The following is a 72,089-nucleotide window of genomic DNA, read 5'->3' as shown; positions in this document are numbered from 1 at the left end:
AATTCAATATGGTGTTGGTCCACCCTTAACCTTGATGACAGCTTCCACTCTCCCACGTTCAATCAATTTTCTGGAAAGTCTCTTGGGGAATGTCAGCACATTCTTCACGGAGTGCTGCACTCAGCAGAGGTATCGATGTCGGTCGGTGAGGCCTGCCACGAAGTCGGCGTTCCTAAACATCCCAAAGGTGTTCTATACGATTCAGGTCAGGACTCTGTGCAGGCTAGTCCGTTACAGGGATGTTACTGTCATGTAACCACTCAGCCACAAGCCGTGAATTATGAACAGGTGCTCGACCGTGTTGAAAGATGCCATCGCCATCCCCGAATTGCTCTTCAACAGTGGGAAGCAAGAAGGTGCTTAAAACATCAACGCAGGCCTGTGCTGTGATAGTACCACGCAAAACAACGAGGGGTGCATGCCCCTTCCACGAAAAACACCACCACACCAGTAGACCACCACCTCCGCATTTTAGGATTGACGCTACACACGTTGGCAGATGACGTTCACCGGGCAGTCGCCATACCCACACCGTGCCATCGGATCGCCACAATGTGTAGCGTGATTTGTTACTCAACAGCTCGTATTTCCACTGTTCAATTCTGTAATGTTTACGCTACTTACAACCAGCGAGGAGTCGTTTCGCATTTACCGTCATGATGTGTGGCTTCTGAGCAGCCGCTCGACTATGGAATCCAAGTCTTCTCACCTCCCGCCTTACTGTCATAGTACTTCCAGTGGATCCTAATGCAGCTTGGATTTCCTGTGTGATGGTCTATATAGATGTCTGCCTCTTACACATTACGACCCTCTTCAACCGTCGGCGGTATCTGTCAGTCAACAGGATCGGCCTGTACGCTTTTGTGCTGTACGTGTCCCTTCACGTTTCCACTTCACTATTGCATCGGAAACAGTGGACCTAGGGATGTTTAGGAGTGTGAAAATCTCGCTTACAGACGTATGACGCAAGTGACACCCAATCGCCTGACCGCGTTTGAAGTCCGTGAGTTCCGCAGAGTGCCCCATTCTGCTCTCTCACGCTGTCTAATGACTACTGAGGCCACTGTTATGGAGTACCTGGCAGTAGGTGGCATCACAATGTACCTAATGTGAAATACGTATGTTTTTGTGGGTGTCTGGATACTTTTGATCACATAGTATATAATGTCCACCTTCGGTGTGAGACCAACAGAGTTTTATGATTTGCTCCGGGAAGCAGGACATTGTCCGCCGTAGGTGCGAAATGCATGTGCGTTTCTCTGCCGCCGAGGTTTTCAAGGGATGTCATAGACTTTTCCCGCGAACTTTCTCATTGGAGGAATACAGCTACGTCGTGTCCAAGCAGGAGTTCTAGGGCCATGTTGTAAGTACGTCACTGGCGCAATTTGCGCGGACTGCTTGGCCGTTGGAGAGGACAATTATTGACTACTATATGAGAATTTGGTGTCGAGGAGGTAAGAAAGGAGAGATTTCTAAGTCATCCTGTGGATGCCCACTGTAGAGGACCGTCTGAGCAGTTCGGCCGAGGCAGGTTGTACAATCGGCAAATTAGCAGAGAGCCACAACATTGTTGGTTCTTTTGGCGCGGCATCCATGAGTCTGTGGATATTTCGACGTGAGGTTACTCCAGCCTCGGCCTTTGCAATTGCGTACGTACAGCCAGTCTCCACATCACCCGTTGGGCAGTTCAGTATTGAACGTATCGGCAGCCTGGATCTATTAGCAGTCGTCTTAACTGCAGAGAGTCCGTCTGACCTGCAGCCCAGTATTTCAACCAACCTGTGTCGTACTGACGTTCAGTAGCGGCTCACAGTATCGATCAGCATCTCACATACAGTCATAAAGCGTTGTTGCTATTACCCTGAGCGAAGCATAGTTTTAGCTTGCCCCCCCCCCTCCCCTTGCCCCCTATCCCATTAAAAGCTTTGTCTGGCAATGTATACATTTGTGAGAGTGCGCTTTGTTTCGTGTTTCTTTTCTTTAATGTGTATACTAATTTTGAAAATGCACGTGTGGGATTAGTAACAGTACGTCTGAAAACAGCCATGGTTTTTGTACCTTACTCATCCTGATCATTTAAATTATAATAAACTTTTGTGAGCTAAGAGTATTTAAGGAGGGTAGGAAAACTTACAAACAAATGAACCAAGTAGATACCTTGATGTTGCACGTGGTGTTTATATATTGCGAAGTTTATACAGAAAGCTGTGACAACCATATCTCAAACCATTTCAGCAGCGTAACTCCTAGTGAATCATGGACCATGATACTTTTGGATGGTCTCCGTTTTTAGACGACATAGATAGCGGAACAGTGTGCGCAACCATAATGGAAGGCTATAGACTGAGATGACAAATCTCATGCGATACCTCCTCACATCATGTCCGACCACTTTTTGTCCGGCGTAGTGCAGTAACTCGACGTGGAATGGACTCAACAAACTGTTGGAAGTGAGCTGTAGCCATGCTGCATCTATAGCCACCCATAATGCGAAAGTGTTGCCACTGCCGGATTTTGCACACGAGCATACCTCTCGATTATGTCGCATAAATGTTCGATGGGATTCATGCAGGACGATATGGTTGGCCAAATCATGCATTCAAAATATCCATAATGTTCTCCCAACCAGTCACCAACAATTGTGGCCCAGTGACATCACATTGTTATTTGAGAAAAAGAAGTCCATGACTGGGGGCAAATGGTCTCCAAGTAGCCGAGCATAACAATTTACAGTTAATGATCGGTTCAGTTGTACAAAAGAACCCAATCCATTCGATGTAGACACATCCCGCAGCATTATGGAACCACAACCAGTTTGCACAGTGCTTTGTTAACAACTTGAGTTATTGGGTTCTTTGGATCTGAGCGACACTGAAACCCTAACATCAGCACTTACCAAATGAAATAAGGATTCATCTGCCCAGGCCACGATGTTCCAGTCGTCTAGGGTCCAGACTATAAGGTAGCGAGCCCAGGAGAGGCACTGCAGGCGGTGTCAGGCTATTGGCCTACGCACTGGCGTCGGTCGTCTGCTGCCATAGCCCATTAACAACAAATTTCGCCGCACTGCCCTAACGGATAGGCTCATCGTACGTCCTAGATTGACTTCTGCAGTAGTTTCATGCTTTACTGCTTATCTGTTAGGACTAACAAATCTACGCAAACGCCAATGTTCTCGGTCGGTAAGTGCAGGTCGTTGTACGTGGTGAGACACAATTCCTGATACTTTATGTTCTCGGCACATCTGTGGATCCTGGAATATTAAATTGTCTAATGATTTTCGGAAGAGGTGTCCCATACGTCTAGCTCCAAGTATCATTCCACAATCTGAGTCTGTTAATTTCTACCTTGCACCCATAAACACATCGGACACCTTTTCACATAAATGACCTGAGTGCATATTACAGCTCCGCCAATTCCCTGCACTTTTATACTTCGTGTGCCCAATACTGCCGTCATCCATATATGTTATTGTCGTCATCCCATGGCATTAGCCACTCATAGTATGTGGAAAGCATATACCCATCTACACAAGGTCCAGTCACATTAATGTGACCAATGACTGTGTTCGAAGTCAACGTTCGGTAACCACTCATTAACAGAGCGGGGAAACACTATCAGTGGAGGGTGTATAAAGTGTGTCGAGGGGATGCGGGAAGCACTGCAACCGTTGTCGTAATAAGAAAACGGAGCGATTTATCTGACGTACAAAAGAGCGTAATCACTGGTTTTCAGAAATAGCTGTGAGCGTGTGGGTGCTATTGTGTCATTCTGCACAATGGATCAATCTGACATGTACCCTTTACCCTGTGGCTCCTGCAAGATGCAATTTCCACCCCCACACTACTACAGAAGTCAGACAGACGCTCCTAACGTTTTAAAGAGAAATACCTGAAAAACTTTCAGCAATAAATATCTTCTGGATTAGTCCGCTGTAAGGAAATGACACAAAAATTCACAAAAATTTCTTACGTAACTAGTGGGACACTTGGGTACTGGAGTAGTGCTATTTAGTGTAAGAAAAACATGAAACTAACGAAAATTATTATTTATTTATTTTGCAAAAATTCTGAGAAATCATAATGGCACTTTTAGTTATGAACTGAACATATTATTTCCAGGTTCTTTTCGGAATGTGAAGTTACCTCTTAAGGATAGGATTCGCTAATGAAATATCTATACAAAGTTTAAGATTGTTATTGACTTGGCAGAATGGCTGAGAGCCGCGCCTACTCAACTTGAATAATCATCCGTTAGAATATTGCTAGGTGCGGTCGAGGCTGTCGCGTGTGAAATGCAGTGAAGTGTACTATTGTGGAGGAGATATGGGGCTCGCAAGAGCTGTAGCGCTCAATACCCTATGCTCCGATGACTGCTGTCTGCGCCACTCGCTGCTGACAAATAAGATGACTCTCGTTCTATCTGGATTGACCTTCGCCAATCAAACTCTCCCTACGCCTTGATGAGGTCAAGGACTCCTATTCGCCCCTCGTCTAACTATTGGCGTGGTACACCGGTCAGATAACCAGTCCACCGCGATGCCACTCAAAAATTCACTCGCAGGCGTTTAACTATAACCCTGTGTGTTCACACCACACAGTAAGGGTGGCGGCCAACACAGTGAACAATGCTTGATCGTAAGGACTCAGTATACAGTCGCACTCTGATTGGCTCTCTACAGAGGTGCTCTCCCAGTGAAGTACTGAGGAGAGTCTTGTTCCTCACTCTTTGAGTATACGTACTAGTGTACACGATCTCGTTACATGTTCTCGTTCCAAGAGCGACAACGGAACAGCCCCCCTCCACGCCAGATTTGAAGGGGTATATCTTTCGGTCTCGTTCATTACTCTTTCAGCTCAAGGTGTCAGGAATATTGTCTGCCAATCACCATTGCTCTTCTAAAACTGGAGAATGACGTTTCATTTAAGGCGACCAATCCGGAAATATGTAGCATGGGCGTTTGGCGTCTGCTGTCTCCCTGTGAAAACCTCTGAAACTGCATGCTATGTTTCTCTGCCTCGTGATGACTGGGTGTTCTGCGATGTCCTTAGGTTAGTGAGGTTTAAGTAGTTCTTAGTTTCAGGGGACTGATGACCATAGATGTTAAGTCCCATAGTGCTCAGAGGCACCTGAACCATTAATTTGCATGCTATGTTAGTAAAGAATGCGTAGGCTGGGCGCTCCCACACAATGTAGCGGAATTTGCTTTTAAGCCGAACAAGGGGTCTTTCTGCCTTTCACTTGGGCAAACGCTGTCTGCTCTATGGGCAGTCACTGTCCGACGTAGAGAGGCTGGCTCGTCCTCTGAAGGAACCGGCCTCACGGCGGTCTGCCTCTCCCGAACCAAAAGCTCCTATGACCGTCGTGTCTGGAATGTGTGTGTGTACACCAGACTCCAGTATTTCAGATGGTTCAAATGGCTCTGAGCACTATGGGACTCAACTGCTGAGGTCATTAGTCCCCTAGAACTTAGAAATAGTTAAACCTAACTAACCTAAGGACATCACAAACATCCCTGCCCGAGGCAGGATTCGAACCTGCGACCGTAGCGGTCTTGCGGTTCCAGACTGCAGCGCCTTTAACCGCACGGCCACTTCGGCTGGCTCTCCAGTATTTCAATCTCGGTGCACACTTGCGATTTACTAGTTATTTGCATATCGTTTACATGAATTCATACAACATTGACTTTACCTTATCGAGTTTGGGTTCGAATGAAGTGCCTTGATGCGATGAATACGATTGTGTGGGCGGAATATGTAAGCAATGAAGGTCAGGAGACCACGACGTCTTACATAGCTAAGTCTGTAAACTGGGCGCATGCCGTCGTGTTTAAAATATACCATTCACATCAATATGGCACTATCGAAAGCCAGCACAGAGGCAACTGTGCTGTACCACTAGTGAGAGACAACAGGGGTTAACGACGACTTCAGGGATGTGTACGGGCGAACTGACGTGTAAGTGTTCAGCAATTAACGCCAAGATGAACCAAGGTGGTAGCAAAAGTGACTCCTCAACGACCATTCAGCGAATGTTGCTGCGTATTGAGCTTCGCAGCATTCGTCTGTTTTATGCACCCAAGCTGACTGCTGTTCATCTGTTGTGAATGCTGGAATTTGCACGCCAGTACAGCAAGGACAGCAAAGAACTTGGAAGAGCAGTTGAACGGAACAGACAGTGTCTTGACAGGAGGATATAAGATAAACATCAACAAAAGCAAAACGTGGATAATGGAATGTAGTCGAAGTAAATCGGGTGATGCTGAGGGAATTAGATTAGGAAATGAGACACTTAAAGTAGTAAAGGAGTTTTGCTATTTGGGAAGCAAAATAACTGATGATGATCGAACTAGAGAGGATATAAAATGTAGACTGGCAATGTAAAGGATAGCGTTTCTGAAGAAGAGAAATTTGTTAACGTCGAGTGTAGATTTAAGTGTCAGGAAGTCGTTTCTGAAAGTATTTGTATGGAGTGTAGGAATGCATGGATGTGAAACATGGACGTCAAAGAGTTTGACAAGAAGAGAACAGAAGCTTTCTAAAAGTGGTGCTACAGAAGAATGCTGAAGATTAGATGGTTCAAATGGCTCCGAGCACTATGGGACTTAACATCAGTGGTCATCAGTCCCCTAGAACGCAGAACTAATTAAACCTAACTAACCTAAGCACATCACACACATCCATGCCCGAGGCAGGATTCGAACCTGCGACAGTAGCAGTCACGCGGCTCCGGACCGAAGCGCCTAGAACCGCAAGGCCACCGCGGCGGCTGAAGATTAGATGAGTAGAATACATAACTAATGAGGAGGTATTGGATAGAATTGGGGAGAAGAGGAGTTTGTGACACAACTTGACCAGAAGAAGCGATCGGTTAGTAGGACACGTTCTGAGGCATCAAGGGATCGCCAATTTAGTATTGGAGGACAGCGTGGAGGGTAAAAATCGAAGAGGAAATCCAAGAACTGAATACACTAAGCAGATTCAGAAGGATGTAGGTTGCATTAGGTACTGAGAGATAAAGAAGCTTGCACAGGATAGAGTAGCATGGAGAGCTGCATCAAACCAGTCTCAGGACTGAAGACCACAACAACAACAACAATGGTAAGTGATGCTCCATGAGTGGCGACAGGTGGCCTTTTCAGATGAATCACGTTTTATGCTCCATTGGACCAAAAGCAAACAATGTTTTACAATTGCCGGAAAGGTCCGTTCTGGAGTAATTAGCGTTATGGTTTGGGGAATGTTTTCACGGCATTCCCTGTGGGGTCTCGTCATTCTGGAGGCACAATTGATCAACACGTATGGCTCTATCCTTCGAGACCATGTGAACCCCTGCAACGCGTAACACAGCTCACAATGTACGTGCACCAAGATGAGTTTGCCGTACTCCTCTGGCCACTAAATTTCCTAGATTTTCATGCAATCGAGAATCTGTGGGACTACCTCGATCGGGATCTTCAACCGAGGAACCTAACACAGTTGGCAACGGCACTGGAGTCGACATGGCTCCTTATACTTGTCGGTTCATTCCAGAACACCATTGACTCTCGTCATGCACATATCGCAGCGGTCCGCGATGCTAATGTTCGTTATTCAGGCTTTTGGTAGATGGTCACATTAATGTAACTGGACAATGCAGTTAACAGCTGCATGGGAAACAGTCAGAACATTTTTTGATACGGCCTTGTAACATTACCAAAATTGGGCAATTTTTTAGTACTGTGGCATGGGTGAAAACAAATGGGAAACTACACGCATGCTCATTAATTAAGGGTAATGCTGATACATGGTGGAACAACGTTCTGGTGGGCGGTTTACGGGTTTAAATCAGCTCGGGATATGACCATGCTGTGTATTCGATCTGCGGTCGTCGCACTGTGGCGTTGGTAGCAGTCCACACACACAGAGGTGTGTTGGTGCATGTCAGAGTACTATGCAGCGAGTAAGTGTGCAGACGTTTTCAGACGTGCTAATCGTGACTGCGTGTTGAAAATGGCTCAGAGAATACATATTCATGACGTTATGAAGGGTAGAATACTAGGGCGATTGGAGGCTGGTCAAACACAGCAGGTCGTAGCATGGGCCCTCCGTGTGATCTCAAGATTATGGCAAAGATTCCAGCAGACGGCAAACATGTCCAGGCGCTACAGTACGGGACGTCCACAATGCACAACACTGCAAGAAGACAGATATCTCACCTTCAGTGCCTGCAGATGGCCACCGAGTACTGCAGGTAGCCTTGCTCGGGACCTTACTGCAGCCACTGGAACAGTTGTCTCCAGACACACAGTCTACAGACGACTGACCAGACATGGTTTATTTGTCCAGAGACCTGCAAGGTGTATTCCACTGATCCTGGTCACAAGAGTGGTCATAAAGCCTGGTTGCTAGAACACAGTACATTATCAGTGGAACAGTGGTCCCAGGTTATGTTCACGGACGAGTGCAGGTATAGTCTGAACAGTGATTCGCTCCGAGTTTTCACCTGGCGTGAACCAGGAATCAAATACCAACCCCTTAATGTCCTTGAAAGGGACCTATATGGAGGTCGTGGTTTGATGGTGTGGGGTGGGATTATGATTGGTGCACGTACACCCCTGCTCGTCTTTGACAGAGGAACTGTAACAGGTCATGTGCATCGGGCCGTCATTTTTCACCAGCATTTCCGCATTTTCAGGGATGCAGTGGGTCCCACCTTCCTCCTGAAGTATGATAACGCTTGGCCCCACCGAGTTGCCACCGTGGATACCTTAAAACAGAAGATATCAGGCGAATGGAGTGGCCGGCCTGTTCTCCAAACCTAAACCACATCGAGCACGTCTGGAATGTTCTCGGTCGACGTATCGCTGCACGTCTTCAAACCTCTAGGACACTTCGGGAGATTCAACAGGCACTGGTGCAAGAATGGGATGCTATACCCCAGCAGGTTCTCGACCACCTGATTCAGAGTATGCCAACCCGTTGTGCGACCTGAGTACGTGTCCATGGTGATCATATCCCATATTGATGTCGGGGTACATGCGTGGCAAACAGTGGCGTTTTGTATCACATGTCTTTCGTTACGGTTTTCTGAAGTATCACCAATACCGTAAACTTATAGATCTGCGTCGTATGTGTTTCCTGTGTGCCTATGCCATTACTGCCAGTTTTGTGTAGTGCCACGTTGTGTGGCACCACGTTCTGCAATTATCCTTAATTTAAGAGCATGAGTGTACATCCTTTGTAAGGAGAGTGTCAGAACTCTCCATTACAACGAGAACAATATAGTCAACGCTATTCTTCGCATTGTTTAAGCACTCAGGTATCGATAATATCAAATTGAGGGCGAAACTCGGGAGCGCGATTCTGAGCACTGTTGTCAGACGACGTCTGTCTTCGAGAATGGAGTAGTGTCTGCCGCGGGTTCGGAGACAAAAGACGTGTCACGCTGCCCTCACGTCGGTGATGGTGGATTTCACCTCACTCAAGGCCTGATTTCATCTATATGGCCAGCAGAGATTTAAATGTCTTAACTACCCATGAACCAGGGACCTTGCCGTTGGTGGGGAGGCTTGCGTGCCTCAACGATACAGATAGCCGTACCGTAGGTGCAACCACGACGGAGGGGTACCTGTTGAGAGGCCAGACAAACGTGTGGTTCCTGAAGAGGGACAACAGCTTTTTCAGTAGTTGCAGGGGCAACAGTCTGGATGATTGACTGATTTCGCCCTGTAACACTAATCAAAACGGCCTTGCTGTTGTGGTACTACGAACGGCTGAAAGCAAGGGGAAACTACAGCCGTAATTATTCCCGAAGGCATGCAGCTTTACTATATGATTAAATGATGATGGTGTCCTTTTGGGTAAAATATTCCGGAGGTGAAATAGTCCCCCATTCGGATCTCTGGGCAGGGACTACTCAAGAGGACGTCGTGATCAAGAGAAAGAAAACTGGCGTTCTACGGATCGGAGCGTGGAATGTCAGATCTCTTAATCGGGCAGGTAGGTTAGAAGATTTAAAAAGGGAAATGGATGGGTTAAAGTTAGATATAGTGGGAATTAGTGAAGTTCGGTGGCAGGAGGAACAAGACTTTTGGTCAGGTGAATACAGGGTTATAAATACAAAATCAAATAGGGGTAATGCAGGAGTAGGTTTAATAATGAATAAAAAAAATAGGAGTTCGGGTAAGCTACTACAAACAACATAGTGAACGCATTATTGTAGCCAAGATAGACACGAAGCCCACACCTACAACAGTAGTACAAATCTATATGCCAACCAGCTCTGCAGAAGTCGAAGAAATTGATGAATAGTATGATGAGATAAAAGAAATTATTCACGTAGTGAAGGGAGACGCAAATTTAATAGTCATGGGTGATTGGAATTCGAGAGTAGGAAAATGGAGAGAAGGAAACATAGTAGGTGAATATGGATTGGGGCTAAGAAATGAAAGAGGAAGCCGCCATGTAGAATTCTGCTCAGAGCATAACTTAATCATAACTAACACTTGGTTCAAGAATCATGAAAGAAAGTTGTATACATGATGAACCCTGGAGATACTTGAAGGTTTCAGATAGATTATATAATGGTAAGACAGAGATTTAGGAGCCAGATTTTAAATTGTGATACATTTCGAGGGGCAGATGTGGACGCTGACCACAATCTATTGGCTATGAACTGTAGATTAAAACTGAAGAAACTGCAAAAAAGTGGGAATTTATGGAGATGGGACCTGGATAAATGGAAAGAACCAGAGGTTATTCAGAGTTTCAGTGAGGCATAAAGGAACAGTTGACAGGAATGGGGGAAAGAAATACAGTATAAGAAGAATGGGTAGCTTTGAGGAATGAAATTGTGAAAGCAGCAGAGGATCAGTTAGGTAAAAAGACGAGGGCTAGTAGAAATCCTTGGGTAACAGAAGAGATATTTAATTTAATTGATGAACGGGGAAAATACAAAAATGCAGTAAGTGAAGCAGGCAAAAATGAATACAAACGTCTCGAAAATGAGATCGACAGGAAGTGCAAAATGGCTAAGCAAGAATGGCTAAAGGACAAATGTAAGGATGTAGAGACTTATCTCACTAGCGGTAAGATAGATACTGCCTACAGGAAAATTAAAGAGACCTTTGGAGAAAAGAGAACCACTTGCATGAATATCAAGATCTCAGATGGAAACCCACTTCTAAGCAAAGAAGGGAAAGCAGAAAGGTGGAAGGAGTATATACGGGGTCTATACAGGGACGATATTCTTGAGGACGATATTATGGAAATGGAAGAGGATGTAGATGAAGATGAAATGGGAGATATCATAGTGCGTGAAGAGTTTGACAGAGAACTGAAAGACCTAAGTAGAAGCAAGGCCCTGGGAGTAGACAACATTACATTAGAATTACTGACAGCCTTGGGAGAGCCAGGCCTAACAAAACTCTACCATCTGGTGAGCAAGATGTATGAGACAAGCGAAATTGCCTTAGACTTCAAGAAGAATATAGTAATTCGAATCCCAAAGAAAGCAGGTGATGACAGATGTGAAAATTACCGAACTATCAGTTTAATAAGTCACAGCTGAAAAATACTAACGCGAATTCTTTGCAGACGAATGGAAAAACAGGTACAAGGTGACCTCGGGGAAGATCAGTTTGGATTCCGTAGAAATGTTGGAACACGTGAGGCAATACTGACCCTACGACTTATCTTAGAAGGAAGATTAAGGAAAGGCAAACCTACGTTTCTAGCGTTTGTAGACTTAGAGAAAGCTTTTGACAATGTTAACTGGAATACTCTCTTTCAAATTCTAAAGGTGGCAGGGGTAAAATACAGGGAGCGAAAGGGTATTTACAATTTATACAGAAAGCAGATGGCAGTTATAATAGTTGATGGACATGAAAGGGAAGCAGTGGTTGGGAAGGGAGTGAGACAGGGTTGTAGCCTCTCCCTGATGCTATTCAATCTGTGTATTGAGCAAGCAGTAAAGGAAACGAAAGAAAATTTCGGAGTAGGTATTAAAATCCATGGAGAAGAAATAAAAATTTTGAGGTTCGCCGATGACATTGTAATTCTGTCAGAGTCACCAAAGGACTTGGAGGAGCAGTTGAAAGGAATGGACACTGTCTTGAAAGGAGGGTATAAGATGAACATCAACAAAAGCAAAACGAGGAAAATGGAATGTAGTCGAATTAAGTCGGGTGATGCTGAGGCAATTAGATTAGGAAATGAGACACTTATAGTGGTAAAGGAGTTTTGCTATTTGGGGAGCAAAATAACTGATGATGGTCGAAATAGAGAAGATATAAAATGTAAACTGTCAATGTCAAGGAAAGCGTTTCTGAAGAAGAGAAATTTGTTAACATCGAGTATAGATTTAAGTGTCAGGAAGGCATTTATGAAAGTATTTGTATGGAGTGTAGCCATGTATGGAAGTGAAACATGGACGATAAATAATTTAAACAAGAAGAAAATAGAAGCTTTCAAAATGTGGTGTTACAGAAGAATGATGAAGATTAGATGGGTAGATCACATAACTAATGAGGGGGTATTGAATAAAATTGGTGAGAAGCGGAGTTTGTGACATAACTTCACTAGAAGAACGTATCGGTTGGCAGGGCATATTCTGAGGCATCAAGGGATCACCAATTTGGTACTGGAGGGCAGCGTGGAGGGTAAAAATCGTATAGGGAGACCAAGAGATGAAAACACTAACCAGATTCAGAAGGATGTAGGCTGCAGTGGGTTCTGCGAGATGAAGAAGCTTGCACAGGATAGAGTAGCATGGAGAGCTGCATCACACCAGTCTCAGGACTGTAGACCGCAACAACAACAACAACAACTACCCTTGAAGGTGGAATTCAAGGTAAAAATCGCAATCATAGTGCAAAAGCAATTGCAATGTTCGGCTGTGATCATTAGTCAGAGTTTGCAATAATCCCTTGTTTTGCTTGTCAGTTAAAGAAGCCTCCTTATCCGTCAAATTATAATAATAATTATTCTCCACATCCAAATGATATGCTGTGGTTATTAAATATTAATGTAACTTTGAAACTGAAATAATTTGTTAATCTGGCATTCAGCCATTATTGATACTTATACAGTTATTGTGAGGCATTTCGCCATTATTAATACTTGGTCACGGCGTTTCTCAAGTTTTAAACAGACTTAATTAATCAAATCCCTTCTCTAAAGTTATTTAGTAGTCAACAGGACAAAGCAAATTCTTTTTTATTAAATTCATTCTTAGTAACAATAAGCTTTAGTCGATTCTGCTGCGAATTGCTGTAAACCATATGGAAAAAGGCAGTCATCTAAAGAGGTGAGTGCCGAACTTACTGCCAAAACAGACACTGAAACACCATCCAGTACATTCAGTGGCACAAGTCAGATTCTGTATCACTTGTAAATTCTTGTTCAAAAATGCAGTTGGATAGCTTAGGGATTCGTAGTTACAGGTTCATTTGATCCGTAGTTTTTCATATTAAAACACGCTGTCAGATAGCCTATCCAAAAGTTTTTCGTGTAACGATCTGTTGAGGGCTTAAATGACAGTGAAACTGACACTCATACAACACGCACACAGTGTAATGCGGGCTAAATTCCGTTTAGTTATAGCTCAGGCTGTTTATCGTGTCCAGTTTCAAAGACGAACACAGGCAATATTGGTTTGTAGCTACGTTACAAATATGTTGCATATACGTTACACCTTTATAGTCCACAGGCACATACAGCTCTACCGTACAGGGACATACAGCTCTACCGTATGTTTTTAATGATGACGGCCTCCACCAGCCTTAAAAATTCTGGAGTCAGAACATTACGCCATTCGTATATGCGGACAGGAGCTATTTAGAATGGTATGAAATAAACAAATCTGGCGCTCTTTGCATTAGAGCATGGAATGCTAGAATCAATAAAGGCTACTTTGTCTCACTCTTACTAAATGGTTTGAGCTCCTTGTCTAGTTACCTTAATCTGCTTACTTTTCTGATTTTCTGCTTCATCTGCGTTCTCTTCCTTGTGTAACTTTTCAATGTCTTTCTATTTCATTCTCTACACATATTGAGCAATTTGTTACATCTTTGCGTAAAAATTCTTAGCATTCCCTCTCTTTTAAATAAGTACGTTTTGTTTTTCATTGCAATAATATGTCAGTTCTGTCAAAACACTCCTACCTGGGGACAAAAAGTCGTTAAGGAATATTTATGAAACGGTTTTGATAACAGATGTAAGAGAAAGCACTCTTTTTACTGTCGCTCTGAAATAGCGGAAGACTATGCTACCGAATACATCAAACAGTAGCAAACTCCTCTGCATAAATTACAAGGAGTAAACACAGAAGATTCGCCTCTGTTCCTAGCATACTAGACGTACTTAGTGTGCGTATGAATATGCTTTCCTAACGGAATAACTTTGAGCTTCCTCGTTTCCCTTTCCATTTGACCTATTTCCTTGTTAGTGGCTTGTTACCTCAGGTTCAATTTTCTCTACATGTTCAAAGCGTTTTCTCCTTTGACTACTTCTTTATGACGGAACGTTCCACTAACGTTCGTTACACGTAACAAGTACTTCCAGCGCAGCCCTTCAACCTTCATCTCTTACCTGCCTTATGGCGGGGCTGAAGCAAGGTGAATACGTTATCCACTGAATGGGAACCGTAACTCGGCAACAGATGGGCTGTAGTAAGAGGTGTTACTAGCACGTTTTATTTATATATACTCTTTATTTCGAACATACTTTTTATTTTAGCACGTGTACCTATTATGTCTCAAAAAGTAGCTTTTGTTGTCGTCTTTATATGTTCTCAGTCAGTGTGTGAAACATCTTGAGAGACTACAAGAATTGAAAGTTTTTCGTAAGACAATTTTACCTTTTTGATGAAAGCAACTTCACGATACAATATAAAAACTACGGAAATGACAGAAGTAACAAGAGCCACCCTGCTGTAGCTACTATATAAACATGCGCATCAACACTCACAAATAAGAATCATGTAATAACATATTAAGACTCGGGCAAAACATTACTTCAACATGTCACTGTTGTCAACTGCGTTGAAAAAGACACCGTAATAGAAGATACGTTCCATCAACAGAGATATAGCAGTTATATGTTTTCCACACGATAATGGAATTTTAATTTCAGATTTTAAAATGAAAGATGATTTGTTTTAATACACTATTTACTACATAACCCTTTAGTTCCAAAGAGGGAATGCTTTAAAGATATGAAAACAGGATACTACTTTATGACATATCATACCATACCAATTTTCCAGTTACTACTTCCTCGATGGAAATTCTCGATCTTTATAATACGTAGGTGGTAGGGCCTGTTAGTAATATCAAATCACATAGTCTACAACGAATTTTATTAGGAGTGTATTTCAATTTATTTACGTGTTAAGTTACTTCATCAGCCACACAAAAGTAATTTATTTAGGACAGCTATAAAACTGAATAAAATAACTTAATGTTTAAAAACATGATCGCCTTTGAAATCGCCCTACTTACTTACTCTGAAATTTCTTCATTGACACCTATCTAGATATGAATAGGAATAAGATATATAAAACAGTGAAATTTGTGATAAATCATAGCCAAAAAACGTTATTACACAGTAGAGAAGACAAGAAAGAAGTAGGTGTGAGAAGCTACGTTACAATTGCGAAACTTCATCGTCTTGTACTACCCACGTCTTCTTGTTTCTCTGATAGAACCTTAGAGATGCCTCGTTCATCATTTCTTGAATTTCATGCATCAAAACTGGTAGCTTTTGTAGCGTTGGCTTCTGCTACGCTCTTAAAAGTATAACAGGATCATTTTCGTGGTAACAACTATAATACTAAGTGTTCCATCTTGTGGAAGCAGCCTAACATTACTGCCAGGTACTGCGATAGAACAGATAACAGCTAATACCATTTTTTTAGAATGGGCATAGTTGTCACTCTTTCTGTATTTTCAACAAATCCGTCGATACCTTTCTTGCAGTTTTTTAGTCTCAGAAAATCACAAAGTCGTTCATTTATAACCCTCTTTCTGTTCCTTCTCTGCCTATTATACGCATCAAAGAATACTTTGCATCACCTCGGTTCCGAGAGTTCCGGAACCTGAACAGAAACTTGGAATAGATATCAACATAAACATAATTTCTGTCCTTTTTATTACTCATGAAAACCACACTTTGCATGTTGTACCACGATACAACAAGACCTTCAGAGATGGTGGTCCAGATTGCTGTACACATCGGTACGACTAACACCCAGCATCAGGTCTCTTGCATTGATGCATACCTGTATTTGTCGTGGCATACTGTCTACAAGTTCATCAAGGCACTATTGGTCTAGATTGTCCCACTTGAAAGGTCTCTGTTGGAGTCCCTTCATCTTAATTTCTTAAATATGTTGTCATTTATGGCATACATTCCACTTCTAAATTTACTGTGGTGTTTCTGACTCTATCTGGGAGGAGAATGAACAGTGGAACATGTTACTTTTACACATAATCAAGAACGATCTGTCACACTACTACACTTTAAAACACAGTTTACATGTAATTCATGTCACACAGTCTCATACAGAACCTACATCCGCTTTCTTTTATATCCTGTATTTGATAAGATACTGTTATCCCCCTTCCCTTCTGTGTGAAAGGATGAGTGACCAAATGTAATTCTAGTTGCATGCTCGATGGTAGCAGACAAGCTGGTCTGCCAGAGAACAGTAGGACCAACATTGGAAGAGGGAGCTACACTTTCAAAGAGGTTTCTATTCTTGGTACGGTCCTGTCCCTCCCTTGTCATGTTGGTATAGGAAGCTGCCTCTCTAGTCACTTCCGTTTGTATCTGTGAGGTACCCTCGATAGGGGCCCACGCTAGTCCGCCCGCGGCGAGCGTCTGAAGTGGTATGATCTCCGGCTAAGTGTGTCTCTGCTAAGTTCGTCGGGCAATGGATTTCTTAAGTTCAGCCTAACTGAAAATTTAATCACCTTTATTTCGGGTTTGGATCTAAAATATCTTATGTTATCTTAAATTTCAACGCAGTGTAATTCGAGTATGAAGTAAAGAATATCTTTCAGTAGTTGCTTTGTCACTACTTTGTGAGTAAAGTGGAACCACGTGTTGATGATCCGTAACTCTAACTAAGATGATCAATCTTAAATGGGAATGTCTGTGAGATTATAACGTCTCGTCTTGACAGTATTTTTCAATATAGCAACTTCTCTTTATGTTCAACCCACGTGGGGTGTACTTTGTGAGACCAGTAACATGTGCTTATACAATTGTTTGACCGATCAGGTTAGTAGTAAGACGATAGTAACCAGTTGGACTTTGGATGTAATTTATTTTAATTATCAAAGTTATTGTGGAGTTACACTCTTTGTGTAAACCAAGTTGACCACGTGAAGCATGTGGTGTAATCATCGAAGTAGCCCTCAGCTATTCTTTTCAGGAAGGTTTCACAGGGAGTTAGTATGAATTTAGTATACCAGTGTGTGGTAATTTCATGACGGACAGGATTGCGCTACGAAGGTAACTTCTTTGGATGAAAATTGAATCGGCTGGTTGTGGTTAATTTCCTCTTGCATATGTTTCAACGCTCTTCCTGTATTATTTTATGAGTGCAGTGTTGTGTACAGTCTCCCAATCTTGGCTCCATATTTGATGTGTTCCGTAAGACTACTAACTCACATTTTCACAATCCTAAATAAGGCACCAGTTTAGTTATGGATCAAGTTCAGTATGCTGAAATTTTAATGGAACAATGATCAATGTTAAAATAAATGTCCAAATATAAACTGATATATTTCTTTTTATTTAAATTCTCTCTCTCTCTCTCTCTCTCTCTCTCTCTCTCTATATATATATATATATATATATATATATATATATATATATATATATATATATATATATAATCACTGGTTGTCGTAAGATGACTATTAAAAGATTATAATTAATGTTAGTCTGGTTGGGAATTTGGTAAGCTAGACTGGATACCTGGTGAAACAGTTGCTCAGTAATGCAAGGTTAACTTCCCCATATAGCTCACAGCTATTAACCCGCTTTTATCGTCTTGAATATCAGCACCGCTTTCAGAACAACTTAATGCATCAACTTTACACAATCCTCGACGGCGATTCGGCGTAGATCCCTCAGAGTGGTTGCTGGGTCACGTCGTCCTTAAACAGCCCTTTTCAATATATACCAGGCATGTTCGATACGGTTCATGTCTGGAGAACATGCTGGGCGCTCTAGTCTGGCGATGTCGTTATCCTGAAGGAAGCCATTCACAAGATGTGCACGATCGGGGCGCGAATTATCCTCCATGAAGACGGATGCCTCGCCAGTAAGCTGCCGATATGGGTGCACTATTGGTTGGACGATGACATTCACGTATCGTACAGCCGTTACGGCGCCTTCCATGAACGCCAGCGGCGTACGTCGGCCCGATACGATGCCACGCCTAAGCAGCAGGGAACCTCCACCTTGCTGCACTTGCTGGACAGTGTGTCTGAGGCGTTCAGCCTGACCGGGTTCTCTGGTTGAAGGCATATGCAATACTCATCGGTGAAGAGAACGTTATGCCAATCCTAAGCGGCCCATTCGGCATGCAGTTGGATCCACATGTACCACGCTTCATGGTGTCGTAGTTGCAAAGATGGACCTCGCCATGGACGTCGGGAGTGAAGTTGGGCTTCATGAAGTTTGAGGTGTAAAACGACGTCCTGTTGCTGCACGAGAAGCATTATTCAACATGGTGGCGTTGTTGTTCCTCCGAGCCATACTCCGTAGGTACCAGTCATCCACTGCAGTAGTAGCCCCTGGGCGGCCTGAGCAAGGCATGTCATCGACATTTCCAGTCTCTCTGTGTCTCCTCCATGTCCGAACAACACCGCTTTGGTTCACTCCGAGAGGCCCGAACACTTCCCTCCATGACAGCCCTTTTTGGCACAAAGTAACAATGCGGACGCGATCGAATAGCAGTATTGACCGTCTAGGCATGGTTGAACTACATACAACACGAGCCGTCTACCTTCTTCCTGGTGGAATGACTCTAACTGAGCGGCTGTCAGACCCCCTCCGTCTAATAGGCGCTGCTCATGCGTGGTTATTTACATCTTTGGGCGTGTTTAGTGACATCTCTGAACAGACAAAGGGAACGTGTCTGTGATACAATATCCACAGTCAACGTCTGTCTTCAGGAGTTCTGGGAACCGTGGTGATGCAAACTTTTTTTTTAATGTTTGCAAATTATGCAGGTGTAGGCAACCTGTTGCCAGAGTGTTTTCTGTTACCCTAGGAAACTGATACTCTTGATTTTGGCACGGTCTTTTAGATTTACAAGCAGGGAATTCAGATCTCTTTTTTCATCAACTGGTGACTATTCCAGCACCAGTACTTAACCAGTACCGAAGAAGTCAGCGTGAAGCGCAGGAAAGGCTGCTCTTTGAACTATACTCTACCCTCAATTGCTTACGAAGTTAGTTCGAATCAAAAGAAACCCATAAATTGCATTTCCATTACAGCAGTTACAGTGAATTTGCTGCCTCATGAAACGGCAATATATACTTGCCTGTGTGATTATATAAATCTGTTACGCCTACTTATGCCAGGTGCATATACATTAAGCACATAAGTCGCATTTCATTCCACCGACTGCGTGCAATAGCTTTATGCTGTGACATTCATCCGCTTTGCTACGTGTGAGATAAACAGATTTCAGCGACCAATTGACGCATTACCTCTGTTGCCACGTTTCCTCTAGCCTCACCCCAATCACGTATATTACAAAGTTCTCGTTCGCCACTAGGATCCTGTTTGCGTGCCCTGCCTGCTTTGTGAAGTCCTTTCTAAAACCTGGACGAGACAGTTAGTGCTAGATTGTTTATGTTAGTTAAATTTCTCACACTAAGGCCTGCGGAACTTTAAGAGGAACCTATGTGCAAAAGAACGTTTATTATAAACAAGAGAGTGTCCACATGCTTTAGGTAATAGCTTTTAGTATTCGAAACAGGTGTTTTCTGAATTTCATCCCCTGAGTGGAATGCTAAGTATAAAGCTAGAATTTTTGTTGCTTCCATAGTATTTGAGATTGGAAAAGTTAGCTGTGAAATATTTTATTACGGAAAAACAGGTTCTCCTTTTTTGGGTGCTGTCGCTTCCAAGTCAACTACTGCTTCATCTTCAAGTGTCATGACTTAGTGATTGAAGTGATATATCATCTCAAATGTATCCGGATACTTACTCCAGCATTCCCTGGTGTTGTGAGTTACCACACCCGAACTCCAAATTATAACAAACTGTTTCGTCCTCATTTCGCAGTCCTAACTGTGTTACAAACTGGAAGCCTGGCGTAACTTCATACTCGTTTCAAACTTCGTGCCTGTATTTTGCCAACTTAGCTACATTTCACTTACGATCTCCATAGAAACAATAGACTCTACTGCTATCTGTATCAGTCTTTACCAGCGGATAATATCGTATGTCTTTTGTGAGTCAGTGTTCGTTGCAAGATTTCTATAAAAGCTATAAGGTGTTTATAGAGTCCTTTGTAGATCAGTTGAACTATGCTCTTTATACGTACTTATGACATACAACGTCATTCTTCTTCTTGTGGGTAGGATTCCATTTCTATGACAGTTTCGTGGCTACTTGTCTTGTTAGCAGGTTACTATATCTCCCGTTCTGCTTTTTGATTTCCACGGAGGCACGATAAATAAATGGTGTAGGGAGCACATTGTGCTCATGTGGGAGCGATCTATATGCTTGTAAAACAAGAAACTGGTAGCCCAAATCGCAGGAATTCTTTTTGTTCCACAATTACCGGTTTCGGCGAAACTAAAGCCGCCCTCATCGGATCTTAGGACACATACTGGTTACAACATCAAGGCAGCTATTAATATCACCATTGTTTGCCTTGATGTTGTAACCAGTATGTGTCCTAAGATCCGATGAGGGCGGCTTTAGTTTCGCCGAAAACGGTAATCATTGAATAAAAAGAATTCCTGCGATCTTGGCTACCAGTTTTTTGTTCTATAAATAAATTTTAGTTGTAAGTCACCAAATCAAAAATGGTGACTGTTCTGGATTCTGCTGACATGAAACCCACTCGTTCGTTGCAAAGAGTTTTATTGAGTCACTAAGTATTTAAATAATACTATATGCGACTTCTATATACTAATCTTATGCAGTGTTATTCAACTTTTTATGCGTAGTATTTTTTAATGTCTCTGGCAATATTTAGGCTTTTAAAAACGTACCTGCCTGTGTACATTATACGAACTGAATTCAATTGTTTTAAAGTTACACTCTACATCTTCTAGTTTTCATCTTCAAAGAATTTGTCATAAATGGAATTGTCGTGGGTATAGGGCACTCTCGATCGGAAGCTTACAAATGATCTTTGTTGTATTAACAAAGCGTTGTGCTACTGCAAAAGGTATTCCAACTTGACATCATTCTGCGTTAACTACTGCTTTATTTACAATGACACAGTCGTCATCGTTGGAGCAAATGTTAATGCTTTCTATGATGATTCTAGTATGACTTGCGCCATGTAAGGTAGACGTGTGGGTTTTCCATATTTAGGAGACCAAGACATTACTTTTAAACCTTTATGAATGGTAATCTGCTCAACTTATGGTCGATTACCGGTCCCAGGGGATAGCCAACCATCGATTTCTAAAATTGGAAGAGTAGTGTATAATGCATTTGGCTGGTACCCAAGTTCGTAGCTTTTTTCCATAAGTTCAATGAATACAACAGATGCAAATAAGAGTGACTTCAGTCGTCTGTAACATATTCCCTTTCACTGTGTACAACAGTCTGCCAACGCTAGATAACCTCTCGATTCCGCGACTGTAAAAATTACGTGGTTTTGGGGCGAAGAACTCGTCGAACCATGCTCAGAGCGCATTTTCATCCGGAAAGCAAGTTCCTTGGAGGTAGTTCGATAGAGAGGGGATAAGTTGAAAATCTGAGGGCGCAATATCAGGAAATGTCAATGTCTTGTGACCAGGGCCTCCAGTCTGGTAGACCGTTCGCCGAGTGCAGGTCTTTCGATTTGACGCCACTTCGGTGACTTGCGCTTCAATGGAGATGAATGATGATGATTAGAACAACACCACACCTAATCCCAGAGCGGAGAAAATCTCCTACCCACCCGGGAATCCAACTCGGACCCTTAGGATTGACATTCTGTCTCGCTGGCAAGATCAGGTGAATGAAGTATTCACATGTTTTTGAGCCCTCGGCCCCTTTTCGGCTCTCTAGCGAACCTCTCCAAGGAACTTTCTTTCCCGATGAAAATGCGCTCTGTACATGGATCGATGAGTTCTTCGTCTATAAACTGCGTGGTTTCTACAGTCGCGGAATCTAAAAGTTACCCAGCCCTGGAAGACTGTTGTATATAGCGACGAGGAAAATGGCTCAAATGGCTCTGAGCGCTATGGGACTCAACTGCTGAGGTCATTAGTCCCCTAGAACTTGGAACTAGTTAAACCTAACTAACCTAAGGACATCACAAACATCCATGCCCGAGGCAGGATTCGAACCTGCGACCGTAGCGGTTTTGCGGTTCCAGACTGCAGCGCCTTTAACCGCACGGCCACTTCGGCCGGCATAGCGACGAGGAATATAATACCGGTGACTCGTCGGGTGAGAAGGAATGACTTCCCAACTCAGCTCCTACATAGGACTTTTTGTCAGTGTAGCAGAATGCGGACGGATGTTATCGTGGAGTAACATCACTTCACGCAGTCTTCCGGTCGTTGTTCTTGGGCTGCGTGTGCAAAACGTCTCAGGTGTTGACCATAAGAAGTTCATAAAATAAATTTCTACAATATATAGGGCTGTTGGGAAATTATTGTATCAAGAAATACATGCCAGCCGTTGCCCCACGGTCCATAATGGATCAACGAAGATAAATGTCAGCAGTGATGGTAGCGCCTCGGGGAAACCATTCGTAGTACACCAAACCGTCGCTGTTCCGCCAGATACGTAATATTATCTTTTGTGGATGCGCTCAGATCTCCACATTGGGAGTTTCTGCATTTTAGGGCACAAACCTTTGCTTTATTTCCCTTATATTAGCATAAAGTCGCCATTTCTCGTACCCAATAACGATACGTGATAGGAATAGTCGCTGTTGTTGACGAGCTAATTGATGACGAGCAAGCAAAGATGGCCATTTCTAATTTTTGTGATTTTGGCTTAGAGCATGCGGTGCCAATACACCCGATTTTTTTAACCTTCCCGATTGCATGTAATTGTTGTACTATAATGCAATGAGCACAGTTCATCACATTTGCAGTTTTTGAGTGCACTGACGTGGAACATTGTGGATTAATGCGTTTAAACGATCTTCATCAAACCCTGAAGGTCTTCCTGCACGTGGAGAGTCACTGATGTCAAAACAATCCTCCTTAAAACTAGAATTCCATTTTCCTACATTCCTCTGTCCAATGGCATTATCCCCATAGCCAGCGCAAGCGTTTCCAACTTCCTCTGCTGCATTCACCCCTCTACGCTACTCAGACAGAGGAATATGTTGGAAATTTTCCGTTTTCTCCACTTGGCACTCTATTTTCTAGAGTCCACTGATCCATTCACTATCTCCAGATGACACAATGACAGTATTATTACCCAGAGAGCAACAGTAAACTACCTATAAAAATTGCAATCCATAAAGAATCCAATATCAACCTTATATCAACATGCAAAACGAAAACACTACGAACTGATGCACCAATATAATATTTGTTATATTAGGGACACGTATTCGCCTTTTCGCATGTGAAACACACTTATACATGGCCAAAGTGGGCCATGTAATGAGGGCAACAAGTTCCAACAATTACACGTCACATATCTATGTCCTCAGTGGAGACGACTACGGAAACGTTGTGCTTGCATTCGTTCAACATAGGATCCAGAATCTGACACAACCGGGAAAAGAGGTACTTCACATTTGATAAAAAAAAAGTGCCTTGACGTATGCTGTATCTAAAGCTCACACACATCATATTAATACACCGTAGAGTAACCTGTGTCTGCACCAAACATTTGACCTTACTCTCGTAACACCTGTAGTTACAGTCTTAGTTATGAAGATGTACTTAAGTAATGCTGACAGCATTTTAAGTTTTTATGCTTCTGTAGGAGACCTAAGTGGCTAAGTGAATCATTAGTTTCAGCTCCTTCTAGAAGTATGTGGTTGTAACAGCTTTAAACTTTTGGCTTTTTAAATAGTATTCTGCAAAATCCAGGAATGCCAATCTTTCTATAATGTTCATGCGCTGCCGTCCGTCGCGAGTTTATGTTCTTTGCACAGACAGATCATTTAATCGTGAAGGGCTGAAAGGTCAACTTCAGCACATTTGCCCCACTCCTTAGTTACGGCTATTCTGTTGGTGATCCCAGTACTACAAATATCGCAGAAACGTTGGTAAGTACAAAAGTACAAGGTATTCCAAATTGAAACACCAATTTTTTCTAGAAGAATGAACATAAACTCTGCATGAATTTTTCAGCTCACGCCCGTATACTATAAATTCACCGTGGCACCAACTGTTAGTGGCCAGCTCATACTGGCGCCAATGAGGTTCCCTGTGGTGCAGCTAGCTCCTTCACTCGTTTATGACACGATTTCCGCTGATTAGAAATGGTGATATTTGAGCTGTCTTAAAATAACCTCAAGATAATACACTCAGCCATTTGCGTAAAACAACAAACGCCACTATTTATTAAAACAAGTGCAGTGTAAACATTAAATTACATTACAATTGTTTTGTGGATGTAACAAGTTCAAACAGCTTTTACCGCCACCCCCGGCATTCTAAACATGTTTTCTTCTCAAGCAGGTATCAGTTATTATGTATCAGTTATTATGCAGAGAGGACCATTCTCTTCAGAGATGTAAAACACACATAAAAAGCAGTTGTAATAAGCGCATTAAAACAGAATTAGCTATTAACACAATTTGCAAGCAAAATAAAGGATTATCTTACGCAAGAGCCTTATGGTAAAAGACAGTGAAATATTTTGGATAATTTGACATGAAAACAAAGTGACGGTTCTTGAACAGATCTTAAACGAGGGAGGCCTCATTGTATAAAAATGTAATCTTCCGCTGTAGCTTGAATAAAAAAGGATTTACCAGTAAATGGGCAATATACTAGAGATAAGAAAATAAAAGAAACTTTCTGCAAACGTGAATTCCAATGCATACAGCTTGAAATGAATCATAGACTACCCAAATTTCCTTTAAGAAAAACAGATTACTAATCTTAACCAGCAGGAAAGCGGTAAAAGATGTTTCCTTTTTAAAACAACTGAAAGTATTTCAAAACATTTAGCAAGATTAGAGGAACCTGATCATATATATTTTTAAAAACACAGCACCAATAAACACAAAAACGGGTAGTGAGAATGCTTAAAGGCACTCAAATAAAATTAAATACTAAAGAGATTAGTGAACAGTCTGACAAGACATATTACCGCTCGCAATATACAACTCGGACACAAACGCTCTCAGACATCATCAAAGTACTAAACAGGGTTAAATAGTGGCGTATCCTAATAACAGAAGCTGTAAAGAGTTTGGCGCGGAAACTGTCGTAATATGAAAAGAAGGAAGCTTTCATTCTTTGGTTTCCATTCTTCCTTCTTTTCATATTACGAAAATCCACAAGCAATACGGCGGGATCCGGTAACTTAGCACAAGACACATGCTGTACTTGCTGCGCCTTTTGACCGGTAAATCATCCAGAGAGCGAATTCAGCATGGCAGAAACAGCTCGTAATCTCAACAGGAAGCTAAGTAGCCCACTCTGTGTAACAATTTCACGCCAATGCTCGATTTAAACTAGAAATATACCTTGAATTTCGGTTCTACTTTCAGGTGACACTGCGAGCATATACTATAAATGACGTCAGCAAGACGCAGTCCAAGGTAAGGCTATTTCGACAACGCGGAATCAACTCCATACACGAGCAGCATCCCCGCTGTCCCACAAGAACCACTAACATTTTCATTCGCTGGACGTGATAAGACCAAGAGCTTGTCCGCGGTTCGTTACAGCATCATTATTCGAATCCGCTGCCGCTTAGCGGGACGCTGACGTAAGCATTGTCTGGACACGCGGACTCAGTGGTTTCGGATATCGACAAAGGGCCATCTCAATAATACTGCTACAAAAAGTGCTTCGCCTTCTCTGTTTCAACGGGTACAATTGAGATACAACTGCGCAGCACGGTATTCGTCGGCTGTGAGACACGCAATAGCACGTTCGGAGCAGGCGGATCTTGCGTTTTTCCGCTAGCCTTCAAGGTCAACTGATCTTATTATATTATGTTATATTTTGGGTGGAGGAGGGGGTGGGGAGGCAGGGGGTGACAATTCCTGACTTTGCACCTCCACTCTCAACAACTTTGGGCGAACCGCGACGCCGCAAAGGAACAGTAGTGATGACAGTAGCTCCACACAAGCTAAGAATGGGACGAGTCTGACCATCGTCCGCGTGATTCTCATGCATTCGGCGGAGGGGACATTGAATATTTGTTTTATCGGGACAGAAAGAAGATCAGTATCTGCCATAATGTTATCTCTCTTTTTTACTGCGTTGCAGAGAAATATTTCAACTGGCAGTGCAGCTATCGTCAGTGTGTTATAAGCAGTCATATGGACTGAACGTAGTTGGAGCGACATTTATAGCTGAACTGTCAGTTGAAACCTATATCTGCAGTGCAACAAAAAGGCAGATGACGTACGACCGATACTGACCTCCTTTCTGTCCCAGATTACTGCACAGTCATGTAATATGATCGTATATCATATTTGTCAGAGGTAAGTGAAAAGTTCGATCCCAAACCGAAATGTAATAAGTGACACAAGGTTTTATATTTATGCATATAAAACATGTGCTCTCATAAACTAACATGGTTTTTTCAATATAAAAACCGTATAGCGTTATAAGTAACGTAACATTTACTTACTGTTTCCTCATTAATATGCAATATGTATAGTCTTGTGAAACCGGATGAATCTTTTTGAAACACCCTGCACCCACACAGTCTAAGCTCAACCTCATGTTACTGCCAAGCTTTGTGGACCGCAGAAACTCTGCAAGGACCATACGCATGTGCTGATGTCGAATGGAACTGAATAAATTGGGATTTCCGGAGTGCTTTATTCTCTACAGACAGTAAACCATACTTTTCTCTTGAAAATGTGGAGCTCGAAATAAACTTGCAAAGGCAAACATTTCCTGTTAGCATATCAACTAAATGTCTGTTGTAGTCAAATTACTTCAAATCAGTACAGCACTTACAACTAGTAAAATCATTATACCGTTTTTGGAACATGGTAAAAATCTAGTTAATTGTTAATGAATGCTTGTTACACAATATTTTTGGTCTCTCTTTTTCTAAAATCCCTCCCCCCCCCTCCCCCCGCTTTTGCCTTCAGCCATAAACTCGTTTATCCTCCGATTACCTTGGAGCTGCAAGAGCTATCACATAGCACATTCTTGCGTTATATTGTTGTAAGCAATATGTCCATCGCAGTATGTTTTATGCTCTTTACTCACATGTCGAGAAGAACACTATCATTTCTAGGTTCCACAATAAGCTGTAATTCAAGTGGTGTCTACTTTATAATTAGACATTGCGAAGTATGAAATAACATAGGACTTGTGGTAACACCTAATTGTAAACACACGGTCGTGATGATAATAATAAAAACAGTTGTGATTATACAATATTTTATACACAGCTGATTTCTATTGGTTTTGTGGACAAAATCGGAGCAGTTTTGAGAGAACTGTCTGCATCCCATCTTTAATCAGTTATAACACCCTTTGTAATATAGCCTTCTTTAAGATTTTACCACATCTCTCTCTCTCTCTCTCTCTCTCTCTCTCTCTCTCTCTCTCTGTGTGTGTGTGTGTGTGTGTGTGTGTGTGTGTGTGTGTCTCCCACATATATACATATCACTATACTGGAGCAGGTGGCCAGTGCATGAAATCACTTGCACAAGTCTGCTTAAGGTTTTGTCGACTGTACTGGACAAAGACAATACCCAACAGACTACTGATCACAAGGAGGGGTTCCTGTACCGTTCCTTCATAAGAAGATTAATACATTGCGTTTTTGCCTGTAACCCATCCAAGCCATGAAGCCGTGTATGACAACAGTTTTGTACACCACCATACACTTTGTTTTCCTGCCATGACGTCGAGCTCTGTGTCAGGTGCTAAACTGACATTACCATATTTAGATCCATTACATTTCACAGAAAACATTACATGCTGTAATTATGCAGCTCTCAGAACACACAGGTTGGTTGTAATAAAACACAAAGGCCATGTTTCTCATTGAGAAAAATGTGGAAGATACCACAACATATGGAAACTGGTAGTGTCTGCAGCAGTGTAGAGCGTTTTTAACAGCTATCTGGAGAATTATGACCAATGCAGTTAATCTCATCTTCTACAGTAATGGGGTAGCCGATTTCTCGGTTTTAAATTTCGAAGAGCATTGTTTCCTCATTTTACAGTCGTGTGCATGATTACCGTTCCTGTGTTGACTATAGCTGGAAGGAGCTGCACACCACACATGAGAGGCTACTCCTATCTTATTGGTGAAAAGAACAATCGTGTTTACGGCATCGCAGCACATGGAAATAGGCTGAGTCTGCACCATTGTGGAACACTTCCAAACAACTGTCTGAAAGTGATGACCTCTACATTTAATACCACGATCCACATTGAGAAGTAGCAGATATCCAGTATTCTGTCAAGGCCCTATCCATTTGAAACAAGTCGTTTGAGTCCATCATTATGTGGTAATCAACAGTGTATTAGTGGAGAGATGGGATGAGAAATACATTGTTGATAACGGATGATGCACTATAATATGCACTGCAATTGATAGTGCAATCAACTTTACCAATTTTAACAGTTGCTCCATAATTTCAGTGCCAGCCAATGACATGTAGGAATGCGACCCAATTTCTGCATCACTAAATCACACCTCCACAAGTTTTCAAGTAGATATACTACATTGCGAATGCTGATAGATGACTGTGTGGTACATCTATTTAGTCATATACATCAACATACGCCAGTTTTTCCATAATTTCCACCCCGGCCAGTGGCATGGCACAATACTTCCCAATGTCTGTATCATCGCTAAATTACCCCTCCACTAGTTTGCAGGTTCAATATTCTAGATTTGCAAATACAGGTAGATGACGTCGCAGTACGTCCGTTCGACTGCATACGCCAACTTATACCAGACAGTGCCCCATACCTATGCAATTAGGTTATCTACATATTTCCAGGACATTGATCATAGCGCAGAAATTACGATTGTGGTTGGCCATCTTTCCCCGTGTCGACAGGAGTCACGGAGTATTCTTGCAGACGTAGTATAAGGGCAGAGTGTGACTGATCCCTTCCTCATTGTTTTCGACCAATCATCGCTGCAAAACGAGTCTTACCCATGACACTAATCCAAATGCAAAAAAATCTCTCCAGATGCAAATGTGTCTAGGAGTGTAGTACCTCTTATCGAAATATAGTAGACAAGAGAGTTGTGCAGTAATATAACAGAACGTTAAGAAGAAATGTGTGCTTCATACATCATGGAGCTCTATGCAGATGGATCTTGATACATTTCTCTTAAATAAACCGCATTATCCATTCTGATGGCTTAGCACAATGTCTTGAGTCAGTACCAGGCACGTACCAGCATGAGAGAAATGATCATAAAGCATAAACACACAGTCTGGTGGTTACACGGTTCTGCATCTAAAAGTTCTATACTGTTAAAGTCATACGGTTTCCAGAGGTTTAGTTGTGAGGGATGCAACGCTCTTCATACTCTAATGTAGGATGTATTTGTCCACCATCAGACATACAAACACCCCACAAGTTCCCTACCCCAATCGCTACAGCGACAAACTTTAAAATGATAAAACTACTTCCTTCTACATTATTCTCGAGTCCTACGAAGGCATCGTTAGTGTATATCCACCATTGGAGCTGCTTGTAAACTAACTGGAACAAAGTCTGTAGAGTGCTGTCTCTTAAGAAATTAATTTATTTTATACGTCTTTTTAACTCAGAAACGAGGGTACAGTCAACCACACTTCCAGCATCAGTCATGCTTATCGTTCGTAATAGCACCACATTTCGAAAGATTCTATTCTCTTCTTGTCCAAACTATTTATCGTCCATGTTTCACTTCCATACATGGCTACACTCCATACGAATACTTTCAGAAATGACTTCCTGAGACTTAAATCAATACTGGATATTAACAAATTTCTCTTCTTCAGAAACGCTTTCCTTGCCATTGCCAGCCTACATTTTATATCCTCTCTACTTCGACCATCATCAGTTATTTTGCTCCCCAAATAGCAAAACTCCTTTACTACTTTAAGTGCCTCATTTCCTAATCTAATTCCCTCAGCATCACCCGACTTAATTAGACTACATTCCATTATCCTTGTTTTGCTTTTGTTGATGTTCATCTTATATCCTCCTTTCAAGACACTGTCCATTCCATTCAACTGCTCTTCCAAGTCCTTTGCTGTCTCTGACAGAATTACAATGTCATCGGTGAACCTCAAAGTTTTTATTTCTTCTCCATGAATTTTAATACCTACTCCGAATTTTTCTTTTGTTTCCTTTACTGCTTGCTCAATATACAGATTGAACAACATCGGGGAGAGGCTAAAACCCTGTCTTACTCCCTTCCCAACCACTGATTCCCTTTCATGTCCCTCGACTCTTATAACTGCTATCTGGTTTCTGTACAAATTGAAAATAGTCTTTCGCTCCCTGTATTTTACCCCTGCCACCTTTAGAATTTGACAGAGAGTATTCCAGTCAACATTGTCAAAAGCTTTCTCTAAGTCTACAAATGCTAGAAACGTAGGTTTGCCTTTCCTTAATCTTTCTTCTAAGATACGTCGTAAGGTCAGTATTGCCTCACGTGTTCCAGTGTTTCTACGGAATCCAAACTGATCTTCCCCGAGGTTGGCTTCTACTAGTTTTTCCATTCGTCTGTAAAGAATTCGTGTTAGTATTTTGCAGCTGTGACTTATTAAGCTGATAGTTCGGTAATTTTCACATCTGTCAACACCTGCTTTCTTTGGGACTGGAATTATTATATTCTTCTTGAAGTCTGAGGGTATTTCGCCTGTTTCATACATCTTGCTCACCAGATGGTAGAGTTTTGTCAGGACTGGCTCTCCCACGGCCGTCAGTAGTTCCAATGGAATATTGTCTACTCCGGGGGCCTTGTTTCGACTCAGGTCTTTCAGTGCTCTGTCAAACTCTTCACGCAGTATCGTATCTCCCATTTCATCTTCATCTACATCCTCTTCCATTTCCATAATATTGTCCTCAAGTACATCGCCCTTGTATAGACCCTCTATATACTCCTTCCACCTTTCTGCTTTCCCTTCTTTGCTTAGAACTGGGTTTCCATCTGAGCTCTTGATATTCATACAAGTCGTTCTCTTATCTCCAAAGGTCTCTTTAATTTTCCTGTAGGCGGTATCTATCTTACCCCTAGTGAGATAGGCCTCTACATCCTTACATTTGTCCTCTAGCCATCCCTGCTTAGCCATTTTGCACTTCCTGTCGATCTCATTTTTGAGACGTTTGTATTCCTTTTTGCCTGTTTCACTAACTGCATTTTTATATTTTCTCCTTTCATCAATTAAATTCAATATCACTTCTGTTACCCAAGGATTTCTACTACCCCTCGTCTTTTTACCTACTTGATCCTCTGCTGCCTTCACTACTTCATCCCTCAAAGCTACCCATTCTTCTTCTACTGTATTTATTTCCTCCATTCCTGTCAATTGCTCCCTTATGCTCTCCCTGAATCTCTGTACAACCTCTGGTTCTTTTAGTTTATCCAGGTCCCATCTCCTTAAATTCCCACCTTTTTGCAGGTTCTTCAGTTTTAATCTACAGGTCATAACCAATAGATTGTGGTCAGAGTCCACATCTGCCCCTGGAAATGTCTTACAATTTAAAACCTGGTTCCTAAATCTCTGTCTTACCATTATATGATCTATCTGATACCTTTTAGTATCTCCAGGGTTCTTCCATGTATACAACCTTCTTTCATGATTCTTAAACCAAGTGTTAGTTATGATTATGTTGTGCTCTGTGCAAAATTCTACCAGGCGGCTTCCTCTTTCATTTCTGTCCCCCAATCCATATTCACCTACTATGTTTTCTTCTCTCCCTTTTCCTACACTCGAATTCCAGTCACCCATGACTATTAAGTTTTCGTCTCTCTTCACAATCTGAATAATATCTTTTATTTCATCATACATTTGATGTATTCTCAGTCAATTTATGTAATTTTTGGTGATTTTACATATTTCCTCGTTTTTACCTCAGTTTTAGGTAATTTCCATCAATCTCTCGTAATTATATTCAGGTTTTCCTCAGTTTTTACCGATCTTAAGAAATTTTTCTAATTTTTTAATATTTTTTTCTGAATGTATATGGTCATACTGTCAGCATACCCATGCTTTCTTTGATTTTGTATGGGGATATCTGCGTGTCCTATACGTCGGCCTACTAAAAGACTCAAAGAATTCCCCTCTTCGTGATGATCTACATGCATTCATTTTGGAAAGGAAGATCGTTAAAAGTATAGTAACACCTCCTTGTACCTAGATGAGACTCAACGAATGGTGCAGATTGGAAACCCTCAGTCTGGAAACAAATCCAAGTACTACTTCCGCAAGGCGTTCGATACAGTTCCCCACAGTCGTTTAACGAACAAAGTAAGAGCATATTGACTATCAGACCAATTGTGTGATTGGATTGAAGAGTTCCTAGATAACAGAACGCAGCATGTGTCAATGGAGAGAAGTCTTCCGAAGTAAGAGTGATTTCAGGTGTGCCGCAGGGGAGTGTCATAGGACCGTTGCTATTCACAATATACATAAATGACCTTGTGGATGACATCGGAAGTTCACTGACGCTTTTTGCAGATAATGCTGTAATTTATCGAGAGGTTGTAACAATGGAAAATTGTATTGAAATGCAGGAGGATCTGCAGGTATTGACGCATGGTGCAGAGAATGGCAATTGAATCTCAATGTAGAGAAGTGTAATGTGCTACGACTACATAGAAAGACAGATCCCTTATCATTTAGCTACAAAATAGCAGGTCAGCAACTGGAAGCAGTTAATTCCGTAAATTATCTGGGAGTACGCATTAAGAGTGATTTAAAATGGAATGATCATGTAAAGTTGATCGTTGGTAAAGCAGATGCCAGACTGAGATTCAATGCAAGAATCCTAAGGAAATGCAATCCGAAAACAAAGGAAGTAGGTTACAGTACGCTTTTTCACTCACTGCTTGAATACTGCGCAGCAGTGTGGGATCCGTACCAGATAGTGTTGATAGAAGAGATAGGAATGATCCAACGGAGAGCATCGCGCTTCGTTACAGGATCATTTAGTAATCGCGAAAGCGTTACGGAGATGACAGATAAACTCCAGTGGAAGACTCTGCAGGAGAGACGCTCAGTAGCTCGGTACGGGCTTTTGTTAAAGTTTCGAGAACATACCTCCACCGAAGAGTCAAGCAGTATATTGCTCCCTCCTACGTATATCTCGCGAAGAGACCATGAGGATAAAATCAGAGAGATTAGAGCCCACACAGAAGCATACCGACAATCCTTCTTTCCACGAACAATACGAGACTGGAATAGAAGGGAGAGCCGATAGAGGTACTCAAGGTACCCTCTGCCACACACCGTCAGGTGGCTTGCGGAGTATAGGTGTAGATGCAGATGTACTACGACACATCTGAGAGCTTGTCTGCATACTCTTTTAGCGATTCACTTGATGGAAACTCAAAGTCTAATACAGTTCTACACATTCATCTGACTTTCACTCTAACATGTAGGGATCTGCAACAGAGAGTTGATGCATGTACAGATTTGATTTCTGCTGCTGCTCTGATATTCTTTTCTTTCCCAAAAGTGTATGACCTTGTCGCTTACTAGGCGATCTTCACTACTTTTGTTTACACCTTCCAACTCTGATACGTCCCCACAACCACAACAGGACATCTGCAAACTGTATGTTTCTGGTATTTTTTTATCGTAGTAATAAGTTATTCGTTAGCTGACAGTGTGTCAAGTGCACTTAGCATCCTGGAATGTGAGAGTTTCCCCTCCCCATACCTGCAGAGTACGCACATCTGGCAATGTAATTTATAGACGAACAGTTAGTAAGCTATGCATGGGAACAGCAACAGTCTGTCGCTGACGGCTCTACACACATTCATATAGAGACTGAGTGCATATCACCAATCGCGAAGTTTAGAATTCAGCAGCTTTTCGTTATTTTTGACAGTGCTACAGTCCCACAAATTGCGAAAAAGTCTTCGCAAAACGACTCTGTAGAGGATGTAAGCAGATTTAAATTGATCCTGCTAAAGAGAATAACATCTTTGGTGCAAGTTAAGTTATCAATATTTCATAACAATACTGTCTAGATTCTCCAGTAATACCAACAGACCATGGCATCCTGCTGCGCCTATCTCACCTCCATTTATACTCTTAAAGATCCACAATGACGGCACATAAGCATCCAAACTTAGCTATTTTGTGTGCTAGATGTCCATTGGAAGGATGCAGACAGTCCTTTGTGTGTACTATTCTTACGTACAGTACAAAAAAGCACATTAGTCAGATGGTACAGCGCTGTACTCCAACCCACTCAGTCACTCACAATCAAATATTCTACAGAAGCAGTGGATTTGCTCTATTTTCTGTGTGTCTGTATCTATGCGAGTGTCATGGATGGCGGCCATAAACCTCATCCACTCCTCTCTCAGGTGGATACACCTTCAAACCTTATCCTGGGCATACTGCATTACGGATCAAACACTAGAGGCCATTTTCGATATAATGCACATTGGATCCTTCAATAGAAGAGCCATCCACAGCACAATCATGGACATAGGTATATAAACAATAGAGAAAGTGCATTGCATCTGTAGAATACTTGATTTTGAGTGATAGGGTGGATTCCATTTCAGTGCTATACCATCCACTAATGTGCTGTTCTTCATCATACATAAGAATAATACAAATGAGATCCTCTGTCCTTCACCAGACTTCTGTGTGTGCATTTTCGTGCAGCATGATGTTGATGGTACCTCAATGTATTGGCTATCGAAAATATCCATGTCGGTTTATCTTCACTCAGTTTCCTAGTGATACGTATCCACATCCATCAAAACCGACACCTCTTCCACTAAAGAGAAACACGACTGACGCAGAAAGTGCGATTGAGGGTGCATAAGTTTCTGAATTCAAAAGATATATAAAATACATTAATTTCCTAAGAGACAGCGGTCTCCAGACTTGGTTTATAAGCAGCTCGAGTGGTGGATATATACTGACAATACCTTCCCAGCAGACTAGAAGAGTGTAGAGGAAGTAGGTTTATCATTTTAAAGTTTGTCACTGTAGCGATTGGGTTGTAAACTTGTGGAGTGGTCGTATGTCTGCTGTCAGACTAATATATCTTGCATTAGAGTATTAAGAGCATTGCGTTCCACACATCTAATACTTTGAAAATCGTATGGCTTGAACAATATAGCATTTTTAGATGTAGAACTGTGCAACTGTCACACTGTGTGTTTATGCTTTATGATAATGTCTGTCACGCTGGTACCTGGTAGCTGTTGGAAATGCACTACAATGCTGCAGACTCTTCTAGTTTCCAAATGTTGTGATGTCTTTCACATTTTTGTCAATGGGATACATGGGTTTTGTGTTTAATTTCTACCAACTTGTGTTATGGGACATGCATAGTTTATACCATGCAATCTTCAGCATTCTCTGAGAGCCAGCGAATTGCAATGTGTTAATGTCGGTTTAGTACTTGACACAGACTATGCAGTCATGGTATAAAAACAAATTCTATCGCAGTGCACAACGCTGTAGTCACACGCTGTTTGGATGTGTTACAGCTGGAAAGACAATGTATTAAACTGCCTATGAAGGAACAATACAGGGACCCTCCCGTGATTGTTTGGTATGGTCTTCCTCCAGTACAGTCGACAAACCTTTAAGCAGATTTGTGAAAGTGATTGCAACCACTGGCCACCTGTTCCAATGGAGTGATACGTATATATGTAATATGCTTGATGTCAAAACGCAGACAGAATTTGTTTTGAGATTTATCGGAAGAGAGAGGGAGGAAGGGAGGGAGGTAGAAGGGATGAGGGGTTCTAAGAGGGCCTCTAATTTTCGGCAATTGATGATCGTACATTGAGGACAACGCACGTTGAAGTACCGCCCCTCTACAATCCTCTGGGGCGACGATTTTCCCCAGTTCACATGTTGCACTGTGACCCGTTCATTACGAGTGCTGAATTTTCACAACAACGTCAGTGTGTAGTTAGAACAGTGATGTATTTTTTCCATCAATTGTGGTAGCATGTATTGGCTTCAGTTACCTGGGCTGCAGGGTGATTGTCGAGTAGGGATTGTAGTGAACTCTGACTTCAAACAGCGATAGACACAGTCTTCATCTGTATGCTTATAGGTAATAAATTTATTAAATTCGTCTCTGTGCAACACCAGCATCTCGCCAGTTGAATAATCTTCCCATTTAAAATGAACCTAGTACCTTACAGCCCTAGCTTTTTCCCACCAGTTTTTAGGTGAAGGGTATTGTCTGAGAGCGCCTGTAGATTCGAGAAAAAGTGTGAAGTTTTTTCCCAGCAGGATAACACCAGTTGTATGGCTTAGTCGATTTCTGAGCTGTATTATGATTTTAGGCAGTCCTTCTGTAGCGCCATGCATATAGTTGTGTAATTAGGGCCAATATTATGATTAATTAAGTAATTAAGACCGATCTTTAATTCACCTTCCCAGTCAAACTAATAAAGTACGATAACACAACCTTGCTCTCCTGCACCTCGTCAGTTTCCATGCGTTGGGAGTGCACTTCAATTTTCTGTCAAGAAGGACCAGGCTTTCAATGTGGGAAAAGGTCCACACTTTTAAAGTTCCTGCCAGTTCCCAGGTGGGGGATGGGGTGGGACGTCAGCACAGCCCTGGACAAGAAACTCTCACCAAAATTCGAAATTCCCGCCAAAATTCGAAATTCCCGCCTAAATTCGTAATTCTCGCCAAAATTCGCGATTCCCGCCAATATTCGAAATTCTGGCTAATAGCGTAGGTGGGGTAGGGGAACAGGGAGAGAGGGAGAGGTGGGGAGGGGGCTGCGACCCATGTGTCGACTCATTAAAACACATCACATCATCTGGGGATGGGGTGAGTATGGGATGGAGTGTGGGTGGGTAATTAATTAATTTAATTTAATTCCACATCCATTTGATATCAGAATTACACCTGTGCTGCCATCTCCATACTAATAATCTTACATTCTTCTTTCAAGATACTGTCCATTCCATTCAGCTGCTCTTCCAAGCCCTTTGCTGTTGCTGACATTATTACAATGTCATCGGCAAACCTCAGGTTTTTTATGTCTTCTCTCTGGACTTTAATTCCCACTCCAAATTTTTCTTTACTCCTTCACTGCTTGCTCAGTATACATATTGAATAACATTGGCGATAGGCTACAGCCTTGTCTCACTCCCGTCTAAATCACTGCTTCCCTTTCGCCACCTTCGACTCTTATAACTGCCATCTGGTTTCTGTGTAAACTTTAAATAGCCTTTCGCTCCCTGTATTTTAACCCTGCCACCTGCAGTTTTTCGAGGAGAGCACTCCAGTCATCATTGTCAAAAGCTTTGTCTAATTTTACAGAGGCTATAAACGTGGGTTTTCCTTTCCTTAACCTATCTCTTGTAGCATCAGTATTGCCTCGTGAGTTCCTACATTTCTCTGGAATCCAAACTGATCTTCCCTGAGGTCCGGTTCTATAGGTTATTCCATTCGTCTTTTAAGGATTCGTGTCAGTATTTTGCGGCTGTGACTTATTTAACTAACAGCTCGGTATTTTGCACATCTATCAGCATGTGTTTTCTTTGGAATTGGAATTATTATACTCTTCTTGAAATCAGAAGGTGTTTCGCCTGTCTCAGACATCTTGCTCATCAGATGGAAGAGTTTTGTCATGGCAGGCTTCCACAATGCCATCAGCAGTTCTAACGGACTGTGGTCTTCTCAGAGACCCTTTTTTTAGGCTTCAGTCCCAGTGCTTTCTCAAATTCTTCACGCAGTGTCATATCCCCGAATTCATTTTCCTCTACGTCCTCTTCCATTTCCACAATATTGCCCCCAAGTACATCTTCCTTGTTTAGGCCCTCTATACACTTCATCCACCTTTTTGCTTTCCTTTCTTTACTTAGGACTGGTTTTTCATCTGAGCGCTTGATATTCATACAGGTGATTCTCATTTGTCCAAAGGTCGTTTTATCTTTCCTGTAGGCAGTATCTATCTTACTCCCAGTGATGTATGCTTCGAAATCCTTCCATTTGTCCTCTAGCCGTTCCTGCTTGGCCAGTCTGCACTTCCTGTGGATCTCATTTTTGAGATTTTTTACTCCCTTTCGCCTGCTTCAATTATTACATTCTTATATTTTCTTCTTTCATCATTTAAATTCAATGTCTCTTGTGTTTCCCAAGGATTTCTACCAGCCCTCGTCTTTTTACATGATCGATTATCCGCTGCCTTCATTGTTTCATCTGTCAAGGCTATCCATTCTTCTTTTGCTTTATTCCCTTCCCTGTTCTTAGCCGGCCGCTGTGGCCCAGTGTTTCTCTGCGATTCAGTCAGGAACCGCGCTGCTGCTACGGTCGCAGGTTTGATTCCTGCCACAGACATTGATGTGTGCGCTGTCCTTAGGTCTGTTAGGTTTAAGTAGTTCTAAGTCTAGGGGACTGATGACCTCAGATGTTACGTCCCGTAGTGCTTAGAGCCATTTGAACCATTTGAACCCTGTTGTTGTCAATGAGTATATATCAAAATAGCTTCTGAGGAAGAGTGCAATATTTACCAAGGCTCTTTAAACTGTGAAACTGTGTACAGACTGTATTTCCTATAATCAGCTGTAACATATTAATGAAAAGCTAATCAACATATGCAAAGTAAAAAATTAACTGAACAAACACCATTTTAGTTATGAATGAAGAAGGGGTTGTGATGAGTTGTGTATTGCAATGTAACACATAAACCGCATATTTTTGCTATACACAAGGTGAAATTCGTAACATGAAACGATTACACACTAAACAGTATGACTAGAGACAGTGGTGAAACAAGACAGAGATTAAAGAGGGCAACGGTAACGGAGGTATAAGAGAGAGATGAAAGGTCGATATCTAGAAAACGCTTTGACTGGCACCGAAACACAAACGTTTAACATAAAAAGTAGCTATTTAGAGTATACTCACTAGTTTAAAGGGCGAAACCAGATGCGCAATGGTTGGCCCGCTAGATGGCGCTGCCATAGGTCAAACGGATATCAACTGCTTTTTTTTTTTTTTTAATGGGAACCCCCATTTTTATTACATATTCGTGTAGTAAGTAAAGAAATATGAATGTTTTAGTTTGACCACTTTTTTCGCTTTGTGATAGATGGCGCTGTAATAGTCACAATCATATAAGTACCTGGTATCACGTAACATTCGGCCAGAGTGGACGGTATTTGCTTCGTGATACATTACCCATGTTAAAATGGACCGTTTTCCAAGAGGGAGAGAGAGATTGCTTTCTTTAACAGTTACACGATCACGTAAAAAATTTCGAATTTTGTATCAAAATACTTAGTCACCACTGGGTCATAAATAAATTCATACATTCCGTATAACTGGATGTATGCAGATGTGTGTGTATGTGTGTGTGTGTGTGCGAGTGTGTGTGTGTGTGTGAATTACGATAAAATGTTCCTTCCGACATGCATGCACACTAAAGGAAACGTTAGTTCTCAAACTTCGACGCTCCTCGCCTCCCAAGACGCGCGCTTCTGAATATGGGTTCTGATGTGTTGGCAGAAGAGCCAATACCGTGTAGCTAGAGGAGGCCGAAATGCACGCGTTTAAGCTCACGCAAACTGGCGTGAGGTCTGGAACAGGACAATGTAATTAATATAGCCAATAAGGTACGTTGTTGCTGGAATACTTAACTTTAATCCATAATTGGTGTACATCGCTCTTGACGGTACATGTTTTACAATCTCAATATAAACTGGTAATGGCGCCTTGCTAGGTCGTAGCAAATGACGTAGCTGAAGCCTATGCCAACTATCGTCTCGGCAAATGAGAGCGTATTTGTCAGTGTAGCATCGCTAGCAAAGTCGGCTGTACAACTGGGGCGAGTGCTAGGACTTCTCTCTAGACCTGCCGTGTGGTGGCGCTCGGTCTGCAATCACTGACAGTGGCGACACGCGGGTCCGACGTATACTAATGGACCGCGGCCGATTTAAAGGCTACCACCTAGCAAGTGTGGTGTCTGGCGGTGACACCACAGGTTCCTTCTTGAAAAGCCATCAGTTTTCCTTCCTGCAACGTCGTGTATATATCTGCCCCACACAGATAGGTTGCTTACTGTGTGTTGAAATTTACTACTCCGTATATACTATTTTCAATATACGTTTACGTATAGGTTTGTGCCCCAACCCATGAAAGTGCCCCACTCTTCTTAATATGCGTCTCCTGCTGTTACACTGAAACAGTGTGGCATATATGCCATAGTACACTTCTTCGGTCGCGCAGGATTACCCGAGCGGTCTGCCGGCACGGTAGCTCAGCGTGTTCGGTCGGAGGGTTTGCAGCCCTCTGTAATAAAAAAAACTGAGTTAATCGATGAACAACGAACGTAAACGGATGTCTTACGACGTCCGCCCCGTCAGATACAACGATCAAAAGCGAACAAAATGAGATTTTTAAAAAAAAGCGGTCTAAGGCGCTGCAGTCATGGACTCTGCGGCTGGTCCCGGAGGCGGCGGAGGTTCGAGTCCTCCATCGGGCATGGGTGTGTGTGTGTGTCCTTAGGCTAATTTAGGTTAAGTAGTATGTAAGGTTAGGAACTGATGACCTTAGCAGTTAAGTTCCATAAGACTTCACACACCTTTTATGGGACACATCTTGGGTACGTATGTTTTCATCGTGTAGCACGTATGTTTTCATCGTGTTGCCGAGGGCAGGGACACATTTTACTACACTGTTAAAGTGTACTCCGTATATGAAGAGTCTTTATGAGTTCGTAACATATCTGGCTGAAGTGAGTGAAACATTTCTGGCAGCCATGTATAGTACACATTACATCCAAAATTATTTCTGCCCTATAAGTATGGAGCTATTTCTTACCATGTGACTCAATTTTAAATAATATTACTATACATTTCTGATTATACATTTGCATCCCCCACCACTCTAATGCTGATAACACATCTGCACCACTACAGTTCGTCTGTTTTATATACGGTGGTGAGAAACAACCGGAAAAGCTTGTAAGGGTGTTTCAGTGAAGGTTGTGCTGTGAAATAATTGTTAATAGGGAATTCCGTACGTTGCACCGTTTCCGAGTTAATTATCATTGAAGGTAGCTGTTGTGTACATAGTTCCGCGTAGTCAGCGCGTACACAACTTCCCCACAAGAGCGCGCCCCGCTAAGCACAACAGCGCAGGTGCAGCGCTCGCCTGTCTCAGCACTACGAGATGGCGCTGTCTTAAAGATGGACCTAATTCTGCTTCCTCCGATCCGTGTATTAATATGTAACGCAGCCAATGAGATTGCTGATAACGTAGAACCTTTTCTCCTCGCGGATCACACTCGCGCTGTGATACCTGAACGCGCGAGGTATTATAACGAGTGTACAGACCTCCGATTAGTCAGTCTGCATTTATCTGTACCAGTCTGCATTTATCTGTACCAGTCTGCTTTTGTCTGTACCAGTCTACAGTCAAGTTTCAGTCTGCGCCTAATAAGATTATCATATTCCTGTGCATAGCCATGAAGAGAAATGAATAGACACTTTGTCAAGTATCAGAGATATATGAGAATAAGATTAACGTACCAAGACCAAAGGAACTTAAGATTGTCAACTGTAAACAGAATCCAGAATCAAGCTAAGTAGTTTCTATGCTTTTTATTATTTTAATAAAAATGTGTGAAAATTAATCAAGTTCTGTTTAAATTTGGTCACCGTCAATCTGCTACTCTAAGCGTGCAAGTGGCATTTCTATCGCCTGACCTAACGGCAGAAGTTAAATACGCCACGATAAGACCAAGAGACATACTGCTGACACTCGCCTACTTCGTTAGAGTAACAAGTGAAATAATCTGATGGTGTGTGTGCCGAAGGTCTTACAGTACGCACACCACAGTAGCCAATCAGGTCGTTGCGCTCGTATATTCATGCGGTACGCCAGGTAAAATTATTGTCAATTGTTCTCATGGCATAGGTGATACCGCACAAGACTTCCTAAACTTTGGCCCGCGTTCCAACCATACTGCCGTCGCATGTCATATTTTTGCATCTCTCGCTTATTTGTTTATAGGAAACCAAATGAGAAACACATTTGTCGAGACCATCTCTGATGGGTTACTTGAATTTGTGTGCACAATGTCCTGACAGGCTAACTTCAATGCTAATTAACTTGGAAATGGAGCAACGTATCTAACTTTTTCTTAACAACTATTTCTCAGTACTACTTTCCCTGCAATACCCTTACAAGATTCCTGATCAAACCATATCTATGAAAAGAGGTAACTAGTTCACCTCATCAGGTTAGTTTTCCTGGCAGCTTTTTAGACCACATGAAAAAATTCTGTTTGCCATGTCATTAAAATGTATATACTGAGTACTAGAGTTATTGTGAAGGCTATTTCGTTTTTGGCAGCTATTACACGTATGTAGCAGTGGAGCACTATATGCAGTTGTTGTCAGTTAGTTTCACGTTCCGTCATTGTGTATGATAGGCCGTAATGATTTGCAACGAGTTATTTTACGTACAACCACATCGCAAATTAATCTAAGTATGGCGACATTCTGAACTTCTATATGGCTTTTTTTTTTTTAACTTGCAATACTAGTATAACCAAATGCACATATTCAATGTAAATTCGTATGGTATAATTCAGTTAACGAATAGTATGATATATATTGGTTGTGTCTATCTAGGAACTTGAAGATGATGGATTGTATCACCGAAACCTGTTGCAATGACGAAGTTCGCGTAAACAGTTGATGGTGTCCTTGTTGCTGCACAGAAATAGATCCCTTCATGCGTGAGGTCTTCCCCGACGGAAATAGCACCTACCAGCCGGATAATTTCCTATGTTGCACGGCCTTGAATGCCTTTGATTGTGGCACCATACACAATCATTAACCCGGCTCCAGGATGGTAGGGTCCCCTTCCCTATGCCTCCACTGGGGTAATTCCTATCTGGCGCGTCCACGTCGCGGGGGTGGGCATCCTACACTTCAGTAGGCTGGAGTGATTGGATGGCTGAATTCAGGGAAGGACCCGATCCCGCGGGGTGTAAAACGGAACCCATGCCCAGGGTTACGGTTAAGACCTTAATGGCATTAACGGCGGAGAAGAAAGACTTCGGAACGACGTAGCTGGCAGATGAGGCAACCCTTTTTTCTGGGGTTTAATTGAGAAGGGAACCACTGCCTTGTGGTGGAGAAGAAACTCCAAAGGCTAAGGGAGACAACCCCAACAGAAAATCATTTCTTGCCTTAGGTCTAGCAAGCCAGAAGGAAAATTTTCATACATTGCTTTCAAAACACAAATGAGCCTAGGCACTTGCCAGATGCAGAGGACTCGTCATCACCCAGACCCGGCAGTAGCTGGAGCGGGATCCGGATATAGATAGATAAACTGCTAGAATCGTGCTGCAGCGGTTTGAGGAGCATCTGGGACACTATCGGGCACCAGATTCGCGGCCACCAACAATCGGTCCTTTTTTAGAGAAATTGGGTTACCTGTGCCACTCACCTGTAGAAACCTAACAAAGACTCTTAGAATTCAAGACAAGCCGGGTATTGTGTTTGGAAGGCAAACCAACGCACTATTAAACTAACCATTATGTTTCCCTCGTCAGTGTATGCTGAGCGAAGGAGTTTAGTGGTAGACTCTTCTAGGAACACAAGTTCCCGTAATGTGAACAGTAAATCATACCTGGTGCAAAGTCGGGAAGACTCTGCGGAATCAAGAGCACCTCGGAAGAGGTCCAGCTCAGTTCTTGTCTAAACGTTAGGAACGGAATTGTTTCATGCTACCTGGGAGATTTTGCAGCAGCTAAGGCAGGTCTTGTAAGCCTTAATTTTATGATCAAAGCGCCTCTGCTGGAGTACCTGTCAATGTAGCTGAATGAGCATCGTGAGGCTTTTGTACTCATAAGACGACTCTGTAATGAAAAGGGCTGCTCTTCTTCGGATTTTCTCTGATGCTACTACCAGTCCTATGCCGTAAGGATCTCAGGCTGATGAACATTTCTCCGATCGAAGGAGACGTTTTGTAAACCATCCCCCACGTGGGTGGGCTACATTTCCTGAGGAATCTTGCAACCAATTTAGTCTGTTACCTACCTCTCCTATGATTAGAAACAGGTCCCAAATACTAATGTGTGTAATCTAACGATATCGCGACATCGTTTATTGATCAAAACAGTACACCCCTCTCATACCACATGCTCCATACGTCAAATAAACTTATTTAGTGATAAATAACAAATGAGAAATAACCTAAACGTCGGTTAGACACTGCATAAATTCGATTGGTCTTCTGATTCTTTTTTCACTATAGCTGTGGCTGCATTACAGAATTGTGTTATACATGGTAGCTGGTCACAGAATATTTGCTAGAGATTATGTTCTGACTCTGTGAGTAACAAAGTTACGAAATTATGAGTGAACGTCACGCTCTGGTTGCTGTGTTTACGCACGTGAACGTGCATCCCGTGGGACGCCGCCGGTTGCAGTCAATGTGGCAGCACGGAGACAGAATCATGGCCACGGCAGTTCGTTTAAATTTCCCGTAGTCATGCGATCCAACGACCCGTGTGACATGGTAGCAGGTCATAAATTGCTGGAGGCTGCTGGAACACGACAAATGCTCACACCAATGTCCCGGTTATAAAGGAAAAGAGAAACATTGCTAGTTTTTTTTCTCTTAGCCTAATAAATCTAACAGATTCTACAGAAGTACAGTTGATCGAAATTTCATTTCTTAAACATTGTTTAGTTATTCGTTGGACTGATTTACTGTTTCTGCACTTTGAACGCGTTCATCCTAAACGTCCTGGTGCATGGAACATTCACAGGCAAGTGTTATAAACAATTTTACAAAATAAATTTAAAATACTGGACGGTAGCGTTTGGAGGTGCAGGATTAAAATTTGAGTTAGATTTAACGTAAGCTAATGGCCACATAGAGGATTACCTTCGCTTGTCTCTACCCTCAGTGATAATCTGGGGTCTTACTTCAGCAGGAGATGAAACGAAAATTCTTGAAAAGCCACTGCCGTGATGCCAGTCAATGCAAATGAGAAGAGAAAGCTCTAGGCGGTATGCACACATTATGAATGACTGTGTGTGTATCATACCTGCAACATCCACGTCAAAATCGAAGGGTTAGATCCTTTATAATACCATAAAATCATTTAACGCAGTGTAGAGCATTGGAATTTATGTAACACCAAACAGTCTGATATGTCCACAGTTAGACTTGTGAAGTTTTTCTTCACACAAAATTTAGAACATAACTGAAGTATGGCTTGCTTATAGATCCTTTTGAAGTATATGGAATCCGTATTCTATATCTGCATCTACATTATTACTCTGCTGCTTGCAATTAAGTGCCTGGCAGGGGTTCATCAAACCATCGTCAAGTTATTTCTCTACCTTTCCACCCTCGAACAGAGCATGGCAAAACCGAGTTCTGAAATATTTCTGTCGGAGCTACGATTTCTCTGATTCTATTACGATAATCATTCCCCACTATGTTGGTGGGCTACAACTCGTTCTAGAAGACACCGTCCTATAATCCTTCTTTTGTGAGCGGCTAGTAGGAATTGTGCAGGGACGTATTGTTTACGATTTATGGTTTTGTAGCCCTATCCCCTCAGTCTTCCACTGATATCTGACATTCCTTTTGGAAAGCAAAATGACTGCGCTTCAAAGTATTTTATGCAATGAACATAGGCCTCTTTGTCTACAGTGAGCTTTGATGTACCCTCATACCTAAGACATTTTCCAACCGATTGGTAAGAGATTTACTACGTTCAATGCTAGGGAATTATTTCAATGCTAGACTCTTAGTGTCTTGTTATGAACTTTTACGTTTACAAAACACGGGATCAAATTCTTCCTCTCACTACGTCCGTGATTTATTAGCAGTCAACATCAAAAGAAGTCATAAAAACAGAGTCTACAGCGGCGAGCAGCTAGGGAATAATGCTGCAGAGAGTTGCTGCTCTCGGTGAATTAGAAAGTCGATAACATGTGTCACCTGCTGAGAGCGTACTATCCACATCACCCCAAAGGAATAAATTAAGGCCGAAGAAACACTTCACTGCATTGAATGCTTATTCATCCCGGAGTTTAAGCAGATATGACGAAGCGTAAGAGAAACGAATCTTTGGGCTGTCCGCCCCAGTAGCTGAGTGGTCAGCGTGACGGATTGCCGTCCTCTGGGCCCGGGTTCGATTCCCGGCTGGGTCGGAGATTTTCTCCGCTCAGGGACTGGGTGTTGTGTTGTGTTCATCATCATTTCATCCCCATCCGGCGTGCAGGTCGCCCAATGTGGCGCCGAATGTAATAAGACCTGCGATATGGCGGCCGGACCTGCCCCGCGAGGGGCCTCCCGGCCAATGACGCCAAACGCTCATTTCCATTTCCATCTTTGGGCTTACCTGTTTCAATGTGCCGTGTTCTCCAGGACCGCTTCAGACTGAGAAATCTTTTCTTTCCCAAAGGGAAAGCTGCTGGCGCCATAGCTGCTTGCAGTTTTTTCTTATTAATGATCAACATGCACTGACGTAATTTTAATCTCAAGCATAAACTTATAAAGAGTATTTCTTCTTAATTAGTGCACAAAATACTGAGATATACATAATTTTAAAGAACTCCGAGTAGTAAACAAGTGCTTCTGATTACTCAAACAAACACACGAGAACACATCGTATGAGAAAATGATTTTAGACCTCATTTTTCACTTCAAAATTAAATGTTTTGTTCTACTTACAAAGGATATTTATCCTTACATTCCCTTATATCTATACTGATTTTTCAGCCAGCATTATTCATTTACTACTTTAGTGATATTAACCTCAAGGTAACTTGAACTATTCTACTTTAACTCGTTAAAAAAAATTAAATTTTATACCAGTAGGGTTGAGACACCACAAACGGCTTCCTTATTTAAAGGCAATATTTTAAATTGTAACGGGTCGAACGGCAAGGCTACTTATCCCGGCGCCATCTATCTTGTTCATGGCTACGTGATACTGGTGCTGTCAGAGCGCAGCTGCTGGGAGACATGTGACAGACCGGATTAGTGTGGCATTCGAGTCTTTCCGACGCTTGTGCAGTAAATGTGCAAAAGTGAACTATGGCATCGTAATTACCAAACGCGTCGAAACAGAACCAATGGGCTGTAATTCTTTTCTGGGCTGCCGAAGGTCGCACACCGATAGACGTCGATGGAAGAATTAATTGTGTGTGTGTGTGTTTGAGCGGGGGGGGGGGGGGGGGGGGTGAGGTCGCATATCTGTTGAAAACCACCGCTGTGAAATGGTGCTCCAAGTCACCTTTTGGTCACGATTCGACTCAAGATGCCGGTCGATTCCTTACCGCAATGTCGTGACGCAGAAATTACGACACCTCAAATGGAAGACACTCGAGAACCAGCCCTAAAGTCCTGATCTTGCTCTACACGATTGTCACGCCTTCCATCCCTTAAAAAGGGCACCGAATGGTCGATGATTTCTGTCGGACGAGGATGTGCAGCAGTCTGTTGCGGACTTCCTCACGCAACAGCACACGGTGTTTTACCAGATAGGTATATATACATGCAACCAGGAGCGTCGGAGAGATGAATGCCTCAATATTAAGGGCGATTTTGCCGGACTGGCATACTGATTCTGAACTGTACGGCTTTAGAAGTGAAACTCTATGTTCGCACCATAAGTAGTTACAGCAAGAATTATTAATTACCATGTGGCGTTCCTCATTAACAGAAAATTACTGGTAAATAACTTCAAGCAATCGAACAAATAACTAAATTTAGCAACTGCAATAAAAGCTTAAGCTTCAATGATAAATGCCTACCACGATGAAGCCCTTTCAAGTAATTAAACTTTACATACAAATTTCATTAAGGAACAAGACGCCTCGCGTCTAAATACCAGTTCACTGCAACACACACCTATTTTAAGTGAGCAAAATTACACTACTCAAAATTGTTAATGATATTTAAGATAAATAAGTGATAACAGAGTCAGCGACCAGAGTCTACGGAAACAAGTTATACAGTGGGTGAAGGTGCTTTAGGATTTACACGAATTTCGGTTAAGTATATAAGATGCCCATTAATAACAAATTTATCAATGTAAAGGCTCCCTTGGCTAGTACACTACCGACCATTAAAATTACTACACCACGAAGATGACGTGCTACAGACGTGAAATTTAACGAACAGGAAGAAGATGCTGTGATATCCAAATGTTTAGCTTTTAAGAGCATTCACACAAGGTTGGCGCCGGTGGCGACACCTACAACGTGCTGACATGAGGAAAGTTTCCAACCGATTTCTCATACACAAACAGCAGTTGATCGGCGTTGTTGTGATGCCGCGTGTAAGGAGGAGTAATGCGTACCATCACGTTTCCGACTTTGATAAAGGTAGGATTGTAGCCTATCGCGATTGCGGTTTATCGTATCGCGACATTGCTGCTCGCGTTGTTCGAGATCCAATGACTGTTAGCAGAATATAGAATCGGTGGGTTCAGGAGGGTAATACGGAACGCCGTGATGGATCCCAACGGCCTCATATCACTAACAGTCGAGATGACAGGCATCTTATCCGCATGGCTCTGCACGAACAGTTCGACTACGTTTGCAGCAGCATGGACTATCAGCTCCGAGACCATGGCTGCGGTTACCCTCGACGCTGCATCACAGACAGGAGCGCCTGCGATGGTGTACTCAACGACGAACCTGGGTGCACGAATGGCAAAACGTCATTTTTTCGGATGGATCCAGGTTCTGTTTACTGTATCATGATGGTCGCGTCCGTGTTTGGCGACATCGCGGTGAACGCACATTGGAGACGTGTGTTCGTCATTGCCATACTGGCGTATCACCTGGCATGATGGTATGGGGTGCCACTGGTTACGCGTCTCGGTCACCTTTTGTTCGCATTGACGGCACTTTGAACAGTGGACGTTTCATTTCAGATGTGTTACGACCGTTTGCTCTACCCTTCATTCGATCCCTGTGACACCCAACATTTCAGCAGGATAATGCACGACCGCATGTTGCAGGTCCTGTACAGGCCTTTCTGGATACAGAAAATGTTCGACTGCTGCCCTGGCCAGCACATTCTCTAGATCTCTCACCAACTGAAAACGTCTGGTCAGTGGTAGCCGAGCAACTGGCTCGTCACAATACGCCAGTCACTACTCTTGATGTACTGGGGTATCATGTAAAAGCTGTATGGGCAGCTGTACCCATACACGTCATCCAAGATCTGTTTGATTCGATGTCCAAGCGTATCAAGGCCGTTATTACGGCCAGAGGTGGTTGTTCTGGGTACTGATATCTCAGGATCTATGCACCCAAATTGCGTGAAAATGTAGTCACTTGTCAGTTCTAGTATAATATATTTATCCACGAACACCCATTTATCATCTGCATTTCTTCTTGGTGTAGCAATTTTAATGGCCAGTAGTGTATCATATACATATATAGTATAGAACGCCAAAGTAAGGCAAAAATTTAATGCTCAAGGGGTTCCAGGTAAGAGAAAAACTGCAATTGCCATCAAATTAATAAAATAGTTGACTGTGCCCGGCAGGCAGAAACGGCAAACAAACCGCGCTGGTTCCTCCCTGCCCCAAATCAACTAACCAACGAACGAATCACAATATAATTACTACGTAAGTGGACAATTCGACAAACAGACGTTTCTTCTACAGATATACGAGGAATTTATATTACCGGAAGTTGTTGGTCAAGACCAACTAAAGAATACAGTGAGACCTCTTTTACGGCTTCCTTCTTAAATTCTATAAGAGAGGTATTAAATAATCGCTAATCTGTTCTGTAACAGACGCACATGTGTAGAATTAATCACTGTTGTAATAAAATACAAAAACTATGAATAAAACGAGACTGGCAGCACTGAACAGGTAATAAGCCAGACTAGTACCTTACAAAAATATTTTAACACTAAGAAGTAAATGCGGACGTGTGTGCACAATCAGCTAAGCCACACTACCCAGTAACGTGGTAAGTACGAATCAAAATCGAAATTATACCGTCAACTTTCGCCACAAATCGTGAATACGTGCCCAGAAAATCGACTAAACACAGCCTGACAGAAAAATACAAGCTAACGGCTTCGCTCACGGCAGAATATCGGAGAAACGACCACAAATACCAGCTAAATTCGTAAAGAACGAGGCTGCAATGGGTCACACTCCAGTTAAGAACAAAATTACTGCCCCTTAGAGAAAAGAGCTCCGCACTTATAACTGAGGAAATAAAATAGTCCATGAATCTCAGAGGCGTTGCTTTTCGCGCATACAGGCTGCAGACACACAACTGAAATTCATATTGCTTACAAGCAGAAGCGGAACAGACTCATTCAGAATGTGACACATTAAAAACTAAGGCTTCCCTACATTAACCGCCGACCGCTGTGACCGAGCGGTTATAGGCGCTTCCGTCCGGAACCGCGCTGCTGCTACGGTCGCAGGTTCGAATCCTGCCTCGGGCATGGATGTTTGTGATGTACTTAGGTTAGTTAGGTTTAAGTAGTTCTACGTCTAGGGAGACCGATGACCTCAGATGTTAAGTTCCGTAGTGCTCAGAGCCATTTGAACCTCCCATTAACCCACAACAGAAGCAGACCAGCGGGTCTACAGGAAAACCTGCATGGTCTTGGTACAGGCAAAGTAAAAGCTGCACCTGATCCATCTGTCCCAACCGAAGAGCTGAGTCGATGCTTCACATTACCTAAAACTGCAATTCAACCACAAACGAAACAGAGACTCATTGATTACTTCATTGGGGGAAACGACTGTAGTCGCAGAAAATTCCGTGTAAAGCATGTTACCTGCATTACCGTCAAAAGAAACTACCGCGTGTATCAGATCAGCATGTACTGGACACGATGGCACCGGAATCCAAATGATGACGCTTATTATTGATCCACTACTGCCCTCTATTACAGGTATCGTCCATCACTCCTTAACCAAAAGTGTTTTCGTTCAGGCGTGGAAACAGGGACTAGGTAAGCCGCTACTTGAAAAGACGTTGCCACAGAACACTCTGATGAACAACCTATTTTCATTCTTCCTGCTCTGTCCAAGGTCTCAAAATACATCGTCCATGACGAGCTGATAAATTACATAACAATAAACAAACTATTAGACGAATAGCAGTCAGTTTGCCGTAAACATCGCAGCACAACATCTGCCTTAATAAAGCAGATGACTATCAAGTGCTTCCTAGACTTCATCAAGCCATCGACACTATGGACTCCGACATTTTACTAGCGAAAATTAGTCGCCTAGATTTCTCGCCAAGTACAATGCTGTGGCTTCGCTCACAATTGACGTCTCTCCAGCAATGTGTCACGTCCAGCACCATGGAAGCAACGAGTATCAGGCGTCCGCCCGCCACCCCCCATGGATCCGCATTAGGTTCTATACTCTTTTTATTGTATGTGTCATTAGTTTTATCCTATTTAAAATACAAAGCGCATGCTGATGACCTCCATTTTCCCAGCAACAGGGCAGCGACGTACACAGGAAGATAATACCGATAACTGAGTGCTACGAATGTCTCGTGTGCACGGCACAAAGTTCTTACCGTTGTTTTGGGCGGCCTTGCCAGTTCCTTATATTTATAACAAATGTTGAAGTTGTTTTGAAGGAAACATCAACAGTAATGATTTATCGAGCTCTTACCTGCCTATGTTTTGAATGATGTATACAATGGGTTCTAAGTTTGTTTTCTGTGCTCATAGCAGAGGCATTTTTGGAAACTCTCTTGTACTCCTGAATGAACGCACAGAATGTGTGGTTTTTGTGGTGCAGATCAGATTTGGTTGCAGGGCTCCAATGTGGATTCTAGCAACATCCTCCCCCCCCCCCCCCCCGCACCTTAATACTGGAATGGTACTAGTAACGATTAAGATTATGGACGGATCTTAAAGGACGATCCCGCATTGCTGCATGGTGACGAAGTTGATACTGTGTTACTTAAATTCCAGGCCGGAAGCATGGGAAGTGACTGACTGAGAATCGCCCTTTACGGGATCGTACATGTTTACACTTCGACAGTAAATTTATACTTGTATATACTCAAAACTTGTTTAATTTCCACTCAGCCATTACTGTGTAATTGTGTGAAAAGGTCATCGAAAATTACAACATGACACTGACATACCATCATTGCCTACTGAATCTATGTTCAGGTTTAGAGAAGACCTGTCCTGTTCATACAAACACATATTATTTGGATAATTCGACAAAAATGCTAATGTGACGTCACTAGTGGGAAAATGGGATAACCTTTCTCTAGTCTGTTGGATCGCTCGTTTGCTCCTCAAACGACTATGATTTGTTACAAAATAAGATCCAAAAATCTCTAAGAACTATATTTAATTGTAAATATACGTCACTCTACTAGCTTTGAAAGTAAATTAATTTTCTGCTGAGTATTTTCAATGGTCAAGGAAAAATGGTTAGGAGTAAAGGCTCTCCGATGACAGAGTGGATGCATATGTTCAAATAATACAGCTATGGAGAAGGGAATCGATCACGTCGTTTTCTACTGAAGGATCCCAGAATTTGTCCTAAACGATTTAGTGAAATCACGGAAAAGCTAAATCTGGATTGCCAGAGTGGCATTAGACTCGCTAGGTCTTTACCTTCATTTGTTTTATGAGAACATACCAGATCACTCACGAACATCGTAAAAATAAACATTCAAAATAATCTTACAAATGTTATCATTTCTCACTCAGAAACCCTCTTGATACTCAGAAATAGAGGCAGTACTCATCTGTCTCGTTTTGTCGCTGTTCCTACTGTTTCCTTCATTTCAAACCACTGGCAAGTCCTGCGTCTCTTTTACGTTTCATCTTCCAGTTACATGTTACTCTTACTTAACACACTTAAATCCCAATTAATACATTGCTCCGCACCTTAATTAGCGCACTTTAATTTAAATTTATATCTCTTTATATCAATTTCAATTTTTCTTGATGTTCTCTAGTAGATTTTGGAAAATATGCTGACGATTAGTCTCGACATTGCCTATATACGTCCTTCTGAGCTGTAACTTATCTCTGCAGCAGCATAATTGAATATTCTCGAACAACCTGGAACATTCTAGAGTATTCTCGAACATTCTTAAAAATTCCAGAACATTCTGAAACGTTTCCGAACCTTCTGAAAGATCTGTAACATTCTAGAACATTCTAAAACCCCCTTCATCATTCTCCAATATTCTTGAAGGAACATACTGGTCAGTCTCATTCACTTCGGCACTTATAATCAGCTGCTTCGCCGACTTCCCTTATAAATCCCTCTTCTCACTCCCGTATCCTTGAGCCGAACTCTCGTACTTCCAAACCTGAACCTTCTTTACGGATAGGGGATGGAGAGCTACCATAACATGTAACCTCCACGTGGCTACGGGGATGGGTTGCAGAGCCATAGCTGTATGCACAGACAAACAACTCTCGCATTTGTTCTATATACTTACGGGCCAAAAGTCCTGGGATGGCACTTAACATTGTGTAGAACGTCTTTTTCCATGGCGTAGTGCAGCAGCTCGACTTGGCATGGACTCAACAAATCGTTGGAAGTCCCCTGAACAAACGATGAACCCTGTTGCTTCTATAGTTGTCTATCAATGTGAAAGTGTTGCCGGTGCAGGATTTTGTGCACAAACTGACATCTCGATTGTGTCCCATAAAAATTCGATGGGATTCAGGTCGGGTGGTCTGGATGACCAAAGCATTCGTTGCAATTCTTACAATATGTTCTTCACACTATTCGTGACATGGTGCATTGTCAACCATTAACATTCCGTCGTTGTTTGGGAACGTGACGTCCGTGTATGGTTGCAAATGATTTCCAAGTAGCCTAACAGCCAGAGGACCCAGTCCATTAGACGTAAACACAGCCACACCATGAAGCCACCATTTGGGTCCATGGTTTAGTGGGATCTGCGTAACACTGGAACCCTACCTTCACTTCTTACCATATGAAATATGGGCTCACTATAAAATCAGGGATTCATATGTTCAGGGCACCGTTTTCCTGTCGTTTAGGGTCCAACCGATATGGTCACGACCCCAGGAGAGGGGTTGCATGGGATGTCGCACTGTTGGAAAAGACATTCGAGTCTTCATCCGCTGCCGTAGATCACTGACGCCAAATTTCAGCACTCTGTCCTAACGTATACTTTCATCGTACGTCCCACATTGATTTCTGTGGTTATTTCACTGAGTGCTCTTTGTCTGTTAGCGCTTACAACTCTATGCCTGGCCGAGCGGTTCTAGGCACTACAGTCTGGAACCGCGCGACCGCTACGGTCGCAGGTTCGAACCCTGCCTCGGGCATGGATGTGAGCGATGTCCTTACGTTAGTTAGGTTTAAGTAGTTCTAAGTTCTAGGGGACTGATGACCTCAGAAGTTAAGTCCCACAGTGCTCAGAGCCATTTCGTTAATTCCGATAGCGCTCAGAGCCATTTGAACCACTTTTGAACTCTACGTCAACGCCGCTGTGCTCGGCCGTTAAGTGAAGGTCGCTGGTCACTGCGTTGTCCGTGGTGAGAGGCAATGCCGAAAAATGGTTTTCTCGGTACTCTCTGATCTGTGGTCTCAGAATACTGAATCCCACAACTATGTCCTAAAAGGAATGTCCCATGCATCTGGTTGCAACTACCATTCCGCGTTCAAAGTCTGTTAATTCCCGTAGTGCGGCCATAATAGCTTCGGTAACCTTGTCACGTGAATGACTTGAATGCAAATGACAGCTCCGACGCTGCAGAAGTTGTTGGGGCATCTTGGATTGCCCAGCCTGAAAACAGAAGTTCAAGCCTTGCTGCTTCGCCTTCAATATTACATATTGAAAATAAAACATTTTCTTTTTGGTTGTGATATTTTTTCTGCATTAAAACGATTTAAAAACATTGGCTGAATGATTTTTCATTCCATTCGCTCACACATTAACACAATATATACATTGCACACATTTATACATATTACAGTGAACACATTCGCACACACATGCATTCATAATTTATTTTATTTTATTTGGTTATATATTTTTTTTTTATTTTTATTTTTTATTTCTTTTAAATTTTTATTAATTTAATTTTAAAGATTTTAAAGTATATTTACACAAGATGTACGGCCTTGTTATTCGCGTAGGTCGTCGGGCCATCTCGTGGAGGCCAGGTGTGCACCTTGTGTCCAAGTTCTCGTACAAGGTTGTTATCTGACTATTGTGTGCTTTCGTAGAAGGCTTTGGCAGTGGCACTGTATCGGTGCCTCAGGTAGGGTACCCCTTCGAGTTGGTGAAGTTCGTTCGTTGGCAACCCGCATGGCAGGTGGCGAGCCCTTTTCAGAGCACGGTTTTGAATACTTTGCAGCCGCGGTATGTGGGTTGGAGCAGCATTGTCCCACGCAATAGTCTAAGATTGGTCGCACCAATGTGAGGTACAATATCACCCTCAGTCTTGATGGTAGTGCTGATGGTGGATTTAGCAGTGGGTAAAGCTCTACCATTCTTCTCCAACGCGCTACCCTTTTATACCTTATGTACAGTCGTGCTCAAAAGTATCCGAATGACCTGAATTGCATTTCGCCTGATTCGCATGCAACCCACATAACGTAGCTGTCTAGCAGGTCCTCTAATCGCTCCTTGGTATTGTCGTTTGACTATTGAAAATGGCTCCAACAAGTCACCACTAGAAAACTCAGCTGTGTATCGCAATAACTCAAGATGTAAAGTAATGGTTGCGTCAAATGGCTCTGAGCACTATGCGACTTAACTTCTGAGGTCATCAGTCGCCTAGAACTTAGAACTAATTAAACCTAACTAACCTAAGGACATCACACACATCCATGCCTGAGGCAAGATTCGAACCTGCGACCGGAGCAGTCGCTCGGCTCCAGACTGTAGCGCCCAGAACCGCACGGCCACTCCGGCCGGCTGTAAAGTAATACCACGATACTACAAATATCAGGGAACACCTTATCACAGATAAGACTATCCTTAAGGTTTGTACGCTCACATTTATTGCATTAAATGACATACCTAAAATATTACCACTCTCATTATTACGTCAGATAGGTGATGCACGTAGTAAGTTCGTCGTATTCATGTTTTCCTCTTCAAAGTAACATACCGTACTTGTTATTTAACACAAAATGACATTAAAAATTTAAGTTATTCACGAGCAGCTAGTTGAGAATATATTGTTATTGTTGTTGTTGTCTTCAGTCCTGAGACTGGTTTGATACAGCTCTCCATGCTACTCCATCCTGTGCAAACTTCTTCATCTCCCAGTACTTACTGCAACCTACATCCTTCTGAATCTGCTTAGTGTATTCATCTCTTGGTCACCCTCAACTATTTTTACCCTCCACGCTGCCCTCCAATACTAAATTTGTGATCCCCTGATGCCTCAGAACATGTCCTACCAACTAGTCCCTTCTTCGTGTCAAGTTGTGCCACAAACTACTCTTCTCCCCAATTCTGTTCAATACCTCCTCATCAGTAATGTGGTCTACCCCTCTAATCTTCAGCACTCTTCTGTAGCACCACATTTCGAAAGCTTCTATTCTCTTCTTGTCCATGTTTCACTTCCATACAAATACTTTCAGAAAAGACTTCCTGACCCTTAAATCTATACTCGATGTTAACAAATTTCTCTTCTTCAGAAACGCTTTCCTTGCCATTGCCAGTTTACATTTTATATCCTCTCTACTTCGACCATCATCAGTTCGTTTGCTCCCCAAATAGCAAAACTCCTTTAATACTTCAAGTGTCTTATTTCCTAATCTAAATCCCTCAGGATCACCCGACTTAATTCGACTACATTCCATTATCCTCGTTTTGCTTCTGTTGGTGTTCATCTTATATTCTCCTTTAAAGACACTGTCCATTCCGTTCAATTGCTCTTCCAAGTCCTTTGCTGTCTCTGACAGAATTACAAAGTCATCGGCGAACCTCAACGTTTTTATTTCTTCTCCATGGACTTTAATACCTACTCCGAATTTTTCTTGTGGTTCCTTTACTGCTTGCTCAATATACAGATTAAATAACATGAGTATGTATGAACATCAAATGACACGACGAACCGCCTCGTTCTGCATTTGGATTCAAACCCAGGTCATGCAGACTAAGATTTCGTGACTGACGGAAACTAACAGTCATTCCTGACTAGGCATACAGAGAGTGATATATCTCGATTTTAGACAGTATCAGTTAACAAATAGCAACTTTAAATTACGTAACGTAAACATTTTTAACGGATGCGAATTCCTGCCCAGCATCTATAGTTCCTGTTAACGAACTACTAGAAATGTTAAATATTGCTTCTTCACAAGTAACTTACTTGAAATGCCGTGATGTATAGCTTTGTGTTGCACTGGCATTCGAACCCAGAACCTGTGACATATCGGATTTTCTCGGCACTAGCTAGATGTTTTAACTGAAATGACGAGAAGGAACATTAATTTCTCCCCTCCCAGGACTCCAACCCGGAACTTATCGTTGTTATTACTTAGAGAAAACGAACGTTAAATATGGGTTTGTTACATCAGGAGCGACATGTGTGCATGTTTGAACTAGAAATAATATGACGAAGAGTTCAGTGCTGACTGGGAATCGAACCCCACACATATCGTTGTTGACTATACACCAAGAGACGTCAGCTACAGCCTTTTTCTCCACCAGCAGCTCGGAATAACATCCTTGAACTTAGAGAGAACTCTCAAATACCTCAGTGTCTCACTGGGAGTCAAAAACGCCAGATATCGTTAGTGTTGGCAACGATTCAAAATGCATTAAAAATCAATATTATTATCCATCAGCAGATAGGTGTTCTCATGCTAGAGCTTGATAATACATAGTGAAAACTTTAGTGCCGGGCCAGCATTCGAACCCATTCACGCGCAAAATGTGGAGATGTTGAGGAATCTACAATTTTGAACAAACAACAAATTGTAGTCGAGCTGTATTGTTTCGGAGGGAGCAAATTCCGCGTTAAGGGCGGTCTGAGTGTCATTCCAAGTTCAGAACCAATTTTATCGACATACAGAAGCTCAAATAATAGATTGAACAAGGGTCGTGTGACCCTACATAGCGTTTGTTTCGTCACTATAAAAAAATAACTAGTATAAAAAAGGTTACTGGTGACAGAGTTCCCACATTTCGCCACTCCTCACTTAATTGTGGTGCAACCTAACGACTACTTGGTAGAGAAGGAATACCATGTTTAATGTGAATTTCAGACCACAATGCCATTACACCTTCCTCACTTGGAGTAGCCAGAAGAGAATATAATCTGTCTCTCCCTATTAAAAATCTTGAGCAGAAGTTGGAATCGAACCCAGACTGTCAGAATGGGAATCTAGCATCAGTCCAACAGACCCCCAATTCACCTGTTGTATGATTCATTTTTCATGATAATTCTGGCACACAGGCTCCCTGTAGTGGTTTGCAGCATGTTCAGTACATTCATTTACTTGGTTGACCGAATCGCCATGAACTAGCTGCCTCGGCTACCCAGTGCATACATTCGACTCTATTTTGTAACCACCAACATAGACCTGCCAACAGTGTAGGATGCAGAAATTTAACGAGGAAGTGTTCCTTTCCATTTGAGCTACTCTATTGCGCTATCTGTTTGTTGAAAACGTCGTGCAGTGCAAAAGAAAAGCTGTAACTGTCTGTCTCTCAGAAGTCTTGATCCGGCCATATGCATTATCTCACAGCACTGTGAAATGCGGACGTTCTGGATTAACTATTTATGACAGCAGATGCATCTCGAAGCTTTTGTACTATGTATGGGGAGAGCGCATCGTGCCAAAATAGTCAGAAAAGTATTTTGTACATTAGCTGTCGTCTGGTAGTTGCATTTTATTCTTCTTCAAACCTTGTTTGACAACTTTAACTCAGAACAAGTTTTCTACATGCATGTAATCAATAAACTGCATATGCAATGTCAGACTGTTATTGATCACATCAGAGAATTCGCATATATCGTTGATGATTAATTTCTCTCTTATGTTTAGTATTGTTTTAACAACACTAAAAGAAACCTGACGAAAATTGTGCACTGTATTAAAAGAAATGACATAAAACTACCCACGATAACTTACGACGAAAGTCTGTTTTGATAAAACTGAGTATCTTTACACAAGCGTGCCTCTATCGGCACGAATTAGTAAAATACTACTTACTTAGATTTCGATGGAGTCTGTGTTTAATTGGTATGCTGTGTCATACTCAACAGGTATGCAAATGTGGCATTTCATAAATAAAGTTATGTATTCCCAGAGACCCAAAATTTGCTTGTCAGCAGCGGAACGGGACGTTACCTCTTGTGCCGCATTGTAAGTTTTTCACCATTTCACTATGAGCTGAAAGTATTTTCTTGCGATTTCCTTATCGATGTTTGATCAGACTGCTAGTAGCTCTTTCAGAGAAGGTATAAAAACGTTACGTTCAGCGAGACTGGAACCGTGAACCATAACAGACACTTTTTCAGAGGTCAGCACGTCACCACACAGCTGACTAAGAGGTATGTGTTTCCTACTCCTTTTACGAGGCCAATAGTGTCTAGAACTCGTAAACCGCTATTTAAAGGACGAGTTTAGTTGCGATTTACAAATCAATGACTTTCCTGGGCTGAAAACCGTAAATTTACTATCTTTTGCTACACCTGAAGCGATAATATCTCAGATTATTCAATGGAAATGACAGGAAAAATCAAGTGAACTTTGAGGCTAAATTCCGTGCACACAGGAAGTAACTCGTCGATCACAGAGTTACCAAATATACCTTGCCTTATTGCCAAATTTCAGTTACAGTACTAGCAGGAAGAAGATGAACCGATGTGATCCTACAGCGGGCTGGGAAGTGACCACAGATGGCCTTTCCAAGACGCGGCTGCGGCGGCCTGGAATACGTAATACGTCTGATTCGCATTTCTGTAACCAGTTTTAGGGACTGGAGCTTAGTTACTAATTATACTCAGAACTGACTGCAAACTAAGCATCATATATCAGTAACTCTCACAGTTGTTTTTATATTTCATTCGTAACTGTACTCAAACCTACGAAATTCATTCACGGACGTTTTCGTGCCTCGCCGATATTCGAGCAACACCAAACAAATAAAAAAAAAGAGAGTGTGTGTGTGTGTGTGTGTGTGAGAGAGAGAGAGAGAGAGAGAGAGAGAGAGAGAGAGAGAGAGAAATAAAGATAAAGAAGAATGAGAGTGAGGGTAAAAAATTGTTGTAAAGAAATTGAATACAGGTATGTAAAGAAATATTTCATTAAAATAACAAGTTCCACATCATTACGAAGTATCGTATTCATGATCAATGGAACAATTATTAATCCAATCTGATTTAATCAATCATATTGCTGACTAGCCGTGAAGAGTCATGAATTACCGAAATTTTCGCCAATATCAGTAACCAAATCTAAACTTGAAAATAAAAGACGACAGTTTTTGTAATAAACCGGGACTCCTATCAAGAACCTTTCATCCATGTCAACTAACCACGAAAGATATCTGATATACCTCCATTTCAGAAGTAACAAAGTGTATATGCATTTAAAGATGAAGTGCATGATGTGAAGTTCTGTGACGGAGGTACGAACCCAACACGTAATCGGATTGTTAACTAAGTAAAATCAAATGTTACGTATCGGTTTTTCTTACCAGCTGCTAGGTGTTTGAATCTAAAATAAGGATACAAATTTTTGTGCCTGAGCGACAATCGAATCGCACTCCTATCGTTCTTTTTCGTCCACGAATATAGCTTAAGTATCAATTGCTTACTCACCAACTGTAAGATGTGTGCGTGTTTGACCAGAAATTGTTGGCAACACATGAACAGACATTACAAATACACGTTAATTTTCACTAGCAGGTCGGTGTGCACGTGATAGGGCTTGAAATGAAATTATGAATATTTTTGTACTGGATCAGGAATCGGACCCACATACTTACCATTGGAGGTGGCCTAGAGAAGATTGCAGTCTTGGAAAAAGGAATGAAATGATTGAACTATCCTGTTTCCAGAGATTTAGATCCTCGAAAGAGGAGATACGAATTCGAATCATAGTCCAGCACCAAATTTTTCAACGTCTCTAGTTCAATCAAGTACAAGTAAAATAAGAGCCCAGTTCCTTTAAATGGCTATCGGTTCATCAAATAAAATAAAATTTTGTAATGTAAGTTTACTGGCGACAGTATTTCTGTTTACTGTGACCTCCGCCTACGTCATTTCCCAAAGGAAACCGGCTCTGTCCAGTTGGGAATGAAGGAACGTGATGTTTAAAGCAGATTCTGGATTATAACGTCTTCCCCTTGAGGTTACCAGAGGTAAAGTAAATCTGTTTGTGCCTCTTAAAAGTAAATGCTTGTTCCCATGCATTGCACTTGTGATAGTTCGTTCCACCAAACCACATTTCTCAGCCCCAGGAGTGTGCTGTAACGGATGATGTGCTTAGCTTACAAAATTAGTCACGGTGGAAAAAATGCGAGTCTATTGAATGGTTAAGTAGAAGGAAGCTTCTGATGCTGAGATTATGCTATTCTCACGTCAGCACTATGTAAAGACTCTGCAGGCATCATAGCCTCCATGTGGAGCCATTTTGAAATTTTCACTAATTTAGGAAATATCTTAGTTCGAGAAAATCCACTGTGAAGTGTGAAGTTACCGGATAATTCAATTATTTCCGTACTTATTACTATCATTTTCTTCATACTGCTGCTGAAACACATGTGCTTGAAGAGCATTTAATGCTTTTTGGTCATTATGGAAGTAGTTGCCCAAGAACAGGTTCTTTCCCTGTCTACGGAATTCTTTTCATGTTAATATCAAACATCAGCAATTACTCGTTTGTTGTTGTTGTGGTCTTCAGTCCTGAGACTGGTATGATGCAGCTCTCGATGCTGCTCCATCCTGTGCAAGCTTCTTCATCTCCCAATACGTACTGCAGCCTACATCCCTCTTAACCTGTTTAGTGTATTCATCTCTTGGTCTCCCTCTATGATTTTTACCCTCCACGCTGCCCTCCTGTACTATTTTGGTGACCCCTTGATGCCTCACAACATGTCCTACCAACCGATCCCTTCTTCTAGTCACGTTGTGCCACAAACTCCTCTTCTCCCCAATCCTATTCAATACTTCCTCATTAGTTACGTGGTCTACCCGTCTAATCTTCAGCATTCTTCTGTAGCACCACATTTCAAAGGCATCTATTCTCTTCTTGTCCAAACTATTTATCGTCCATGTTTCACTTCCATACATGGCTACACTCCATACAAATACTTTCAGAAACGACTTCCTCACATTTAAATCTATACTCGTTGTTAACAAATTTCCCTTCTTCAGAAACGCTTTCCTTGTCATTGCCAGTATACATTTTATATCCTCTCTACTTCGACCATCATCAGTTACTTTGCTCCCAAAATAGCAAAACTCCTTCACTACTTTAAGTGTCTTATTTCCTAATGTAATTCCCTCAACATCGCCTGACTTAATTCGACTACATTCCATTATCCTCGTTTTGCTTTTGTTGATGTTCATCTTATATCCTCCTTTCAAGACACTGTCCATTCTGTTCAACTCCTCTTCTAAGTCCTTTGCTGTCTCTGACAGAACTACAATGTCATCGGCGAACCTTAAAGATTTAAGTTCTTCTCCATGGATTTTAATACCTACTCCGAATTTTTCTTGTGGTTCCTTTACTGCTTGCTCAATATACAGATTGAATTACATCGGGGAGAGGCTACAACCCTGTCTCACTCCCTTCCCAACCACTGCTTCCCTTTCATGTCCCTCGACTCTTATAACTCCCATCTGATTTCTGTACAAATGGTAAATAGCCTTTCGCTCCCTGTATTTTACCCCTGCAACCTTCAGGATTTGAAAGAGATTATTCCAGTCAACGTTGTCAAAAGCTCCCTCCAAGTCTACAAATGCTAAAAACGTAGGTTTGTCTTTCCTTCATCTAGCTTCTAAGATAAGTCGTAGGGTCAGTATTAGCTCACGTTTTCCCATATTTCTACGGAATCCAAACTGATCTTCCCCGAGGTCAGTTTCTACCAGTTTTTCCATTTGTCTCTACAGAATTCGCGTTAGTATTTTGCATCCGTGACTTATTAAACTGACAGTTCGGTAATTTTCACATCTGTCAACGCCTGCTTTCTTTGGGATTGGAATTATTATATTCTTCTTGATGTCTGAGGGTATTTCGCCTGTCTCATACATCTTGCTCAGCAGATGGTAGAGTTTTGTCAGGACTGGCTCTCCCAAGGCTGTCCGTAGTTCTAATGGAATGTTGTCTACTCCCGGGGCCTTGTTTCGACTTAGGTCTTTCAGTGCACTATCAAATTCTTCACGCAGTATCATATCTCCCATTTCATCTTCATCTACATTCTCTTCCATTTCCATAAAATTGTCCTCAAGTACATCGTCCTGGTATAGACCCTCTGTATACTCCTTCCACCTTTCTGCTTTCCCTTCTTTGCTTAGAACTGGGTTTCCATCTGAGCCCTTGATATTCATACAAGTGGTTCTCTTTTCTCCAAAGGTCTCTTTAATTTTCCTGTGGGCAGTATGTATCTTACCCCTAGTGAGGTAAGCCTCTATATCCTTACATTTGTCCTCTAGCCATGCCTGCTTATCCATTTTGCACTTCCTGTCGATCTCATTTTTGAGACGTTTGTATTCCTTTTTGCCTGCTTCATTTACTGCATTTTGATATTTTCTCCTTTCACCAATTCAGTATTTCTTCTGTCACCCAAAGATTTCTACTAGCCCTCGTCTTTTTACCTACTTGATCCTCTGCTGGCTTCTCCACTTCATCCCTCAAATCTATCCATTCTTCTTCTACTGTATTTCTTTCCCCCATTCCTGTCAATTGTTCCTTTATGCTCTTCCTGAAACTCTCTACAACCTCTGGTTCCTTCAGTTTATCCAGGTCCCATCTCCTTAAATTCCCACCTTTTTGCAGTTTCTTCAGTTTTAATCTACAGTTCATAACCAATAGATTGCGGTCAGAGTCCACATCTGCCCCTGGAAATGTCTTACAATTGAAAACCTGGTTCCTAAATCTCTGTCTTACTATTATATAATTTATCTGAAACCTTCTAGTATCTCCAGGGTTCTCCCATGTATACAACCGTCTTTCATGATTCTCGAACCATGTGTTAGCTATGACTAAGTTATGCTGTGCGCAAAATTCTACCTGGCGGCTTCCTCTTTCATTTCTTAGCCCCAATCGATATTCACCTACTATGTTTCCTTCTCTCCATTTTCCTACTCTCGAATTCCAATTACCCATGACTATTAAATTTTCGTCTCCCTTCACTACCTGAATAATTTCTTTTATCTCATCATACATTTCATCGATTTCTTCGTCATCTGCAGAGCTAGTTGACATATAGACTTGTACTACTGTTGTAGGTGTGGGCTTCGTGTCTATCTTGGCTACAATAATGCGTTCACTATGTTGTTTGTAGTAGCTTACCCGAACTCCTATTTTTTTATTCATTATTAAACCTACTCCTGCATTACCCCTATTTGATTTTGTATTTATAACCCTGTATTCACCTGACCAAAAATCTTGTTCCTCCTGCCACCGAACTTCACTAATTCCCACTATATCTAACTTTAACCTATCCATTACCCTTTTTAAATTTTCTAATCTACCTGCCCGATTAAGGGATCCGATCCGTAGAACGCCAGTTTTCTTTCTCCTGATAATGACGTCCTCCTGAGTCGTCCCAGCCCGGAGAACTGAATGGGGGACTATTTTACCTCCGGAATATTTTACTCAAGAGGGCGCCATCATCATTTATCCATTAAGTAGAGCTTCATGCCCTCGGGAAAAATTACGGCCGTAGTTTCCCCTTGCTTTCAGCCGTTCGCAGTACCAGCACAGCAAGGCCGTTTTGGTTAATGGTACCAGGCCAGATCAGTCAATCATCCAGACTGTTGCCCGTGCAACTACTGAAAAGGCTGCAGCCCCTCTTCAGGAACCATACGTTTGTCTTGCCTCTCAACAGATACCTCTCCATTGTGGTTGCACCTACGGTACGGCTATCTGTGGCGCTGTGGCACGCAAGCTTCCCCACCAACGGCAAGGTCTATGGTTCATGGGGGGAGAGTTACTCGTAGATTACATTAAAACTGAAGTAATTGATGAAGACGTTACTTGATAACAAAAACGACCAGCCTTTCTTCATTTACTTGCGGCTAGAAATGGCTGTCGAATACTGCCAAACCAAAAGCCAAGAGATCTTACTGCCCTCCGAAATACTTCGCAGTCAGTTCTTCCATATGGTTTGGTCGACGTGACCTGTTTCAAGTCGAGTATGATAGAGAATGTTTTAGAAAATCAAATGTATTCCTTTGCAATAAACAGAAAGATCTTCATTCTAAGCTCAATCGAAATCTGAGTAGTATTTTACTAATTCCTGCCGATAGAGGCACGCTTGTGTACAAATCAAAACAGACATCCGTCGTAAGGTTATCGTGGGTAGTTTTATTTCATTTCTTATAATATAGTGCACAATTTTCTAAGGTTTCTTTTAGTGTTGTTAAAACAATACTAAACATGAGAGAGAGATTAATTATGTTAAAACAATACTAAACATGAGAGAGAAATTAATCATCAACGATATATGCGAATTCTCTGATGTGATCTATAACAGTCTGACATTGCAGATGCAGTTTATTGATTACATGCATGTAGAAAACTTGTTCTGAGTTAAAGCTGTCAAACAAGGTTTGAAGAAGAATAAAATGCCACTACCAGACGACAGCCAATGTACAAAATACTTTTCACACTATTTTGGCACGATGAGCTCTCCCCATACATAATATAAACGCTTCGAGATGCATCTGCTGCCTGGCCGTCTATTACACCTGAAAAGAACAAAATGTCGCAGAAGTTAGCCCTTTTTTCCACATGCGACTATTTTGTGTTGAGAAGTGAGAGCAATTATGTTCAAAGTTCTATTAAATTGGTAACTTCAGCAGACAGCAGAATTGCATGGAAGAAATGTAGCAGCGAAAGAAATGGAACTCGCCACATCTTATCTACGGTGCGCGACACTCACCGTGACGCTACTAGCTGTCATCTACCTACAGCACCTCCAGAAGTCAAAAATAGTTAATCCAGAACTTCCGCATTCCACAGTGGTGTGAGATAATGCATATGGCCGGATCTAGACTTCTGAGAGACAGAGAGTTACAGCTTTTCTTTTGCACTGCACGACGTTTTCAGCAAACAGTGAAAGGTGGCTACACTGAGCCACTGCGCCAGAGATTGCGCCAAAGAGTACTATTAAGCCGCCTCCACAGTGCTTGTTGATAGCTCGTAGAGTTAGTGCCTGTTAAGAACTCGTGGAAGTCAGTGTGTGGGCAGAGCTCGTAGTAGTGAGTGCTTGTTGAGAGCTCGTTGTAGTCAGTTCGTGCCGAGATGTGCTAGTGGGCACTGCTTGTCGTGAAGTCGGAGTGAGATGTGATAGTGGAGACTGTTGTTCCATGTTTTATGCAGTTATTTGATGGGAGAGATAGCAGATGTTATTCTAATGGAAATACTGTAACGATCAGAGTGCTTTTCGTCAATATATATGAAGGTAAAATATTGCGTGTTTTTTCATTAATTCCATGTTTTAAATAATGCGTCATTACAGGTTCAGTCAACAAAGCATCTGGCGTGTGTTCTTGTATTAGAGTTTAATCCTAGTTTCCTTACGCAATTGTAGTATTTGTAATTTTCTTTTATCATGTCAGTATAATTGGTATTTAAAAATTCTTGTCTTGTTAGAAAAGAACCGTGCCAGATGTGTACGTTGAGTCACACTCCCACATACAGAACAGTTATACTTGTGCTTTGGTTTCGTAGGTTTTATAGTTGCTGGGGACTTAATTAATTAACTGTGTTTATGAAAATTTTCACTTCATTCTTTGTTGTTGTTCTTTGCAGTCAGATAGCGTAATAATACTAGTCAGGGCCAACCGTTTACGAGACACAGCGTAATCGGACATAACAGCTACTAGAAACTAAAAAGTATTTTCAATAATATTTCATTAAGCCCCCATGCACGTGGCGACCCTGCCAGGATCGTCCCTTGGAATTCTTCTGATTGTGAAAATAGTAGATGGTAGTATTGTTGTAGTAATTTGTAGTTAGTAATTGTAGTCTATTTTGCATGTGTAGATTTGGTAATTGGCATTCTTCTAATGGTATTTTTCTCAGAATTTGATTTGTTGTCTTGTATACGCATTTGACAATTTAGTGCAATTATTTCAATTGTTCGTTAATCGTGTTTGAGGGAAACATTTCATGTAAATGGTATTGTTGGAGATAAGGAGGCATTGTGTGTAATTTTCGTACAGTGACGAGTTTTGTATGTTTTGTAAATGATAACGCGATCGATGAAAAAGGCAAAAATGATGGATAGTGAGAATGACGAAATTGTTGACATGGCGAACTCGCCAACACAGGACAACAGTATGATGAATAATGGAGTTGAAAACAATGTAATAAGTCCGGACAATAGTCCGGAACCATTTCAAAATTTTTCTCAATCAGAAAATTCACAGAATCCGAGATTAACGATAGAAGATTCTGAAATAGTATCGAACACAGATAGCTTTACAGCTATGACGAAGGAAACTGGTTTTGCGGGAAATGTTAGGGGCGAAAATAATTTTGAAACAGTTACTATGGGGCAGTTGATGAGTGCTATATTAACAATGGAAACACGGTTTGGATCTGAGTTAAAAACACAAATGGGAACAATGGAGCAGTTAGGATCTGAATTAAAAACAGTGGGATCACAAATAGGAACAATTAAAACTGAGATGGGAACTTTACGATCTGAATTAAAAACTGATATGGGAACAATGGAAACACGGTTTGGATCTGAATTAAAAACAGAGATGGGAACTTTGGAAACACGGTTAGATTCACGAATAAGTACATGTTTCAAAAACATGAAAGATGAATTAAAGAAAGAAATCAGAGAAGAAGTACAACCGATTTTGAATTCTCACAATGAAGAAAGAGATCGCGTGATAGTACAAAAATTTTCAGAGTTAAATTTACAACGTGCACACGATAAGAAAGAAATATTTGAGAGAATCGAGGAATCCGTGCCAAATGACAGATTAAATAACCTAACACAACAATATGAACAGTTAACTACCAAATGTGTTAATACTAAAACCCGAGTCGCGACACTTACGGAAGACGTAAATAAACAGAAAGAAAAAATAGGTGATATAGCGGAAAGAGTTGAGGAGATATCAGATAAATTGACAAATCTTAGTTTACATGGGGACAGAGATTCGGATGATACAACTCCATTACCATTCGCAGAAACTGAAGAGTACCAGAACATAAATAAACATGTTGAAAATCAGGGAAAATTTAATGAACGCGTTAAAAGGGAAGTTGAGGCATTACGAAAGCAAGTCAAACAGATCGAAGGCGAAATTGTAGGAAAAGATAGCAGAAGAAATTTAGAATCACAGGTAGCAGAGGGGTTTGAAGAAAATAATTTGTTTCATTTACGGGATGCAACAAGAGTGCGCCAGGCGCGCGAACTTTACAATAATCGACATTCGGACTGGGACAGACGCGGTAGGTCTTTGTCGCCACGAGGCGAAAACTTTGACTATAAACACTTTTTGACTGTCCGGAAATTTAAGATCTTCCGCAATTCTAAGAATGACATACATCCATGTCCTAGGTAGATCAATTTATGTACGCACTCCCACCAAATTGGCCACTAAGTCACAAACTGGAATTTATGCGTGGATATTTAGAAAACGAACCGGCGACGCGGATGCGCGCACTCATTAGAGATTGCAATAATCTAAATGATTTTTATCATGCATTTCTATCGGCATATTCTTCCGAAAACACACAAGACAGAGTCAAACATAGTCTGATTATGCAGCGTAATTTTAAACAGTCTGAGTTCCGCACGCCGGCAGAGTACTTTGAAGACATGATTCGAAAGAATCAGTTCCTGTCCAACCCTTATAGCCCGACTGAATTAATTCGCATTTGTTTAACTAAGTTGCCACAATCCATAAGACAAATTGCTTTAGCTGGAAGATGTAAGGACGACATCGAGACCTTTAAGACTTTGTTGCAAGAACTTGAGTATGACAACGACGACGGGACTTCTTGTAACTTTTTCAGTAACAGTATTTACAACAGACTTTCAGAGAAAAGAGATAGTGATCGGAACGGGCGTTATATGGGTAATTTTGAGAATGACAGACGTAACAGACAGGACAATAGATACCAGCCCTATGACAATAACAGACGTTCTAACAGAAATTACACAGACAACTATAACAACGGTAATTCGTATCGGAATGATCAATCATACGGAAACAGTAATCGGTATTATCAAGACAGAAATTACTCAAACAGTAATAGAAATTCTTACTACAGAAACAATCAGGGTAGTAGATACAACAATAATTTCAGAAGTGACAGTCGAAATTACACAAGAAGTACTTATGCAGACAGACCGGAAAACAGAAATTTTAATAACAGACACAGCCAAGAATTTGCATCTAACAGACAGGAAGGACCTAATTATCATCCTCCACGTGGCAGAACTTCAGAGAGACAAGTGCAAATCGTAGAAATTGATCCGCGAAATGACGGGAATAATCAAAGACGTGACGCAAACAATCGACAATGACTTGCAGCTTCGGCTTCTGGCAGCAATATAGACGGTTCAGAAAGTAATGACACTACGACTTTACACTACGTACGCCTGGAAGACATGTGAGACATTTTGTTAGACGAAAAGGATAATAATGTAGACGCATTTTTACATCCTGTTATTGAAGTATATGCGGGTAAGAATAGGTTCACTGCAGTATTAGATTCTGGGAGCCCACTGAATGTCATTAGTGAATCAGTTTTTCGTATATGTGAAAGAACTATTGCCTGTCCTGTGTTACCTATTTCAAAACTACAATTCGAGGAGCGATTTCTGGAAAAAGTGTGAAAGTCAAACAACAGACCAATTTAAATTTCATTTGTCAAGGATACGAATTTTCTGCTAATTTTATTATTGTTCCATTACTCAGTACCCAAATTATATTAGGTATGGAATTTCTTAACGCACATAAGGCAATTTTGAACTTTAAAGAAGGAAGTGTGAATTTGACTGTTGCCGGAATGCCGAAATGTTTGAAATTTTTCGAGTGTTTAACAAGATCTGAACCTGATGCAATATGTTTAAGGTTTCTTACTTCTGATGTTTTCGTTGAGCATTATGACGACAGTGTGTTTATTCAAGACAATGACAATAGATACCGCGACGCGATGGATGATATAATTAATAGCGAAGAATTAATTAATGAAAAGGTTAAGAAAGCTGAAGTGCCAGATGACGTTGCAAGAGAAGAGCTGCACCACATTTTGACTTCACATGCTACAGTGTTTAGTCATCACACAGGAACTATACAAGGCTTACAATATTTATTTAAAGTAAAAGAACACACACCATTTCGCGGGAAAACGTACGCTATTCCTTTGGCTTACAGAGACAAGGTTAAGAATGAACTTCAGTACATGTTAGATCAGGGCATTATTGAGCCTGCAGTCTGTCCTTATACTAGCCCATTACACGTTGTTCTTAAAAAGGATGGATCAATTCGTTTGGTTCTGGATTTCAGACAGATAAATAACATCATCATTCCTGAAACTGACCGCCCACAAAATTTAGATGAACTTCTTCAACATTTCCATGGAATTAAAGTTTTATCCACGATTGATATGCGCGCAAGTTTTTGGCAAATAGAACTGCACCCTGATTGTAGAAAATATACTGCCTTTTTAGCCTTTGGTAACTGTTACCAATTTCGGAAATTACCGTTTGGACTTACTGTATCTTCACCAGCATTCATTCGTAGTTTAAATGAAATTTTACCTGTTTATCTTCGTGAAAACATTACTTCGTATGTTGACGATATTCTTATTGCTAAACGTTCTTGGAGTGAGCATAACAAAATTTTGGATTCATTGTTACGTGTCTTTGCAAGAGTTGGCATTACAGTAAACTTGGAAAAATCTGAATTTGGTCGTTCTCAGGTGAAATTTCTCGGTCACATTATTTCTACAGAAGGTATTCTTCCTGATCCAGAAAAATTAGACGCTATTCGTAATTATGCTGTTCCTACTACAAAACGTGATGTTCGTAGTTTCCTTGGTGTCTGTAATTTTCTTAGACGCTTTGTTAGATTGGACGATTTGGCCACACCTCGTTTATGTGAACTATCTGGAAAGAAATCTAATTGGTGCTGGGATAAGGAAGCTCTGTCAGAATTTGAACAGCTTCGTGATGCTTTAGTTGCTGCTCCACTTCTTTCACATCCGGATTTATCTAAAGAATTTTGTTTGGCGACGGACTCATCATACAAGGGCCTAGGGGCACACTTATTTCAAGAAATAGAAGAAGACGGCGTTGTAGTCCAGAAAACTATTGCATTTGGAAGCCGTGTTCTCTCTAAATCAGAAAAGAATTATTCGATTACGGAACTTGAAGCTTTGGCTGTTGTTTGGGCTTTACCAAATTTCGCACATTTTTGTT

Source organism: Schistocerca serialis, chromosome 8, assembly GCF_023864345.2.
Source record: "Schistocerca serialis cubense isolate TAMUIC-IGC-003099 chromosome 8, iqSchSeri2.2, whole genome shotgun sequence".
NCBI lineage: Eukaryota > Metazoa > Arthropoda > Insecta > Orthoptera > Acrididae > Schistocerca > Schistocerca serialis.
This window is presented reverse-complemented; position numbering follows the sequence as displayed.